Consider the following 72,089-nt stretch of genomic DNA (forward strand, 5'->3'; position numbering starts at 1 on the left):
GTTTAAATGAGAATCCTAAGTGTTCAACAAGATCAATTGGTTGTGATTAACTTAATAGGCTAATAGCTTTTGCATGGAGAGTGTTTCATGTTGTTAGTCATCAAGTGTGTTGCAAAATGAGATGTATAACTATTTCTTATTGCTTCTGTATTGGCAGAAATATTTACTATTAAAGTGTTATTTGTTCATCGTTGATTCCTCAAAATTCTGAATCTCTTTTTTTTTTTTGCTATGTTCTACACTATCTGTTATGAGAATTTCATGCATATTATGATTTATATGAGTGACGCTCATGTTTATTTGGTTGCAGTTTCTGTAGCAACGTATATTATGCAAGAGTTAGAGTCTTGGAGGGATCAACACACTAGAAATGAATAGACTAGAGCTTAACTTCTTTGTCAATTAGATTTCAGACTTCATGTGTATAGTTTCTGCAGCATCGTATATTATGCAAGAGTTGATGTAAAACTTTAATTATTAAATATTTTTATTTAGTGACAAAAAAAAAAATCTGTGTAATTCAATCCCCTGGATTTTTTTTTTCTGGTTCCGCCTCTGGATGAGCTTCCATTAGTGCTTCTCGATTTATCCTGATTATCAATAGAAAACTTTAGTGGGAATGGACCAATCATCACCTCTAAGATTAGTTCGTTCGAAGAATTAGATACCTCGATTATAAAAAAAATAAAAATGAACAGAAGGCATTTCAAGTTTGTCTTCAAAAAAGGAATGTCAAATTTTCAATCAAAGAATCCATTTGCACGACCAAATTAATTTGTTAATTGTGTAGGGGTCAAGGTGAGAGTTATCTTTTTTGCCACAATTAGAAATTGAAAGTAAAAAAAAAAAGGTGATAAAAATTAGAAAAATAAACTGAAACCTAACCGAAGTGTTTACCAAATGCATCAAAACAACATTGTACTAAGGAGTAAAAAAGAAAATATTTATTGATCCCGTATGAAAGCGGTTAGCGGTGGATTTTTGGAGAGCTGGCTTGGAGGTCGACTGAAGGAAGTCTTCGAGCCAAGGACGCCACAAGCACAAGAAAAAGGGAAAGGAAGTATAGGATCATTTGCACGTGAGAGGAGTGGTGAATCACGTGTGTGTTGAAAATGTTTCTTTTTTGGCTTATTTAAAACGAATGTGTAGTGGAAAAATAAATTAAAGGACGAAAGGAACAAAAACAGAACACAACGATTTACTTGGTTCGAAGCCTTCGACGACTCCTATTGTAAGACCCAAGCCCTTTGGACCATTCCGACGGGTAATCCATTAATCAATCGCAATTGAATACACAAACAAAGAAGAGAGTGTAACAACACCTACACTTTCTTCGTGCAATGATTAACTTTAAATAAAACTGTTACCCAATACTTAGATGAAGATCTGAATGCACTTGTGTGTTGCTATTGGTCCGTCTATAGTAGTTGAGTGTAATAGCGTTGCAGCATAGTAGTAATATAAAGTTGGAGAAACTGGACGGTCGAGGAATTGCGGAGAAATGTTGTCCAAATTGATGTCCTGAAACTGCTAGTTGAAGCTTCTTTTATATGCTTTTCTGGGCACTCGGACTACCCCCGAGTGTCTCCACTGAAGCCTATCCAATCCACCTTCATCGTTGAGATTATCCATCTCTGGGTGCCTGGATCCCTTCTGGATGTCAGGACTACTAAGGTGGCTGCTCCTCGGTGAAGCCTCATATGAGTCATCTTTATCACTTTCTTGATGCCTAGATCACTCTTAAGCGCCTGGATGATGATGTAGGCCAGCCAACCAACATCTGGCAACTCATCTGTTAGGGAAGCTGGATTCTGGCCATTCTGGACGCCTAGACCTTCAGGCGCTCGGATCCTTCCTAGTGCATTGAAATCCCTTTCCAACCAACTTTCTAACTTCGATGTCTTGCACCATAGAGTTAGCAAAATAGACAAAAAAAAAAAAATAGTATTAAAGTTAAATTGATAGTCTCAAGACTGTCTGGTCTTGACTGGTCTTGACTAGTCTTGACTTTGGGTTTCACTGAAATTCTAGGTCAAACCGACACCTACTGTTCCCTCAACCAAGAATACGTCCTCACTGGATCTCTCTAGTTTCTTACTTGACCTTATTTGCAAACATCTGATCCTCAAGACTTGTTTGGATTTTCTCTGATTTTGCTTAGTGTCTGATTAACATGATCAACTAAGACTTTCTTGCAACACCGAGTTAGCACAATCAATATAAAATATTAAAATAAATCAGTGTTTGTAACTTTCAAGATTCCCTAGTCCGATCGACCGTACATGGTCGACAAGAAATCATTTGATCACACGTTCTTGAAGTTTACTCCTCCAAGACTTTTCATTACTTAGAGTTACCTCCCCTAGGATTTTCCACTGTTTAGCTTCACTCACTAGGACTTTCTCCACCTAACTTCACTTAATAGGACTTTAATTGCCTGAGTTCACTCACCAAGACGTCCATCACCTAACTTCACTCACTAAAGTCAAGCTTCACTCACTAGGGCTTCTATTGTATGTTCGATATGCCTAATGTAGTGTATGCTAAAAATACGTTTCATAAACATGCACAGTGGAAGACTTAACGATAAATAAACTAATTTATTTCATCACACATGTAATATACAATCGCGCAGATAAAATCATAAAATAAAATGAAATCAAATAATAATTATTCTAGGTATACCATACGAATGACTTGTAACGAGAAGGACATTAACCTTTTGTGACGTTATCGAACCTCGCCTTTATTCGTATCCACGCTGAGCTCTTCAAGACAATCTCTAAAAGAACAAGCTTCGCCTTCAGAAGGTACTAGCCACGAGCAAAGGAGAAGGATCAAGAAGAGGAAGAAGAAGCAAAAGGAATATCTTCTTCATTTGGGTGGCTCATGACAACAAGAAGAGACCATCTTATTGTGGCCTATGGCAAGGGAGAGGGAGAGAGAAGTATTAGATTTAGGTTTCTAAAACCTAATTAAGCCAATAATGAATTGTATATTAATTCTCTCTTAACCGTATTAATATATAATCATCTTTAATGAGTTGAATTAGAAATTCTAAATCCAACTCATTACGTCTTAATTAAAAATTAGCTCATTAATCCTTAGTTTGACTCATAACTAAATCAAGTTGGTTCATAGCTAGACCAATTAGGTTTATGGCTAAACCAATTAGTTCATGACTAAACCAAATAGTGTCCAACTCTTTCATAAGAGATATGGCTCATCTGTGCTTTCGCAGTACATCTTGGTCGTCCATAATTAACTACTTAATTATGGAACGATCATGAGCGACACCTAGTAATACATCATGATCCCCAATTAATCAAAAAATCATAATTGATTTCAAAACTAATTCTGAACCCTTCAGCAGCTACAGTGAGTCATGTCTCGTTCCATTCACTTGTCTTATACCCACTTGGTTCAGAACATGGTGCATGTGTCTGCCCCCGCTAGGCTAACTACATCACACATAACCCATGTAATACTTCCTCATTAAACGGATTCAAATTACTCATACATGTGTACAAGAGTCTCATACTCTTAACATGTGATGCTTTGGCTAAAAACTTTGAGTAATAATCCCAACGAGTATTCATAGGGTATACGTCTCTTCGCAAGGAGTAGTGAATTCTTTGTGGGCTATCCAAACACATTTGGGTACTTTAACTTATACCCAATTATCTCAGATCCACACCTCCAAGAGATGTTTGCTTAATATGTCAAAGTATAAATTTCCATAATCAAAATGACTTGTATACCTCAATCGAAGGAAACTTGCACTCAAGCTGCAGTAAGAACTTTACAAAAATATTCATATATGTATAGAACCATATGAAGTTTTACGGCAAGTCACTTCAATGAACTAGTTACCATAACTAGCATTCACGTTTAACTCATGACATCTCAATGTCTCCAGCTAGTAAGAAACAACTGCTTGGCCGAACCAAAGAGTATAACTCGTGCTAGTCTTACAGAATTGATGATATCCAAATGCACCAATTCGACGACTAAGGAAATTTTAATACGTTCATAATTGCACATATAGAGATAATCACAAGTTGTGATCTAATCACAAATTCTCTCATGCTATGAATTGTACTATGTACATTCAGTAAATGAGTTTAAGACTATTTAAACATATAATATGCACTCAAATATTGAATCTATATTTATCAAATAAATAGTAAAATCATAAGACGATTGTCTTAGGACATCCCTCAACATCTAACATTGTCTGACTTCACTTACTAAGATTTCCACCTGTCATGCATCAAGAGTATACTTGTCCTCCAAAATGGATGGTATCCCTAGTGACAATATATGCAATAATTGATATCAAATCACTTAAAGGCAACAAAACAAGATAAAAATGATAATGCTGGTATATATGCATGTACATGTGAACATACTCAAAATCAAATATAGAAAGAAACTGCAACCATAAGCAACAGGAACAATAAAATGAAGCAACTCAACAGAAACTCAACTCGAGTGGGACTGATAGCTAGGACCTCTGAGTGACACACATCCTCTATCTACTAACTTGGAGGATCAAAGAAAATTAACGAGTAGTGAGTATAAAATATTCAGTGGATATAAGAAAATAGTACATGAATAATATAATGTCAAGAGGTCAAAGGATGCAGTCTCAGATGAAATATTTACTATAACAGTAAGAGAGTCAATATGGGCAACCAAGCATAACTAACTACATACTCATCTACTAACTTGTTCCACCAGGTAAGACTGATAACTCGGGAGTACATGCAGGTCCTGCACATTATAGTCGTGCACACATGCAAGTAATAGAAATTAGTCATCGTACATGGGAGCAATCACTCTACCTCAAGGAATACAAAATGACCAAGACATCTAGTTAGGAACTGCAGTAGAAACTCTCTACCATGAATGATCTCGTGGGCAATCCAAAATATCAAGGTCCTTATCTATAGGAGAAACTCTCTACTATGAATGGTCTCGTGGGAAGACAGGTAGTAGCAATCTAACTATGGACTGCGGGAGAAACGCTCTACCATGGATGGATCCTGTGGGCAGTCTAGATATATACATCATAATCGCTGACGACTCTCTCAACCACTAATGAGAGACAATAGTTGATAGGATATACTAACAGTTGCTGAGAACTTTCTCAATCACAAATGGAAGACAATGATCGATAGGATATATTAACAGTCGCTGACGACTCTCTCAACCATGAATGAGTGACAACGATCAACAGGATATAACAACCAAGGGTCTTGTAGGATACTCGAAATACTACATTATGGTATAATCTTACTAATGTATAGGCATAACCCATGTAATAAGTAAGGATCTACTAGGATACTTGATATCTTATACTACGATATAATCCTACTAATATATAGGCAGGAAATAGACAATCATATCCCCAAAATGTAAGATCAAGATGTTCTAGAGGAGTGAATAACACTCATAATTTTCACGTTCATTTTTTACAAAAACACAAAATATACAACAGAAATAAAGAAAAAAATAATTACAAACACAGCAAGATTTACTTGTTCAGAGCCACCATTCAATTCACCCATAAATTTGTTAATAATTTCATTCATCATAATTTTTGTTTACCATTTCATCATGATCATTCAAGATCTACACAATATTCATGCAGACTTCTTTTATGCTATCTGATTCCCCGTACGCGACTCCGTGCGTGACACATTTGGATTTTCGAACGCCCGAATCATTTGCATGGTAGTCAAGCACGGGGATGCAGCAGCAAATTGTCTTCGTATCTTCATAGTACACCACAAAGGTCCTCCTTTTGCTCCCTGCAATTCTTATCACTTCCATCCCTCCACCGAACGGCAGCACCACCGACGACCTCCCCCTCCTCTGCACCCTCCGTCAGCCTCCCTCCGGCGCCGCCCCCGACTTCCCCCCACCGAACAGATTGCTCACCACCACCACCGCCCCACGCGGGCCCACGTCCAACGCCGCCACCGCCTCCTCGCAGTCCTCTTCCCCCATCCCGCCGTCCACCACGGCGAAGTCCACCCCTCCGATCTGCTCCACCGACTCCCTCGGCCTCCCCTCCACCCTCCACTCCACCACGTCCGCCAGGCCCAGCCTCTCGACCTGCCTCCCCAGCCGCTCCCCCGCCTCCCTCTCGCGGCGCACGCAGACGACCCGGCCTCCCGTCTGCCTGGCCGCCGCTGCCAGCGCCAGCACGGACGGCGACATGCCGCCGTCCTCCACGTCCACCATGCGCCGGGCGCGGTTGCCGGCCGCGAGGGCCGATATGTACTCCACGCACTTGGGTTCCATGGGAATCGACTCCCCTTCGTCTTCCTCCTCCTCGCAGTACTTGTAGAATTCCTCGCACTGTAACGAATCGCAGTGCCTAACCGATTACTGTTTAATTCCAAAAAAAAAAAAAAAAATCTCTTCATCGATTAGGAGAAAGAACAAATGTACTGACCAATCGAAGAGTGCGCATGTAAGCTTCCATGGCGTCCAACGGCGACCAGCAACCCATTAACGTCACAAAATGGCGATGCATGGGACGAGTAAAGGCCAGAAGAAGCTGCGCATTTATAGCCAGCAATTGAGAGAACAAAAATTAAGTAAACGAGGCGGCGTCACGTTCGCATGTGAATGGTCGTTGGCCGGTCCGGCCAAACCAGCAGCTATCGAGCTAGGTCGATCGGCCATGGGCGACGGACACGTGGGTGGTCTCCCGTGCGAGCTCACGTGGCGAACGCTGACAGTCTCTGACTTCGCAACTCCTAGGAGGCGGCGTGGCCGCATCGCGCTGGTGGTTGAGGAGCTAGAAACCGATGGGTTAATTGGGCGGCTGAATCATGCCAGCGCGCTTCTTTCTCGTGGATCCATTGACTTTAGTTATCGTGAATCGACTGGCTTATGGGAGAGTAAAATTCCGCCAACGTATCATATCTGGTGAAATCTCTGAGGAGATTTCTTCGTAGAATAAAACAATATGAGGAAGGTGGACCGGCGATATAGGCTTCCGACTCAACATCAACAAATTAAATGAAACAAAAAGAAATCAACTACATCAAAATTACGAATGAGTTTACTGTTGTATTTGAAAGATTTTTTTTTTTTTTAAATGAGACGTGTAACTAAAACATACTAAATTTATGAGTTGTCCACCGCCCCTGCTTTTCGATTTCCGATTTATCCAGTGGCTGATAAAAAAATCTATGACATGAGGCCGATCGTTCTAGAACAGACTAACTAGATTTATCAATGTGAAAGCGAGTAGCAGGAACTGATAGTCTTTCTTTCAGAGTGACTAAACAAGGCTAAACATTGAGAGGAAAGGGAAAAAAACTAAGAAAAACAGGTATAGCAGAAGCATAACTTAAGCTAGAATAAAAACGAAGCATACGCACTACTTGCGGAGCTCACGGAGAACGTTGATGAGAGCAACGGGATCCAAGAGTGTCCCATCCAAGGCTACATTCGGCCTTGGTTGTCGGCGGAAAAGGGTAGCGGGCAGGAGAAGATGGTGGCAAGAGTGATGGATCTATGCCGCTTCCTGCCTGAATTGCCAAAGCCTCCAAGGGGAGAGGGTGTCGGGCAGCCAGGCTAGGGGAGAGGAGCCGGCGGCGACGAAATCCCTTCGGCGCAATCAGGCGCGTGAAGGAGCGAATAAATTAGGGGTTTTTATTAATTAGGATTTTTATTCCCTTTTAGATTTATTCAATTTGGGATTTCTATTCCTTTGAGATTTATTCGGTTTGGGATCCTTTACCAATTTTAAAATTTATTCAGTTGAGAAAAACAAATTAATTTATTCAGTTAAATCGAATTTCAATTTTTAAAATTAAAACTAAACTGATTAAATCAATTTTTCTAAAAAAAATAAATTAATCAAACCGAATTTTTAAAACATGACAAGAGGAGTTTGTTGAGACATGATTTAAGTCATGAAGCTTAAAGACGCGTTGAGAGAATTCTTGGTTGTTGGTGGAGGAGCAAATGTTTAAGGCCAATGTCGGAATAACTTTTTTGCAAATTTACCACATAGTTACCAACTTAGTCTTAACAGGAGGTTAATAAACACCACTGTAAATCTTAATCACAATTTGCTAAAAGGCGTATTTAAAATTTTGAATTTATCAAAAGGTACATGTTAATTTATTATTTATCAAAGGACGTATCTTTTTACAGTGCTCTTCCCATTCTATCTTCCGAATAAATTCGACTTTTTTTTATTTTCTCTGTCATCTCTCTCTCTTCTTTTTCCTCCTATACACGAAAAATTTCTTCTCTTTCCTCTCTTCTTTTTTCTTTCTTCTCTTTTGTACATCGATTTTTCTCAAGATATTTTAACACCCTTAAAAAGCCAAAATAAGCAATGGATAGCACCGTTTAACTCCTTACAACCCTAGAAATTCATAGGAACTGAAATGAGTGCAATCGGAGCTCTCTAGATCCATCAATGGATTTCGACCAAAACTCATTGATGGACCTAGAGAGCTCCGATTATACTCATTTTAATTCCTGTGAATTTTTTGAGTTGCAAGGAGTACAAATATATTATCCATTATTTATTTCGACTTCTCAGGGGTATTAAAATGTAAGAAGGAAGAATCACAAAAAAATCTTTATGCTGATATGTAATCATATCAAGCCCAACGATGACCTGATATGGAATGATATCAGACCCAACATGAGTCTGATATGGAATGATATCAAGCCCACATTATGCCTGATATGATTCCATATCATGTTCAACGTAAAGAATTTTGATGATTCTTCCTTATTACATTCAACACCTCTACGAAGCCAAAATAAATAATGGATAGCATATTTGAACTTCTTGCAACCCCAGAAATCCATAGAAACTGAAATGAGTACAATTAGAACTCTCTACATCCATTAGTGGATTTTGATCCGATTACAACTATTTCGGTTCCTATGAATTTCTTAGATTGCAAGAAGTTTAAATATACTATCCATTGTTTATTTTAGCTTCACAGAAATATTAAAATATAATAAAGAAGAATCGTCAAAATTATCTACGTTGAGCCTGATATGATTCTATATCAGGCCCAACATGGACCTGATATCATTCTATATCAAGCTCATGTTGGCCCTGATGTCATTCTATATCAAGCCCACATGGAGATTTTTTGTGATTATTTCTTATTACATTTTAACACCCCCAATAAATCAAAATAAACAATGGATAATATATTTGAACTTCTTGCAACTCCAGAAATCCACAAGAACTGAAATGAGTGCAATCGGAACTCTCTAAGTCTATCAATAGATTTTGGTCAAAATCCACTAATAAACCTAGAAAATTCTGATTGCACCTCTTTTAGTTCCTGTAGATTTCTAAGATTGTAAGAAGTTAAACAATGTTATCCATTGCTTATTTTGACCCCTCAAGAATGTTAAAATATCTTTAGAAGAATTAACTAAAGAATCAACTTCACATAAGATTTTTAAAATTCATGTTATCATACATGCATAGGAAGAGCACTATAAAAAGAGGAAAGAAAAAATAATAAAAGAAGAAAGAGAAGAAATATTGCATATATAAGAAAAAGAAGAAAGAAAAAAATAATAAAGAAAATAAAAAAAAATAATTAAATTTGTCAAGATGATAGAATAAAAAAAAGCACTGTAAAAAAATATGTTAAATAACATTGTAAAATACGCCTTTTAATAAACTCAAAAACCTAAATATACTTTTTTGATAAATTACCGAAATCTTAATCTCTAATTCAATCCAATCCAATCTTGAAATCTGCAAACTATGAAACACCAAAATCAAATTCACACCTAACTCAAATTGTATTGCCGAACCAATAAAATACCATTCAACCCTAACTATACGTGCAGAACTATTTTTTCAAACACAATATCACCTACATTCAACCCTAACCAAGTAAAACATTTTAAAATTTAACAAAGTCACTTGAACAAACTAAAAAACTTCAAAAGACTTCTATTTTAGGGCATTTTCAAATCAAGTTAATGTATCAAATATTTATAATCCAGTCTAGGATAGTTTGAGATCACTAAGCTGTTTCATTGATAGATTAGTGTGCTTCATGTATGATCCAAATTTCAACAACATTCCCCAATTCTTCTCTGAATGTGTGGAAGACGTCTTGCATATTTGGAGATGTATGGTGAAATGTTGTTGAACCTTTGATCAATTTGTCGAGCACAAATTCGAACAGGTGATACAAGTATAACGAACGAACACACCATACTTGAGATCTCACAAGGAGTCATTACCATTTTCATTCCCCCTGATATACCTTAGCAGAGATAAGATTTCATGTCATTCATGCCTCAGTTGGTACACAGCATGGCAAATCTTATACAAATATGTGAGGCACTACTGGAACATCATTCATTTTGCATCAACTTTTGAACCCGTGCAGAATACCAATTTAGTTACACATTCGAGAAGCAATAGACTTATAAGAGTAATGTAATCATCAAAAAAGCACTAATCAGATGATGTGCACTTTGATGCAACTTGCAAGCATAATTATTGATTATCACAGCCGATCATAAATTTTATTAGTGTAAGCATATTTAAACATTAATCAATGTAACAAAACTAAGAAATCATCGAAGTGTTAGATCATGGCAAATGAAGGCTGACATGGGAAGAGAAACTAGTTGCTATTCAGATACAATCTGCTGGAATTTAGGGTTTAAGCCTGTTTCCCTAAATACTCAGTTTTATACAATAAGCCTAGACACCAAACAATCAACGAGTTCAGCGAAACAAATTTTAGATTTGAGAAGCAAAAGCACAAAACAACAGGAACGCAGAAGAGCATTGAGAAGATAAAACACATAATAGCAAGTGAAGATCGAATTGTTACCGCAACATAACCTTCAAGAAGCATTAGCACAAACTTTCAAGCCTGTTTCCAACCAAAACTCTGAAATTTCTCACTTGCACAATACACATTTAAATTCTTGATTCAAATCCAACAATGATAGACATAGTTATTTAAGGTGTGAAATGTCCAAAAGCGCATAGGTGATGTGGGGCTGAGGCGCTAGGCGCATAGTGAGGCGCACTCCTTAAGGCGCTTTAGGTATAAATTTTTACAATACAAACATGGATAAGGAATTTCTGTCAATATTTCACTAACAAAATTCAAATATTTCATAAACTATTAAACAATAATGTAATATAAAATTTACTAATATTCAATATTGAAATAGTTTATCTTCATAATCACAATCAAACTTCAAAATATCTAAATCATCAAACTCTTCATCATCTTCCTCCGTCATATCATTATCATCATTGTCGAATATTTCAGATTTGTATAAATCTTCATCGGTTTTTGATTTTTACCTCTTCCGCGAACCACTAAGGTGCTGCATTCAAAGGCCAGCACGATGTTGTATTTCAAAGAACAATACCACTGTGGTGCTGTATTTCAAAGAACACCTCTGTAGTGCTGATTTTCAATATGCAACATCAAAGTGTTGCTAATTTTAGAAATCAGCACCAAAATCAGCATCAAAGTGGTGCTGAATTTTGAAGCACCATAGAGAAAATTAGTGAAATAAATTAGAGGGGAGGGGAGGGGAGGCTGATAGTGATTTTTTAGAGGAGAGGAAAAGTCACACAAATAGAAAATCAAATTAGTTTGCAAGGGACTAAGGGAATTGATGTTCATTTTCTAGGGGAAAGGAAGAGTCACACAAGAAAAACTTGTTGCATGAATGAAAGTTAATGCAACCTAATTAATTTCAAGAGTAATTAAAGGTATGGATTGTGCTTTAAAATAAAACTTCAATAAGACGAGAAAAATCACGCCTCAAGTGTGCCTTAACCTCTCAAAAGATGCACAATTAAGAGCACTTCATGCACATACTATGTCTGGGTCATTGCCCAGGCACAAATGGCACGCTTGAATGAGCCTTAGCATAGCCAGGCACACTTTTCACAACTATGATGATAGACATGCATTTAGCAGGACTAAGGGTGCTTGTGTTATATATAGATTTAGATTCATAACATAAAATACAACAAATCTCATATCACACTCAAATTTGAAGTCTTCTTTATGATGACATATTGAATCATATGACTATGAACAGTTATCAAGAAATATCATTGTTATTGAAATAACCGTCTTTGTTTCTTCTAACAAAAACAAAACTTCAGAGGTGAAGGATCAAATGAAAGATGCAAGACCGAAGGAATGAATTTAAATATATAGACAACTTTCTTGTTTCCTTGAGAAATATGAAAATGCAAAAACTTAAATAGTTAAATGATAATTTACTAATCAATGACTTTTCTCTTATTCATTATTCTACTTGTTTATCTTCCCATCTTACCAAAGCTCTTCACCACTGTAACTGAGGAGCCTGCCTATTTGTTTTCACCATACAAGTTGGTACAAGTCTGCTCTACAAGTTACTAAAATAATGCTAAAAGATTTGAAGAATTGTTTCTTAAACTAGGAAGAATAGTTACCATGTAATCAAAAAATTACTATAAAGAATCATAATAGATCACATTAAAACAGAACATGTTAAATGGAAAAGGTTGAATCATCTTTGATGAATTACATAATCTAAATTCAGTAGGATGCCCCCCCCCCCTCCAAAAGGAAGTATTTTTATGCCCCAATCCTTATCTTCCTTTGTTTCTGAATTTTCTTATCGAACTGGTTAAAATGTTGGTTCATGTTGACCAGTTAATTTGGTCTGATGGACTAAACACTTCCACAAAGGAAGAAGCTATGAAGAAATAACTAAAACTCACAGATTGTGCATAACTTTTCACCATATTCATATTAATTGAAGGATTATAAGATGGTTATTTTCTCATCACCTCCACCAACACAAACCTAAATTCCTAGAGGCACTTTAATATGAGCAGCAGCTCTTGTGGGGCAGCAAGTGCAACTATTGACAGTGCTTGGCATTCTGTCTCAGACTTGAGACATGCGAATGAGTTGCAAGCAAGGATGGAAGTGTTGAACAAAAGGGCAAAAACAAGGCAGACAAGATTTAGCAGCAAATCCTTTGATTTTTCTGCACACTTTTGGATGGATGAGATCCTATATCATCCCTCCCTTTACCTCGTTATTCACCCTTTCTTTACTATTATTTGCAATAGGAAGAGAAAAAGGTTTTAAATCATCAGCCCATTCATATATCAATCCTTAAATTTGTCATGTGAGGAAACAAAGCATTAATGTTTTTGTACGCAATTGAAAGTTTGAAATAGCTAAAAGTTAAAACTACCCACTAGACAATCCCAAAAATTAGTGTTAAAAAAAGTAACTGAATAGTCACTAGATCTGAACCATTCTGAAACCCATCTCCATAACATGAATACAAGTGCCAAAAACGTGATTCTCCTAAACAAGTGCCCAAGAGTCTCCGTAACATAAAGCAAGCATTCCTAGAACAAAACAATGGAGGTTGATAACCATAAAATAACTCAATCAATCCCTCTGCTTCATTGGTATTGATGGTCGAATGTGAATTGCTGCAAGTGTTTTCAATGAGTTAAATCTCAAGATGCAAAGAAATTATCTTTGTTCTAGAACTAGAACTAATTCTAAGGAATTACTTCAAAACCTACATAAATACTGACTATGAAAAAACAACCTAGAATGAAACAGTAGAAAATAAAGGAAATGTATTGAGAGTGGATACTCCATCCAAGTTTGCAAATTTTTGCATGTTTCTTCAGTTTTACAGGTAAGATTATCAAATTAAAAAGACCTAAAAGCTCACAATAGTGCAAGAAAAAGAAGAGTAACAAGAGAGATTATAACAAACATGACTAGTAGCTAAACAAATTAAAAGATTATACTTCAAACAGAGTAGATAACTAATATAATCCTCAATCAGTGACAAAATGAAAACCTGGATATTCCAAAGTACAATCCATATAAATGGATAGGGTAGAACAAAACCTCACAGAAGTGAAGAAACCAATTGAGAGCAATCACTTTTAGCTAAACTTGTTGATCAGTGTTTCAGGTTACCATTCTTAGTTTTTTTCTTTGGCTTCTTAGTTTGTCTATCAACTTGAGTAGCTTTCTCATTCAGCACTATGATTTCAACACTTTTAGCTTCATCATCATCACCTTCTTGCAATTTTCCAATCCTCTTCTTCTTAGGTTTCTTTATCAACATTTTATCTGCACTGCCAGTTCCATCAATTTCTCCAACGCTAGCATTTTCCTGGTTATGGGCATCATTTTTTACTCTAAGCTTCTTGCCTTTCTTCTTATTTTCACCATCAGCTTCTAATTTTTCCTTAACTTCTTTCTTCTTCCTCTTTTTTGTTGTAATCTTTTCAGATTCCTCCTCAACATTCTCATCTTCAATCCCGATATTATCACCGCCATTGTCTTTTGTATCCTCAACGGATTCACCAGCTTCAAGGTGTGAGGTGACTGCTTCATGGATCCTTGTCTTTTTATGCTTTTTCTGCTTCTTCCCCCTAGATAATGTATCATCCCTTTTTTCATCACTCGAAGCATTGACAACCTCACTTGACTCATGTTTGTCATCATGGCCAATCTCTGCAACAGAAGATGCCACCGGGATCTTGAGACCAATCTGTGGGACGGCCTGGTAAATGGGCAGAGAGACCGAATCTGAAGCCTTAATGTGAAGAGAGCGAATATTTGTCCAGCCTTTGGGAATGTATTCCATCGAGCCCTCAATGACAGCTATCAGGTTTTCCACAATCTCATCCTCAGTCATGGAAGCCCGCCCTACTTTGATGACGGTAGAAGTACCCTTGGCAGGCGGGCGAAGGAAGGCGGAGTCCAGGCATTTGCGGATTACGAGGGGCCAGTTAGAGCGGGAGAGCTCAACAGGTATGGGAGTCTTCTTCTTTGTAAAGAACTCTTTCCCGATCAGGCGGGGAAGGAGGTGTAGGATGTTGCGGTCGGCGAAGAAGAGGTCATGTGAATCGCAGAGGCGACGGCGGGCTTCGAACGGTCGATAGTCGGTGCGCAGAGAGGAGAGGCCGATGGCAACCTCAACGGGGAGTGAGAGGGAGCGAGCGCGGTCGAGGAAGGCAGCAGCGGAGGCGGAGGAAGCGGATCGGTCGTCGATGAAGAGACAGACAGAGACGTGGTGGTGGTCTGGGTATATGGGGTGGGGGATGGCAACGCGGTGGGGATTAACCCGGGCGGAGTTGACAGCGGCGGAGGGGAAACGAAGTACAGAAAGCAGAAGGTAGACGAAGTCATCGTCCTCGATCAGTTGAGGTTTTTTATCGCGGGAGCTCAGCCATTGAAAGAGGGCACCGACCGCCTTCTTCGCCACCGGCTGGAGCGTCGCTGACGGCGCCTCCATGATTCAGGCCGTTAGAGAAGAGAAAAAGAGGGGTTTAGGAGCTAGGGTTCGTGGGATTCCAAGGAACAAATTAGATTTAAATAGCAAGTGTGTGTGGGAAGGGTGGATAAATTGTATAAATCAAATCCGATCCGCCCTTTCTCATTTGGACGGACGAAAATTAAAAGAACTTCAAAGGGCATGCCCGTCCAAATAACTAAATAATAAGGTCAAACATTAAAAAAAAATTAAAAAAATTTAGCTACAGGGCATCCACGTTGGGAGATCACATCTTAGTCTGTAATCCCGGATTTTTTTTATCCCTTTCACGATAAAAATTAGTTAAAATTAGTTGTGATCTTTTATAGATTCATATTCTCATTTAGATTATAATTTTAGATCGAGTGAGATGATCAAAGGTCGTTAATAATGGATGAACTTATGGTACCGAGCAGAGGGCAGCCCGTCCGCGAGCTAATGAGTTGAATATGTTCACGAGCTAATGAGTTGAATATTGTAAAGCTTAAATTTGGTTTGTTTATCTTAATAAGTTTCGTTAAACAAGCTCAAACAAGCTTTTATCGAATCGAGCTTCGAAAAACTCATGAGTGACTTGATTTATTTACACCTCTAATTGCATAGACCTTGTGCTACTCGTTGGAGCTTTCATTATGATTCTATTTGGAACTTGATAGACATGCATTTAGCAACTTGTAAGATCCTTGGAAATCTCAATGAAAATGGGACAAATGGTGCAATACGTGGGAAAACTAGTAGTTTATGCAACATAATTATGAGTTTTGAATTTGCGTATGTGTTATTTTTGATGGAAAATATCTAAGAAACCACTGAGATTCTTTGCCAAACTCTACAAAATATATCACAAGACATTATGAATGCTTTAAACTTTGTCTCAACCACAAAAGTCATCCTTCTAAAATTTAGAGAAGATGGTTGGGATGAATTTTTTAAGAAAGTAAAAGTTTTTTGTGAATGACATAATATTGGGGTGCCTGATATGAGCCGAGTTAATAAAGTTAGTCGTTATTGTCAACAACGGGATCATGTCACAGTTGAGCATCATTATCACTATGATATTTTTAATACTACAATAGATTTTCAAGTGACATAACTAAATTATACATTTAGTGAGACAACAATGGAACTTCTTGCTTTTTGTTCAGCTTTGGATCCTTCTGCTGATTTCACTCAATAAGAAATTCATGTTTTGGAAGCTGGATTGGAACACTATCAATTTGACATAATTTATAATCTTGAGTTTCAACAAATTTCTACTCTTTCTACATTATATGGAGAAATGGTTGTGACAAAAAAGACTGAGAGTTATGTTATGATACTGAGATTGATTCACCTTGTATTGACTCTTCTAACTGCAATGATAGAGAGAGTCTTTTCAACCATGAAATGTCTCAAAACGGCACATTACAACAAGATGGATGATGATTTACTTTTCGATTACATGATTCTTTACATAGAACGATAATTGTTTAAGAAAATAGACATGAAATCAGTAATAGATAAGTTTTATACTCTGTAATCTTGTCGAGCACAACTTAAGTAGATATTGAAGTATTTTGTATGAAATTTGAACTATGTAAGAGGATATTGGTATATAAATGTTACACGTTTGTTAAATGTTCATTACACATGTATGTATTATTTTTTTTCATAATTTAGCCCAGGATAATTAAAGATCCTGGCTATGTCATTGGATTCGATGGTACTCGATTAGAGATGGGAAACACCTCAGTCGAAGCGTTGGGCACTCCTTTAGGGGGTGAATTCATCGGCGGGAACCTCCGCAATATTTATTGCACAACATGATCGACTAGTTGTTGGAAATCCTCTCTCGTCATAGTGATTGTCTCCTCACAGGCTTTGCCGCTTATGCCGTGTTGATCCTTAGTAGTTATCCCAGTTTTCACCATCTCAGTGTCTCAAGTCAGGCGATTTCTCACAGACGATGCCGATTTATTCTTGTTTGAGATCGTTGTCGGGTGAGTCAACAAAGAGCAACTATTGTGGTGAGAAGTCCTTTTATTCCGGTGACAATGATAGCTCTTAAAATCCCCGCAACACTCGGCAAGATGTTAGAATGGGTGAGGTTGACCTTAGCATGACCACTTCAACACTCAAGTTAGCACAAAAGCTGAGGGAGAAGAAACTCATGGAGAAGAAGAGTTTAGATGCATATGTGTGCGTACTTGTGTTCCCTTGAGCGGACTTCTTTTTATACATTCTCCCACGTTTGCATCATGGATTACCATGTACCCTCACTTTGCTATCCATGCTCTCAATCTTCCTACCTTGTCTGCTTATCACGACACCCATGTTCTCCGCTCACCTCAGGAGAGACCTAACTGGAGGAGTCTGGAGAGGTCTGGTGAGACCGAGTTGGATCGGCCTAGTAAGTCGAGCTAGATGAGTCTGGAGAGGTAGGATTGGATCTAGCAAGATTATCCTAGTAGGCCAAGCAAGAGGGGTCTGGTCTCAACTCGGGTCTACTTGGACCCAAGTTGATCTCCTTGACTTAGAACGTGTAACACGTGATGTTAAATTTTTAGATCACCCGCTATTAGGTGTCCCAAGTTCCATGTTATATAATTTAATATTTTTTATATGGATTCCAATTAAGTTCCAATAAATTAAATTAGTAATTATGATAGTTTTTCCAGCTAATGTTTATATTATACTGTAAATTGTTTCAAAAAATAAAAAATACATTTTATTATTGAATGAAGAAATATAATAATATTTAGTACACATTTTTAATTACTATTTTTACAAAATATTATTTCAAAAAACTATTCTTTGAAATGTAATAAATTTTAAGTTAATAGAGCTCGTTTATTTCGTTTAATACTAAAAGAAATCTATAAAATAAATAATCTTCAATATTAATAAACCTAGTTTGTTAATGTTTAGAGCATAGTTTATAACATCATGGTGATTCTACACAAGATTAATTTGAAGTCCGGATCATATCAATAGAAGTAGATTAATTCCATTGATTTAAATATAAATGTAAAAAATAATCTTTTAAAAACTTATTGATTCAGTAAAATATAAAAAATAAGCATCTAAAACTCATAATTTTAAAGGAAAAAAAATGAAAAAAGATATTCATGGAGATCAAAACTACATAATATCAATTAAACAAATATTTTAAATAATCTCAAACTACTAAGATATAAAAGATGAAAATAGCTTTAATATAATGATAAAATTATTTCGATTTAAAATATTATGTATCTCGTATTTCAGTACAAATCAAATGTTATAACATCTCAAAATATATAATCATAGGATCATAGAATCATATCGATTCCATTGATCTTATATGATCCCAACTATTCTGATCTAATTCCACTATAAAATTCGAACTCAATCAATATTGGATTAATTTAATGCTTCTGATACACTCGAATCTTAATTTCACAAATCATGATTTATTGTACCGCGAGAAAACCCCAAGATAATAACATTGTAAAGTATTTAAAAGAATAATAATAAAATTTAAATTTCAAATTAGATAAAATATTTTAATTATAGATACATTATAATTTTAATTTATTAAATTGGTGTATTAAGAAGGAAGACTGTTAATTAGTTGGGCTAAGTCCGGTATCTGAATTACTAAATAAAAGAAAAAGAAAAAATCCAACCAGAAGACGGAAGTGGATTGGGATTGAACCACAACTACATCTATGTCAACAGAAGGGTATCCAAAGTCCTCTCGCCCTTTGCCTGGGTCTTGTCAGTCTCCTCTCTCTTCTACCTCTGGCTGCTGCTTTGCCGCAGCGGCAGCAGTGGAGAAGAGAGAATCGGCCTGATTTACGGTAATCGTTCTTCTTTATTTGCAAAAAATTGATTTTTTTTTTCACTGCTTCTTTCCATTTTTGTTCCCCTACCCAAGTCGACAACGCGGGCAGGCAAAAGGCCATGCCGCCTCCTGGTTACTTCCAGTATCCCCCCTCGCCCTCGGGTGTCCACTCGTCGCCCTCGTCTCACCACTCCATGAGGTCTCCGGCCGCCACCTCCGATAGAGAAAGGTTCCTCCTTTTTTTTTGCTCACGGTTCTTGCCTTTTGTCTGATTGGGGATCGGTGAAATATATCCGCTTGACTTCATTTCATCCCCTTGTATGTTTGGGATTTGATAGCTGGGAGGATTCTTGAATGATTTCTGTTTTCTTTGTGTTTTCCGGAATTCATCGGGGGTTGGTTTTATTTGGGTGCTAGGTGATATTTGTCGTGTACTTTAAACTGATTAAGTTGGTTCACCCACGAAATTTATTTGCTTATTGCCATTCAATGTGGATGTCTTCAATTGGATTTGTGTTCTTGTTATAATAACGCATGTTGCATTGCCTTCTGAGAAAAGAAAGGAGTTTACTTTATCATATTAGTTCAAGTTTCTGCACTTTTGATTGGTTAATATGATATTGGACATGTTTCAAGCCTCTTTCACTTGGTGGTGACTATTGAATTTGTGTGGAGTCTGAATCACATATCTTTAATAAAGTTCCTTGCAATTGAGTAAATTTAGCAACTGACATATCACAAATGTAGAAAATACGTTGGGCGTTGTAGGTTCCTTTTCAAGATTTAGTAGTTCATTTGAATGTCATTAGCATTGGGAAACAGACTACTTGTTGGTTTGTAGTGTGCTTTAGTGGCCTGTTTTATGTGTCATCCAATACTGCAGGTATTTAGCTGAACTACTTGCTGAAAGACAGAAATTGGGGCCATTCCTACAAGTATTACCATTTTGTTACAGGCTTCTAAACCAAGGTGTGTTTTTCTATGCTTGTGGGATGGCATTGTAACAACCATATTCCTATTTTATCTTCTCATGGCTTCTGATATGATATCTTTTTCTTATTATCTATAATTTGGAAACTGTAAAAATTCATCTTCATCATTTTACTTAGTAGCTGTTATTGTGTGTATTATTTTAGTTATTTCCCTTTTTGTAATCTTAGTTATTCATGGTTAAAAAAGTCATTTTTTGCCTTGAATTTCTTCTCTTTTTGACCTTATGTTTTAACCTTCAAAAAATTTAGGCCTATTTTGTTTCCAGTTATTTTTGTATATAAATAGATGTTTTTTTAATTAATTGATTCTCTTAGATAAATAATCATCTGCCGCACCCATCTTTGCTCGAACCCAATTATTTTGTCCTTCTGTATATTATATATGTGGAAAAGAGAAAAATCTCTCTATCTTTTAATTAATATGTTTACATGTAGGTATTTATATACATAAGGAGAGAAAAGAGAAAATCAATCTCAATCCCTACAGTCAAGGGAATACAATCAAGATCAATCTCAATCCCAACAATCAAAGGAATCCAAATCAATCATAATCTCTACAATCAAGGAAATCTTCAGAAAATTTAGGCCTATTTTGTTTCCAGTTATTTTTGTATATAAATAGATTTTTTTTAATTAATTGATTCTCTTAGATAAATAATCATCTGCCGCACCCATCTTTCAACCCGATTGTTTTGTCCTTCTGTATATTATATCTATTTTAAAGCCAACTTAGTTCAAATGCAAAAAAAAAAAAAAAAAAAAAAAATTCAAACTAGTTTGTATTTTATTCTACTATTGCATTTGATAGATTGAAAAGAAAATTCTTCAGCAAGTGATGATAAAGCTACTCTCTATCTCCAGCCAAATATCTTTTTTGACTCAATTAAGATAGTAATTATTATTGCAGAAATCATGCGGGCTTCTGCTTTTGTATCTAACCCAAATTTTGTTGATCATGAGAGAATTGAGCATGCATCTCCTCTAAGGGTGACTGGACACCCATTAGGTATTGGACCCATGGATCTGGAAGGACGGTCAGGAATGCACATGGAGGTAATGCTGCTATCGCTTTTAGAACCAGAGGCAATGCGATTTCATGTTCAATCTCTGAATGCATTCATCTCCTATGTGCATGTTCACGGAATTATATCCTTACTGTTAGACTAGCAGACCACTAATCATTGTATTTAAACCTTTTAAAATTTTCTCTGAACTCATTTTAGCTGCTGACCTTATTCTGAATGTGCTCTATGTTCCACGCTACTCAAAAGTCCTAATGCAGAAGGTTTCAGTTAGATATTGTTTAGTTCATGAATAACTAGAACTGGAGTAGAAAATACATAAGCTCCAGTCCTCAAGCATGGCATACCACTATTATAATGTGAATAAAATTATGAAAACAGTTAGCATTATGAATTAATCTTTTTTTGTCTGTGTATGAAGATCATATCTTCTACCTTTTATTTAATGCCTATATGAAAATTCTCCCACTCATTCATTTCATCATTGTGGTATTTGTTATGGGAAAAGATAAATAGATAAGGAAACTGCTAGCTACTTGAGTTGGCTTGGATCTTAATTTAGGGAAGTTGGTTGGAGGTAACTGATCCACATTGTTCGGATCTTGGATGAAGTGAGTAGATCGACTAAGGTGTATCTGGCTCAACTGAAGTGGGTAGAATACAAGTTGAATTAGCTTAGGAAATTACTCAAAGTTTGGTTTAAGTGAAGGCTGAGGGATAAGGAAGAAGGTTCAAGGTCTTAGTGGCTGAGGTGGAGAAAGATGGAAGTGGATGAATAGTTGACCGAGGTGGAGATGGGCAACAATCTGTCGCTAAGAATTCCTTTGAACCTCTTGGGTTCTTATAGTAGGTTGTGGATGAATCACTGACAATGTAAGCACTTATTGTTGTATGTGGCCCCATGTTATAGGTCTCAATATGAGCACTTGCCAAATGATAAAGTTCCATGTAACTCAGGTCTCTAGGTGGATCCGACCTCTCTCCTCATTTTTTCCAAGATGAACACATGGGTTCGAACTTGTTCACACTGTTAATTACAGTTACAAGCATTTATTAACATCACAGTGATCCATGAGGATGATAGTTTCACCCTCATCAAAAGTTTTCCCACTTGTTCATTGCATCAGTGTGGTATTAACCAGAAACTCATGTTATTGCATAAGAGATTTCATCTGGCAGTTGATGACTTCAATACTATTATTTTTTCATTCCAATTGTGTATCAGCTCGATCATTTAATTAACCCATTATGCTGTCTTATTCAGCTTGAATGTGTTTGTAAATGTATATTACTAATGATGTTATGTTACTAAACTATTATATGTCCAAAAGCGCAAATGTTAAGCTTACTATGAAAGATTAGCAAATGCCATTACCATGCTAAATTTTTAAGCACATTGCTCTGATTGTTTTTTATATGTGGAAAATCGGTTCCTAAAATGATATTGCAAGGATAAGAGATCAGTTGCATCAAGTGCCCTAGGAAATCTGCATTCACATAATTATATTCTTTAAGCTCAGAAGAGTAGATTTCGTTCATAGTAGTCTTTGTTTATTTCATTGTATTGACACATGGTCAAAAGTATTTGACTATTTATATGAACCAAATGTAAATAGGATATTATTGTTGGTCATTTCCAATACCATAACATGCTTGATACAAGCTTCCTGAAAACAATAGTGAGCTCAGTTGTCAATCTTGAGGTTGCTTGTCTCTCTTAACCATCTCTAGAGAGAAAGCAATAATATATAGCTTGAATTAATACAAAATTAGGAGTGAGATCTCTTGGATCAGCTTTACAATAGCCTGGTCTTATTAAGACTTTGGCAAAATAGATTTGGTGTATTGGGAAATAGTAAAATGAAAATAAAATTGTATGTTGACCAAATAGAAATAAAATAAGATGGTTAATTTAGACTTTAAAAAAAGTTTATCTTATTGGATTAATTTATTTGAATCGTTCTTCTCCACTAGGACTCCTGATGAGTTGAAGTGGAACTTCTTTCAAGTAAGTGTGGCATTTGCTTCATCATCATCTTGGGTTCTCTTTGCAATGATCTAAGTGTTACAAATTAGTGAAAGACAAAAATACTAATTGTGTATCTTGGGGAAATGCTAGTGAAGATCAGGTTCTGACAAATAAAGGTGTAGAATCTCTAAAAAAGCCAATAGACAAGATGAAGCTCCAATATTGAGTGCATTCTTTGGAAAAATAAACAAAAAAAAGAAGGCTTGAATGCTTTTGAGTAGGTATCAAATTCTTTTTGTTGAAAGCCTAACTAATGTTTAATTCAGTTAACAAGTCAAGATAGTTAGCATTAGAATCAATTTAATACACCATACGAACAGGACCTGACATTATTTTGGTTGATGAGACATGTGAAGGAATAAATACCAAGCTCAAATTTTAGCGGGAGACATTGGAAGTTAATGATTTTAAGCTTAGTAGAGTAAAGATAGAATATATAGAATTTAAGTTTCATAGTGTAGATGTAGCAAGCCAATTGTTGAGATAGGAGATGGTGTGGTACTTGTAAGTGAAAGTTTTTTGAAGTATCTAGAATCATTTTTGTAAAAGGATGGAGGGGTTGATAGAGATCCTTTACATAAGATACAAGTATGATAGTTGACATGGAAGAGGGAGGACATCAAGTGTTCTTATGAGAGTTGCATAGTTGAGGATGTTAAGGTGGATGTGTGGATATACAAGAGACATGATAGGAAATAAAAACATTAGAAAGAAAGTCGATGCCCAGAAACATGTTTAGATTGTATGAACATGTACTTGCTCTAGTTAGGCGATATGAGACCATGTGAAATACACACATTATTCGAAGAAGACGGAGACTAAAGAAAACTTGATTAGCAATGATAAGATAGGATAAAATTCATTTAAATATAGATGAGGATATAATAGGGGATCGGACCTAATGACGTAAGAGGGTCTACATAACCAACTCCATTTAGTAGGATAAAGATTTGGTTGTTGTATATGAACAGGACCTATGGAACTAGTTTAATGCATTGTTCCTAGGATGGAAATAAAGGGAGGTTAGGAAAGGCTTAGGAATTCAGGGAGGGTAGGAAAGGCTTGGGAATTCTTTTATGTGTTTTCACCTTTGTTTTTTTTCTTTTGCCCAAATTGTGCAAAAGAGCATTGTCCACACCAAATTTCCCTTTTAGTCTGTACAAAGAAAATAAATTAAATTTGTTTATTCAAATCTATTTACTATTTATATTTTTATTGATTTTAACAATTTAGAAATTAGAGTTTGCCCCTCTCTTTCTTTCAATAAGCTTGGTAGAGCTTAATGGTTTAGAAAGAGAGACAAAGAAATCAAATTAATAGGTTGACAAGTTTGGTATCCCCAGACAACTCAAATGAACATTTTAGAATAGATTAATTTGTAGAATTATAATAAGCAAATTCAGCTGGTAGAATCTGCTATTCAGATTTTTTTTCTCTCTGCTAGACACTTCTGAAAATTGACTAGGCTACAGCTCCTAATCTCAAATTGACCATCAATTTATGGATGCAATATCGATAAAAACTTAATGTGGGTATCGAACATTATTTATGGTTTTATAGAAGTAACTAATAAGTTTGACCTTTTAGGTGTCAGTCAGTAATCCATGAACCTAATAATCTTTCAAAGGACAATTTTAGCTATATGCAGTGCATCATTTTTTTAAAAAAAATTTCATCAAGGAAGAAAGTATAGAGTTTGGAAAACCTGCCTAAGAGCACTAAAATGGAATCATGACTTCGACTTCTCATGGACACTCTGTAAATAAAGTCCATACTAAAGCCTTCCTCTGGCTCAAGGCAAAAAGGCGATGGTTTGCAAAGAGCGATATTTTGTTTAGTGGACCATTTGATACGCATGACTTTGACTCACAATCTTTTTGCTTTTAAATAATAAGAGAGAGATAACTTTTCTAATCTACAGTTGTAATGCTTTCTCTTTGTACAGTAAAGAAATTCGAGGAAATGATCTTTAGAATGCATTGAGGTTGTAAAGGTTGAATGCTAATGCGGAGGGAAGAGGTAGGGCAAGGTTTAAAATATCATGCCGTGTCGCCCGGGATGGGTGAAAAATTTGTTCTACTCGTTGATTGAAATCGGCATTGGCATGCCTGAGGTACCGTGGCCACGGAGGCGTTGTGCACGCATTAAGGAGGCCACATGCTGGCCTCGCGGCCACATGCTGGCCTCGCGGCCACAGAGGCGTTGTGCACGCATTAAGGAGGCCACATGCGGGCCTCGTAGCCGCCGTGGAGGTCACGTGCAGGCTTCGCTGTGGCAGGGGAGGCCATGAGCGGGCCTCACAAACGCCACAGAGGCTATGTGTGGGCCTTGTGAATGCCGTGGATACCACGTGCGGGCCTCGCGACCACCGTAAAGGCATCGCAATGGCCTCATGGCTTTCTCGGAGGCCACGCGCGGGCCTTGCGGCCATCGCGGAGGCATCGTGATGGCCTTGTGGCTGCTGCAGAGGCCATGTGCGGGCTTCATGGCCTCCGTGGAGGCCATATGCGGGCCTCATGGCCTTCGCGGAGGGCTCGCACGAGCCTCGCGTTCGCTTGCACTGCGGAATAGCAGAAGACAAAGGCGGAATAGTGCTTTTAATAAAAAAACTTATATTAATAATTTCAATCACCTCCTAGTTATAGTTGGTATAATTTAAATAATCTTAATTAAACTCTAATAAAACTATTCTATTAATTTAATATATATTTTATTTTTTTTAAATATTTAGATTTTTTTATTTTTTATATATTTTATATTTAAAAAATATTGAAACCATACCGACACGATATGATACGGTACCAAAACTGTATTGTTCCTGTCTAGAATTGAAACCTCGGCACTGGTCGAGATTTTAAACCTTGGGTAGGGGTATAAATGCCCAAGGCTGGAAGCAGTTTTGAGGCTATGAATGTCAATTGATCGAGAAGTAGCATGTTATGGGTATCCAAAGTCCACCAATGGTTGAAGCATGATATGGGTATCCAAGTTCTCTCCGGACAATCTAGTGGCTAGTACATGATATGTTGCCACCATCAGGTCTGGGGTTCGAATCTCGACAAAGTCGAGATAAATACCTCTTTTATGTGCTAGTCATTATTCCAAAGGCTAATAGTCACCCGTGATTTACTTCCTCCGTGTTGGCCTTGGGACGGGTTGACGGGGACACTGGGGGCGAGCGTATTTGTCTTTTGCCATCATGATATGGGTATCCAAGATCACGGGGTGCCCAGTTGGCTAGAGGGTAGCAGATTTCCTACAATAATATGGGTATTTAAGATCCACCAATGGCTTGAAGCGACTTGGGGGAATCAAGAAGAGGTAGGAAACATGTGTCATGGTGGAGATTTCACAAAGAATAGAGAGCGTGGAGAATGTTTCCAGTGGTTTGTGGCTGTGGTGATGGTAGTGCAAGGAAGTGAAGGAACACATGTTGGGGATAAGAGTGAGTTTTGGTGCAATCAGTCCATGGTCATATTGATAAAGATTTGTGTTTTGATATTTGAGCAATATGTTTGTGAATTATGTTAAATAGGTAAAGGATAATCGGATACTTGATTGTGGAAGAAGACCAAGTATGTCAAGGTCGTTTAGATATTTGGCAATATGAAAAGTCTAACAAGTGTTGGCAGGTGTGAAAGTGAAGCAGGTGCTGACAATGGTTAAAAGTTCCATAGGTTTTGGTAGATGGGAAATCTAAGTGGATCAAGGTTGAATAAACATTTGGTTGATGAGAAGTTCAAGTGGACACTCGGCAGTGAAAGTCGAGACATGTCAAGGCAGAGTGGACATGCGGCAGATGATAAGGAGTTCAACAAGTGTTGGTACTGGAAGCCTAAGCAGGTTAGGTAGGACCGAATGTATAGCAAGTGATAGAAAATCCTAATAGGTCAATGTTGACCGGATATTAGATAGCGGAAGTTTGGCAGGTCGACGAGAATTGGATGTTTAGCAATGGAAACCTGGATACTTGGCAGGAGAAATCTGTGGAGGATGGGATGTTAGATAGGTGATGAAAGTCTAAGGAGGTCAAGGTGAATTGAATATTTGGCAATAGTGAAATCCTGATAAGTCAAGTCAAAATTTGGATGCCAGGCAAGGTTGAACCCCTAGATCAGTGAACTCTAGGCAAGTGAAATCTTAGAGATAAGGACTCTTCGAGTAAGGAAGTCTTGGAGAGTAGCTCTCTATGAAGTGGAAGTCTTAGCAAGTCAAGATTGACTTGAGGCTAGGCAAGGGGAAAGGTGGGCTAAGGTTCAGGGGTTACTAGGCAATGGATGAAGTCCAAAGGACGAGGAATTTCTAGGAAAGTGAAGTCTTGACAAAGTCGAGGTTGACATGTACTAGGCAGACAATGAAGTCCCTGAGACGTAAGGTTTCTTGGTACGACACGGATTCAACCTTGGTGACCTTGGTAAGGCTGGAATTAAAGTACCACTCGACTAGTGATCAATATGTTAGTACACAAATACAGTTAATTGTTGGAGTTTGCTGTTATTAGAATTTATTATTTTAAAATTGCAAGGTTCTAAAATTCGCTAGGCGCTAGTCGGGCGCTACATCAGTGCCTAGCGCCTAGGCTACCTAGGCGGGGACTAGGTGCTATTAGGCGGATTTCACGGTTTCAACATAAATTACATAATAAATCACATTCTATAACTCCAACACAATAAATCAAATTTAAAATGAGTTTAAAATTACACAACTAATAAAATATTACAAATTTATTCCATTTTTTCTCCTCTATAATTTTCAACAATTTGTTCTTCATTGGACACAAACTTAATATTATCATCGGACACAAACTCAAGGTTACATTTCAGTTTTTTTTTTAAAAAAATTGGGCTTTAAATTTAAAAGACCAAACTAATAAAAAAAATCATGAAAACCCTGCACTATTTCTGCGGCGCCTAAACGATTTGACCGATTAGTTGACGCCTAGGGCCGCCTAATCCCCCCTAGGCGCCAAAGCCGACTAGGCTGGCCGATTAACATGTTTTCGGTGCGGCTAGCTAGTGCCTAGAGCCTAGGCGGGGCCTAGGCGGCCGCCTAGGCCGATTTTTAGAACATTAAAAATTGATATTATGTTTTTGTTTAGATAATCTTACCATTGCTGTATTTGTGTTCAGGAAAATGAATACTTCCATAGAATAGGGGTCCTCCAAGCTTCAACTACTGACTGGGGTGGAACTCCTGCAGTTACTAAAAGCCCTATTGTAAAGAAAGTTATTAGACTAAACGTTCCTGTTGACAAGTATCCCAATGTATGTTTGTCTACCTTATCTAGTTTTCATTAGTTGATCTATCATAGCTAAACAGTTTGGTTTCTGGTACTGTAGTATAACTTTGTTGGACGTCTATTGGGACCTCGTGGGAATTCCTTAAAAAGAGTCGAAGCTTCAACACAATGCAGGGTTTACATACGTGGACAGGGTTCAGTGAAAGATTCCATTAAGGTATGTTCATGTATTATGTATCTCCATGAAAAATTTATACTTCCAAAACATGGTTGAATTCATTTTATTTTTTGTTGTTCCATCTATTTGGCTTTTTGAAATAGTTTAAAGTGTTTATTTACTTAATATCTTGTTTATGAGCTTATTTTGAATGCCTACCTATAAAAAGGTGTTAGTCTAATCATATATACTTCTGGAATGACCATGCTGAAGAGCTAATTGAACACTAAAAATAAAAAATCCGATGTTTTGACGTCAATATAGTAGTGAGTTAATTTAGAGGGTAAAACTCAGACAACACAATGTATTCTTTCCCCAAATGTTTTGAGGAACACTTGAAGTGATGACCATAAATTCAATCCTCATATTTTCCTGATTAACACCATTAACCTGTATTCTTACATGTCTAAGTCCCACAACAAGATAAAGATGCAAATGAGTTTGATGCAAGCAAATTAAACGAAGCATAAATAAGAACCAAAAAAGGACATGTATATCAAGGTTTAAAATCTCAAGTTGTGCTAAAATTTCGATCTTTGACTGAAACAATATTGTTTCGATATGGTGTCAATGTTTCAATGTATGGTGTTGTTACTGAATTGAAGTTGAAAAAGGAAGGATATAAAACATAGAAAGGAAATATTGTTAGTGCGGAGGATGGCTTTAAATGTTTTACCATGTTGGGCGAAACGGTGGTCGAAACATATCATTCTAGTAAATTCACCTTCTTCCTCCTTTAACCTTCAATCTATCACTAGCATCATGCATTATAGTGTCAGTACGATTTTGAAACAATATCTTTCTAGTAAAAAACTGAAACTACAACACAGTTTGAGATTTTGAACCTTAGTGTTAAGTGGTATCGAGTTTTGGTGATTTGCCATAACGATATATTTCTACTATTTCGTTCGACACGGTACGAAATTCCAAACTATGATGTATATTATCATTCTTGTTTGTATCAAACAAATCTAGTTTTACTAGATGATAATTGTGCATTATAAGTATATAAATACATGTTGGATCGATTATGCACGTGAGAGGGGGTGAATCACGTGGTTTTCAAAAACTCATTTTCTCGGTTTTAAAATCAAATTACGAACGCAGCAGAAAGGAAAAAATAAAAATCAAAAGGACAATTAGGCGAAGTAGAAATAGATAGCTTTCGGCGACTCCTACTCCAAGACCCAGGTCCCGTGAACCTATCGATGGATAATCCATTAAAAATCTTTTCCAGTACCTCCGGAAAAGAGAATCGAGTACAAGAAGGTTGAACAAATACAACACACTGCACTTGTCCTTTTGCAGTATTTAATTACAAAGAAAATTATTGACACTTAAAGATCAAAGTGGGAGTGCCGTGTAGATGTCGGTATGTCGGTCGCGATTGGAAGTCCTCGGAGCAGTTGTCGGACGCAGCAGCTTTGTAGCTGAGTCGTAGCAGGAGCCCAGAGCAGGCGAAACTTCAAATGAACGTGTAGTAGCTTGTATAAGTGTTGTGCTTCAATGCCTTCTCGAGATAACCTTATAAAAGGCATGGAAGGCGCCTTCCATAGCCATGGAAGGCACCTCCAATGAGGCAAGTTCGATCCCGAACAGTCCGATGCTTATCCACGACTTCGGCCAAACTTTATCCCGCGGGCTATGGAAGGCGCCTTCTATGAACAGTATGAAGACGCCTTCCATCAAGCTTGAAGGCGCCTTCGGACACTGTTCATCCGAAGACAATTTTCTTCTCTTTGCTTTGCAAGGAAGGGGAGCCTTGGTGCAACGGTAAAGTTGTTGTTGACCAAAAGGTTACGGGTTCGAATCCTGGAAACAACCTCTTGCAAAAAGCAAGGTAAGGTTGCGTACAATGGATCCTTCCCCGGGACCCCGCATTGCGGGAGCTTCGTGCACCATGCTGTCCTTTTTTTGCTCTGCAAAATAATGTTAGTCCAAAATACCCTGCAAAGTAAGTATTAGGACAATTTAATAATAATACAGAGTAGTAATTAGTTCTTGTCCTCCCTGGACCAGGAACTAGTCAAGGTCTCAGCTTAGGGATCCCAAATGGACTTAAACTGGACTGACGCCTACTACCCCTTCAACTAGGACGCGTCCTCACTTGGTCACTCTCCTTTAGTGACTTACCTTAATTTACCAGTTTGCCAGATATCCGGTCAACCCGTCGTTCTATCTGGACTTCATGCTAGCTATCCAGTCGGTCCGTTGACCTAGCTGCCAGATATCCGGTCAGCTTGGCCACCTATCTGGATTTCGTACCAACTATTCAGTCGGCCCGTCGACCTAGCTGGATTTCGTACTAGCTATCTGGTCGGTTCGTCGACTTAGCTAGATTTCGTACCAGTTAACCGGTCGGTCCGTTGACCTAGCTGGATTTCCTGCCCACTTAATCAAGTGGTTAGATCACAATAAAACCTAACTTAATTAAGTGGTCATTCATCAAAATCTGAGTTAGATCGTTAGTACAAAACTGCACCAACAATACATTTTGAATGACAGTCAAGGGAATAATAACTTGTCGTTGGTAATCTGCACAAAAGGATTTTAATGAGTCCCCTTAATTTCTTGAAATAGAAGGATACACATTTGAAGAATTTAGATCTTTAGTTGCAACCAAGGCTGTCACAAATTCACAATCAAGATCATACCTAGGAACAAAAAGAGGTGTATAGGTTTAAATTGTAAGATTAGATTGTATGATTGTACGATCGTTCAATTTAATTAAAATATTGTAGAACTCTATTAGTCATTTATATATATGTTAGCTTTCAATATATAATAATATACTGGAAATTTTAAACAGTAGTATTCTACTATCATGAAGCTTAAAGAAAATATTTATTTAGTAAAAATATGAAAAACAAAATACAATTTCTTAAAGTGTTCCATTTTATATGACAAGTAAAACCTATAATGGATAATAATTGCGATAATTAAAAATATTTTTCTAATTAGGAGCTAAAAGTAATCTTATATAATTTAAAACATTCTCAAATGATATGACAAAAAGCTATGTACTATAATAAATATCATTCTTTAAAGTGTTTAATTGAATGTAAATATATTCTATCTAATCAAGTTTGTTAGGATCAATATTCTACTTAGAAACCATTAAGTAAACATACCATCAGATTGTTGGTTCGTAAGATCATGGTCCATTTTAGATCCTACTTGGAATCGTAATTGTTTAGGGTTTGGATTAAGATCATAAGATTGTTAGATTCATCAAAATCTTGATTACCATGGTTACTACGAACAATAAAATCTTCTATCCTACTTGACAATTGCCTTAGAATTTTCTCTCTGGAATCATGCCTTGCTAGCCAAAGAAATAATTTCTAAGGTCCCTTGCAGGGTTGTTCAGTAAATGCACATAAAATAAAATGACCAATGAAGTGATTGTTCAAAAGGAAAGAAATTGATCCATGAAATGTTGGACTAGCCATCAATCCGTTGAGCGAAATTTCTCAGTCATCATTCTTGGCCCTATATTGTTGCCCATATTATGGAAGTACTTCACTGTGTGGCTGGAGAAGACGAGGCAATACTAGCTCCAAGTTTAGGTGAAACTCTTTGGCGCCCTCAAACCAATAGTTACGTGGAAAAGCAACGCCTCAAATTAGAACTGAACCTTGAGAATATAATAAATTTGTGGTGAAGAAACACTGGTTGGCATCCAAAATCACTTAAAATAAATAATAAGTCCACTATAATATCCTTACAAAGAAACTCCAATACTTCACCTTGTTGGCAAAATCACATGACTAGGATTAATGACATTGGAATCAGCCTGGGATCTGGGAATCAGGAGTCCCCTAGTAGAATCTGATTCATTAGTAGCTTACAATATTTCTAGGGGGAAAGGAGCTTATCTAGTGAATTGTACCAATGAGGTGAGCAGGATCACAGAACTATGACTAGAGAATATCATGAAAGCTTCAAATACTGGCTAGGAGAATGTCTTAGTCAAATGGCATGCAAGAGAGGCTATAGGAGTAGGGTGTAATACTATAGTTCGATTGATCAAGAGGAACTATATTCTACCTCTGTTTAGTGCAGAAACTCAAACAGGGAATTCTTTGAGTATTTCCTACGTTATCATTTAATAAACCATGATTTGGGTTAGCCTCATAGACCGAAAAATTAGAACTTATGCAGTTATGCTTTCCTACTTGTGTGCCGCTGCAAAGAGGGACTTCTATTCTTTTGGTTCTGTTAGAACTAGTCGTTCATCGTATAAATATCACCCTATCGTTAAATTAGTAACCATGATGCATTTTATTCGATGTTCCTATAAATTAATAATCTCAGTTAGTCTCATTGACTATCCCTGGGGTGATCGGCCCAACCTCACGGAAGTTTCCTACCGACCACCAGGGTATATTAGGAAGCGCGCGCGACGGACAACCTAAGAGCCCAGCATCCTTTGAATGCGATTCTCATTTGGAGGAAAAATTTCTACAAATACGCCATAGCTGGGGATCAAACCGCGGTTGCCTGGGTGACAACTTAGATGTCCTACCGCGGCACCACAACCCCGGAGACTCAATGTTTCTATAAAGATTGTGTTTGAAATATTTCGGTTGGGCACAGTTTGGCTTACCAAATTCATTGGTCAAATCCAAACTGATTTTTCTTTCTCCACTTTGAACAATCAACCCAAAATTGGACTGCAACTGGATGGTTTTGGTTGACACTGAACCAAACATTTTGGTATAATTTCGGTTTGGTTCAATTCAAACCAAAAAAATTAAATAAAAAAAAATCATAAATCAAGTATATACTAAGTACTAAGCTACTAAACAACATATTGTTTAATTAATAGTTAATAAACAATATAGTGTTTACATATTAAATATTTATATTTATACTTGGTTAAAGTATATATTTTCATCAATAGACATTAGTAAACGATGGAGAAATAAAAGAGCGGTGGAAGAGATATTTTCATCTACTTTTTAATGAAGGTTTAGGTGACCAACTTAACTTAGGTAATTTAAGTAGCTCAAATGAGAATAAAAATTTAAATTTTTATTGTAGAATTCAAATTTTAAAAGTAGAACAAACTTTAAATGGGATGCACAATGGAAAAAGCCGTTGGATCAGATGATATTCTAATAGAAATATGGAAGTGCGTAGGGAAACAAGGTATTAAATGAGTTATAAAATTATTTAACATGATATTGTAAACGAAAAAATGTTTGATCAATATAGGGTAAGTACTCTAGTTCCCTTATATAATAAGGGAGACGTACAAAATTGTGCAAACTATAGGGTATTAAACTAATGAGTCATACCATAAAACTTTGGGAAAGAGTAATAGAAAAAAGATTAAGAAAGTAGACCACGATGATCAAAAATGAATTTGGGTTCATGCCTGGAATGTAACGTCATGACCCCTCGGCCCCTTGGGCGACCACACTAGCGACCCAACTGGCGGCCCCTGATGGTCCCTTGGGCGGCCACAATGGCGGCCCAACTGGCGGCCCAACTGTCGACCCCTTATGTCGTCAACCGACGACCCTTCGGCCGTGTCATTACTCACAAGGACTTCCACCCCTAACCAGTGGATTTTTGTCTTCCCCAGGATTCGAACTTTTTATTGTAACGTCACGACCCCTCGGCCCCTTGGGCGGCCACACTAGCGGACCCTGATGGTCCCTTGGGCGGCCACAATGGAGGCCCAACTGGCGACCCCTTATGTCGTCATCCGACGACCCTCGGTCGTGCCGTTACTCACAAGATCTTTCCACCCCTGGCCCGTGGATTTTTGCCTTCCCCAGGATTCGAACTCTAGACCTCCAGGATAAGTAATAGAGTTTATGAATCCTGGCGCTCACTTGGCTACAAGGATTCATAAACTCTCTTACTTATCCTGGAGGTCTAGAGTTCGAATCCTGGGGAAGGCAAAAATCCACTGGCCAGGGGTGGAAAGATCTTGTGAGTAACGGCACGGCCGAGGGTCGTCGAGGGGTCGTGACGTTACATGGAAGGTCGACAATAGAAGCTATACATTTTAGACAACTAATTGAAAAATATCAGGAGCAAAAATAAGATCTACACATGGTATTCATTGAACTAATTAAGGATATGTATGAGGATGTGACGACCAAAGTGAAGACTTCAGGCGGAGTAACTGAATTATTTCTAATAAAAATAGGGTTATATCTAAGATCAGCTTTACGTCTTTATTTTTTTATACTAATTATGGACGAACTCATTGCACACATCCAAGACACAGTACTGTAGTGCATGTTGTTTGTAGATGATATTATTTTGGTAGATGAAACACATGAAGGAGTAAATGCTAAACTAGAATCTTGATGGGAAATACTAGAAGAGAATTTTTTGGCTTAGTAGAATAAAGAGAATATATAGAATTTAAGTTTAGCAATATTAGATATAATGAGATAATTGTTAAAATAGAAGATGACGAGTTGTCGGAAATGAGAGTTTTAAATATTTAGGATCATTTTTACAAAACGATAGAGGGATTGAGAGAGATATTTTATATAGAATATAAGCAGGATGATTGAAATGGAGGAGAGCGTCGGGTATTTTATGTCATTGTAAATTATCTTTAAAACTTAAAGAAAAGTTTTACAAAATCACAGTTAAACATACTATGTTATATGGAACTGAATGTTGGGCTATGACTCGAGCACATGAGCAGAAGATGAGAGTTGCAAAGATGAGGATGTTAAGGTGGATGTGTGGACATAGGAAGATTTACAGAATAAGAAATAAGAGCATTAGAGAGAAAGTCGGAGTTGTATTTATTGAGAGAAAACTCCGTGAGATACGTTAAGATAGTACGATCATGTACTTAGATGGTCAATAAATGTTGCGGTTAGGAGATGTGAAATTATGACAAACACGTGTTGGGGATCAGTGACTGGCTAGAAGGGGGGTTGAATAGACGTTGACTCCAAATTGTATGCCTTCCTACAATGTTAGTGCGTAGCGGAATGATAACAATTAAAACTAAGAGAAAACAAACGCTAACAAAATTATGTAACGTGGTTCAGACATTGCTTGTTCCGACTCCACGGCTTGTCCTTGAGGTGGACAATCCCTCAATTCGTCGTTGGATTAGTCCCCGACAATCTCCGACTAATGCTTTCTCCTTCTTAGTAGAGCAAACCTCTCACAAAGCTCTCTTCATCTTTACAAGATGAAAACTTAGATTAGGAGGAAGAGAATAGGCTTTGAAGCTTAAGGGAATAACTTAGGAGAATTCTAGTAAGAATTAGTAACCTTCTCCATCTCTCAAAGCTTCCTTAAATATAGTGGAAAGAGTTGATCACAAGACAACTTATTTCTTGCGCACCAATCAACTGACACTTCCATCAGTCAACTGGTTGTAGTAGCCAATGACTACTTCGCAGAATCAAGGATTTTGCCTACGGTCACCAACGACCACTTACCAGTTGACTGGTAAAAGTACCAGTCGATTGGTCGTTGCTGGTTGAGCGAACAGAATGCTTCTGTTCGCTCCCAGTCGACTGCTACTTCCATCAGTCAACTGGTCCTGGTTACACACTCACACTCATCCTCTCCGGAGTCGCCCTTTGAAGCCCTCTTCCTTGGCCTTTGTCCCTCAAATGCACCCGAGCCCGCGGCTCCTCTTCATGCATCCTTCGCGTTGCCTTGAAGTCCGCTTCCCTCGGCTACATTCCATTGCTCATTGTCCGGTAGTCCCTCGGATGCCTTCCATATCATTCTTCACCATATCAAGGACTCGAGTCCTAGGATGAGCTTCCTAAGCTTGGCCGCACTATGCTCCTTATGTGTGTTTCACCAAGTCCTGCATGACTCAAACACACATATCAAACCAATATAAAAGCTTAACTTAAAGTCTTTGACACACACATCAACACCATGATCGTACTTGATCAACCTAGGCCAATTTCACCTACAACACGCACATTAAACGAGGAAGAGGAAGACAGAAAAAGTCTTGGTTAGCAATAATAAAACAAGATAAAATTTGTTTTAGTATGGATGATGATATAGTAGAGAATAGAGGTCAATGACATAAAATGATTTATATAGCCGACTCCACCTACATCTAGTGGGACTTAGCTTGGTTGTTCATATTGTGGTGGTTAAAATATATAGTTATATAATTATTAATCAGTTTGGTTCCGTTTTATTGGTTTCGAACATAAACGAACTGAACTAAAAAAGATTGACTACCTTCTAACCTGAAACTAAACTGATAAATAAAAAAAAAAGTTTTTTTTGTTTGATTTGGTTTGGCTCAGTTTGGTTTACAGCTCTTGGGTAGGCATGCCCACCCTGATACTATGCAATCTTTCGGTGTGACCATCAACATCTTATAATCCTGCAGAAGCAAATATAGCCTCTTGCCTTCTAATTTAAGTTTCTAGCTTTGCACAGGAAGACAATCTAAGGGATAGACCTGGGTACGAACACCTAAATGAACCACTGCACATAATTGTGGAAGCAGAATTTCCCGATGACATTGTTGATGCTCGCTTAAATCAAGCAGTGTCCACACTGGAAGATCTCCTGAAGCCTGTGGTAAGGGAAAAAAAAAAGTTGAACTCGGGTGTTTTTTGTGTTATCATACAAGATGAGTGCATTGCCAATACATAGTCATACTGCTGTCTTGAAATCGTTCAGGATGAGTTCATGGACTACTACAAGAAGCAACAACTGAGGGAGCTAGCCATACTCAATGGTAGTATGAGGGAAGATAGCCCCAATATGAGCCCAAGCGCATCCCCATTCAACAACACATGCATGAAACGGGCAAAAACAGGACGATGATCTGACAATTTTGGGGCTTTGACTATTAAATCTAGTGTTCCAGCAGGGTCTTGCGACTTGTGAGATGATACCTCATCAGTCTGTCAAGGTGACCATATCGTTCTTTACCTAGTTATTCATTATGCAATTTCTCTAGGAGCGTTGCTATCACATTTATCCATCCTTTTATCTGTATGAACTTCTTCCCTTAAACTGAAGCTAGTGCATCATAAAATTCTGGTCTCTTGCTGTGTTACAATATCATATCTTCTGTTTGTTAAATAAAAGTACTTGATGCTTAGGATTCATTCCAAATAGTCATCCATATATTCGCGACATTACTCTAAGTCGTCCCATACATAATTTTCCCGAATTTTTATTTTTAAGGCCACTAAGCCCATCAGTGTTTGATAAACTTGTCAAATTCACACCAAACTTGCATTGTTGCATTCTTAGAATTTTCCTTAGTTATCTCTTGTTCAATTTCCTAGTTCCCAAGACTTTACAACTATCATTTTTTTTTTTTACCAAAAGTTCTTTATAGACTTGAATAGTTTAATTTGATTCACTCCAAAGTGATATTTATGACATTTCCTTGAGTTCTCCGGTGGTCGATTTTCCTAGCTTCATGGCTTCTAAGTATATTACACACTTTTGGCAAAAATGTTTGATGGACCTAAACACATCAAATCCGCTCCAAACTAGTACTATTTCATTTCTAGCATTCCCCAGAGTCTTGTATGTTTGATTTTCTTGGTTCCGAAGCTGTTAGGATCATTAGATACTTTTCGCAAGAGTATGACTAGTTATGAAATAGTCAATTGAGAATTTTATTAACTGAAACTTTGCATATAGATGATTACCCAAAGTGCTTATTGCATCTAAACACCTTTAATTCGCTCCAAAATGATATCATTGGATTCTTGCCATTTTTAGTTTTCTCACATCTACATATCATATTTTTAACTGATAAGTGTTTGATGGACCTTAAGATATCGGATTCACCATAAATTAACATGTTGCATTCCTAGCATTTTCCTGAGTTCTCTCATGTTCAATTCTCCTTTTTTTTAGGACCTCCATGACTAACAGGCAATTATCTCTGAGAGTATTTGATGGGTCTAAATTTATCAGATTCACTCCAAACTTGCACTATTGCATTTTAACATTCCTTTTAGTCATTCCATGTTTAATTTTTCTAGTTCTTAGCCATTAATCTTCCCATATTTGATTATCCTAGCCTTGGGGGCTAAATGAACATAAACACATTGAATTCACTCCAAACTAATAGTATTCTCTGTATTCCCTTTAGTCTTCCCATGTTTGATTTGATCAGTTTTGGAGCCTCCAAGGCCATCTAACACTTTCTATAAAAGTATGATTGATTATGAATTTAGTTGTTCATGATTGTATGAGCTTCAATCTATCAAAGAGACGGTCTAGTGACTAGTACATGAGGTGTTACCATCATGAGGTCTGGGGTTCGAATCTCGACAAAGTCGAGATAAATGTCTCCCTTATGTGCTAGTCACTATTTCAAAGGTTAGTAGCCATCCGTGATTTACCTCTTCTGTGTTGGTCTTGGGATGAGTTGATGGGGCGCTGGGAACGAGCGTATTTGTCTTTTGCCACCATGATTATGAATTTAGTTGTTCATGATTGTATGAGCTTCAATCTACCAAAGAATTGGATCTTGCTAGGAGCACAAAACTAGTTGATGGTGTTTCTGTATTCACTTAATGAGTGTTTTTCTAGATTGCATAGCCAAGTCCTTATTCACATTCATTAAATTTGTTAAATCAAGATTAGAGGAAGGTTACTTGGTTGCTCACCCAAAGAGAAATATTTTTACTAATAATATTTCATCTACAATTAAGTCTAGTGTTGTGTTGAACAGAAGCACTAGTTATTTTAGGTTTGATCTCAATAAATAAGGTAGTAAGTAGAAGGATGAGTCAGTCATGATGTGTAGGATTGAGTGATTACTTACAATTTAGAGGATCAATTTACATTGACATATGACCAATATGTCACAAATTCATCCTCATGATTGGTACAGTTGGTATTTATATAGATGGTTACTCCAATAGATCTCGAGATTAATTTTCAATGGATGTAAAATATCTCGTTGGATATTTTAACTCAACCTTTCGTAGCCACTAAAAATTGAGTGGGAGACTAGAAAAGAAACCCATGTGACATTGACTATATATCATGGCCACCTCGTCTTCATGTGTTTCCATTGTCGCCTTTTTTAATTCTACAACCATCAGCTATCCCCCTTCTTACACCTTTAAATTAAAGATACAAATTCAAGTCAAAATTTGTATTTAAGATTTTTACAACTTTAAAGATACAAATTTATGTTAAAAATTGCATTCAAGTCAAAAATCTTAAAACACTCATTGTTTCTTAAAATATTATCTTAGGTTGATTTGCAAGATAGTTGACCAATTTTAAAGCTATAAATGGTAGAACATTGATCTCTAATATCTTTGAGCTCATCAATTATTATTATTATTATTATTTTTGTTGTCATACTTCAATTTTGTAAATTAACTTGTCCTGTTTTAGCATGGTCCTGAATTTCAGGACGTACTACACCAATGTGTAGGTCCCAGTACAACCGGTAAAAGGGATGGATTACTCTGAAATTATAAAAATATTTTTTTTTGTTCTTTCAACTTTACTTAGATAAACACTTAATAAGTAAAAAAAAAATGCGTAAGAAGAAATTCGAGGTTATTGAGATTTACTTAGTTTGTAATTGGGAAGGTTACTAATCTAAAGCAATATTAGCACTAGTAAAGTCTCCTTTTCGAGCTAGGTCAAGGTGAAGAAGCCTCGTAAAACGTTTGATAGCACAAATATGAAAGACAATTAAAACTAAAATACAATAAGTGTTGTGTCAAAATGAAAAGGACAAGGGCTCTATTTATAGCTTACTGGTCGAACTAGTCGTTTTGTTGATGTGACATCTTCGGGCTCCTAGACCCTCTCCGGGCGCCCTAACTGTGCACCTTATCTGTTCACAACGGCTGCTCAACGGTACGATGATAACAATTCATCCTTATCCAGACGCCTGGATCAGTTCGGGCGCTTGGAGTGCGGCTGACGTGGATTCCGAAGTGATCCGCAGCAACGGCTCTGCAATGAGGCGCCTGTTCGGCACCAAGGTGGTCTGGGTGACCGGACCCTCTGACCGGACCCTCTCTGGGTTCTTAGACTTGGTCCAGGTGCCTAGACAAAGTCAACTTAGGTTTGACTTTGTTGGCGCAGGTGCCAACAAGAGGGGGTGAATTACCTATATAACAAAAATTAACCTTTCTTGATCTTCCAACTTGGATTAGTAGCACAAGCATAACAAAAGAAATTGAACAACTAAAAATAAAAGAGGTTAAGAAATTACTTGGTTACAACCTATGTGGTAGTTAATCCAAGGTAAATGAAAGCACTAAAAAAGTTCCTTCGTTGAAGGCGGAGAAGCCTCTTATACTCTTTGATCACTCAGAAATAAGCTAGGAAATGAATACAGGAGTTGTTGATTATTTCCTAGGTCCAGAGGTTTTTTTATAGCCCCTAGAAGACTCTATCCATAGCTTGAAGGCGCCTCCAATGAGATCCAATGCGCTTTCCATCGGATAAGTTTTATTTGATGTGGATAAAACTCTATCTACGGCTATCGGAAGGCGCCTTCATACTGTTCATCGAAGGCGCCTTCCACAGGCCAACTCAACTCAACACTGATCTCTTCGCGTAGGTGATTTTCCGGCTAACCGGAGTTGAGCTCACCCGAACCCAACTCCGACCTTCTCCTCGAGCAGCTTTCTTCCTCGGCTTCTTGTCCCTCGGATCATCGCACACATCTTTCTTGTCCGCTAGTGTATTCTTTCGCAACATCTCGTCCTTCGGATGCACCGAGCCCGTCGACTCCCTTCCCGTACCATCATTCTCGCTAGCTGTGTCTTCCGCTTGACATCTTGTATTCTTAAGCTCCTGCATATTTAGACACAAGGATCAAACACAACATGACTTAACTGAATTTAGTTGACCATATCAAAACTACCCTGGAGTATTAACAATCTCTACCTTTTTGATGTACATCAATCCAAGTTCAAGTTAGGGTTAAAAATACAATAATATAGTAAACCAATGAATTAAACAAGTTAATTGTAAACATAAATACAAGGATAAAAATTATGGGAATTAAGTGAGTTAAAAAATTATAAACTTTGTAAAAATAAAAGAATGTCCTTACGCTCCCTTAACTAACTTGTACCCATTTCTCTCTCTTTGATCACATAAAAAAAAAGGAAAAATAACATAAACCTATTTATAGGGGGTACATAACAAGAATTTTCAGTAAGTTGATATTTTTCAGAAATAATTGTTATACTAGTTTTCTAAGATGTGGAAAATACATAGTTTTTCAAGTTTTCAAATTTCTATTTAGTTTGAATTTTTAATTTAAAAATATGATTTTTGCAAAGTAATTAGTAACAATTTAGATAATATTATATTTTATTATAAAAAAAATAAGATTTTCAAATTTTAAATCTGTAAAATAATTTTAAATTTCAAAGTATGCTTTTCGTTAATAATTTTATAAAAAAAATTACGCAACAGTCAAAATTTTTTTTAAAAAAATTTTATTTGTAGATTAAATTATCAGATAGAAAAAAATTTAATTCGAAATACGAACAGAAAAAAAATATTATTCTAATTGAGATAGTTTTTAAAATGAAATTTAATCTAAAAAAGATTTTGGAACTCAATATAAGTTCCTACCTACTGAATTTATTAAAAATTTTGGAGGTACATAATTTCTAGGGATTTTCCTGATTTGTCCTTGGTGATTTCTAATGTACCAGTTGATTCTATCATAATTTTTAAATTTTGATTTTCGACAACTATTCAAAAATGCATAGTCATTTTTTAATTTTTCTATTTGTGCTTTCAATTTATCATTTTCTATTCTTAGATTATCATACATTATTATGGGGCATGAATTAGCTAAAGTTAGTTTTATGTTAGCATTTTCTCTTTCTAGGTTTACTAAATCCTTGGAGAGTACCTTAATAAATTGAAATAACTTTTCAGGAGATAAGACATGTATCTTACTTATCTCATGTTTTGATGCTCCTTTCATCGCAACTTTCTTTTGAAGATCCTCCCTCTTCATCAAGGCTCATCTTTGAACTGCTTTCAACTTCTTCTTGGTGGTCGGCTAGTAGGGTTAGTCCGGCGTGTTTGTACCCAAGGTTGTTTTGATGTGATTAAACAAGTTAAGTTAGGTCATGTTGTGTTTAATCCTGTGTCTAAGTGTGCAGGAACTTAGGAGCACAGGATGTCGAGCAAAAGACGCAGCTAGCGAGAAGGACGACACGGGAGAGAGCCGACGGACTCAGTGCGTCTGAGGGACGAGGTGCTGCAGAAGAGTACGCGGGTGGACGAGAAGGAGACGAGCGACGTTTCTGAGGGACGAGAAGCCAGAGCGGAAGCTTGCTCGAGGAAAAGATCGAAAGTTGGGTTCGAGTGAGTCCTATTCTGGATGACCGAAATCACCCAAGTGAGTGGAGCCGGAGCAGAAGACTTGGACCGAAGCAAACAGAGCTGGAGCGAAAGACCTGGACTAGAAAAGTCAACATGGTCGACTTTCCTGGTCCGAGCGCCTGGAATGGAGTTTTATCCGGATCGTGTTTGACCGCGATTCGTTGCGAAGGGGATAAAATTTTATCCTCCTCCAGGCGCTTGGAACCTTTTTAGGTGGCTCGACCAAGATTATAAATACAGCCTTGGTCCAAGAAGCTAAATACAACAAGCATCTTAAGAAACAACACTTGTACGCTTCTAGTTTTCGTTTAGCTTCATCCTTTTGTGCGATCATTGCTGTAAAGAGGTTTCTCCGCCTGAAGGAGATATTAGTGCGCTCTACTTCCTTGGATTAACAACCTCCCCGGTTGTAACCAAATAAAAACTTCTGTGCCTCTGTCTTTTTAATTTCTTTATCATTTCTTATGCAAGTTTTCTTTAAGTAAGTTAGTTGTCCGAGAAAAGTATTCTTTTGTTTTGATTTGTGAAGGAGTTATTTACCCCCTCTAGCTGGCCGCTAAGGGTCCTAACACGGCATAGGCCTCGATCTCAAACTTGGAGGATGAAGATTCATCCCATTTTGCCTTTAAATTCTTGAGCTTCGATCTTGTTGGTCTTTTGTCCTTGTCTTTCTCCTTTTTCAGTTTGGGACAGTCGTCTTTGATGTGACTTTCTTCTTGACAATTGTAGCATTGAATCTTCTTTTTGCTTTGAAAGTCTTTTTTCTCTATAACTTGAATTTATTAGATTTAATAAATCTATTAAATTTCCTTACCAATAATGCTGCTTCATCTGTGTCGATGGATGCTTCGGAGTCTAAATATGGTCCGCTCTTCTGGGCTTGCAGTGTTAGGTTCTGACTTGGTCTCTTTCTTTGTCCTGCACACTGAGATTCATGTTTTTCTCGAAACAACAACAACAATACAACAATAACCAAACTTTTTCCCACTAGGTGGGGTCGGCTGTATGAATCTTTTTATGCCATTGAGCCCTATCTCCTATTATATCATCATCTATATTTAAATAAATTTTATCTTATTTTATTGTTGTTAACCAAGTCTTTTTTGGTCGTCCTCTTTATCATTTGATATGCATGTTTATCATAGTTTCACATCGCCTAACTGGAGCATTTATTGGTCGTCTAAGTACATGCTCGTACCATCTTAAACGTGTCTCTCGGAGTTTGTCCTTGAAAGTTGGGAAAAATTTTTCTAATGTACTTACCTTGAGATCTTTGGAGATATAGTAGGAGTCTACTATAGATGTCCATTCTGGTATTCTTAGGAATGCATTTAAAGTATACCTTTGCGCATCCCGATTAGTTACCATTTCTCTAAGGTTTGTTAGTCTGGTGATTAACTCCTTGATTCTTCCGTGTAGATGAGCAACCGATTCGCCTTCTACCATCCAGAGGTTGCTGATTTGGTTCCGGAGCAGGTCCCGTCTCGTGAGCTTTGCTTCAGACGTTTCTTCGTGTAGCTCTAGGAACTTCTCCTAAAGATTCTTTGCTGATTTGTAGGCACTGATTCTGCCGACTTCCTGCGGAAGTAGCACACTCAGCAGATGGAATTCAGCTCATCTGTTAGCTACGAAGTCCGCTTGTTCTTTCTTTGTCCATGAATACTTCTTTCTCAGCTCCTTGTTGGCTCGTGGGGGCTACAAAATCATATTTCATAATTAAGAGAATTTCAAAATCTGTTTTAAAAAATACCTTCATCCGACTTTTCCATTACGGGAACTCTCCCTCGAACTTTAGCGGATAAATGCTCGGTCCGACCATCGTCTTTGTACTTCAGTCGACAGTTAGTTCTTCTGAAGTGGTTGAGCTCTGATACCACTTATTGGCACAGCAGTGCCGGTAAGAGGGTGTGAATTATCTATATAATAAAAATTAACCTTTCTCGATCTTTCAACTTGGATTAATAGCACAATTATAACAAAAGAAATTGAACAACTAAAAATAAAAGAGGTTAAAAAATTACTTGGTTACAACCTAGGTGATTATTAATCCAAGGCAAATGAAAGCACTAAAAAAAATTTCCTTCGTTAAAGGCGGAGAAACCTCTTACATTCTTTGATCGTTAAAAAATAAGTTAGGAAATGAATACAGGAGTTGTTGATTATTTCTTAGGTCTAAGGGTCTTTTTATAGCCCATGGAAAACTCTATCCGTAGCTTGAAGGCACCTCTAATGAGGTCCAAGGCACCTTCCATCAGATAAGTTTTATCCGCTGTGGATAAAACTCTATCCGCAACTAACGACTATCAGAAGGCGCCTTCAAAGACTGGAAGACACCTTCCACAAGACAACTCAGCTCAACACTGATCTCCTTGGGCAGTTCTTCGCGTAGGTGATTCTCCGACTAACCGGAGTTGAGCTCACCCGAATTCAACTCCGACCTCCTCCTCTAGCAGCCTTCCTCCCTGCTTCTCGTCCCTCGGACCGTCACATGCGTCCTTCTCGTCTACTAGTGTACTCTTTGCAGTATCTCGTCCTTTGGATGTACCGAGCTCGTCGACTTTCTTCCCGTGTCATCCTTCTAGCTAGCTGCATCTTCCGCTCGACTTCTTATGTGCCTAAGCTCTTGCACACTTAGACACAAGGACCAAACACAACAGGACCTAATTAAATTTAGTTGATCACATCAAAATTACCTCGGGGTTCTAACAGATTTTGTCCAACTTCGTCTCCGATCGCTTGGGTTATTCTCCGGCCTATCCAGAGTTAGAGCTTATCTAAATCCAACTTTGTCCTTCTCTCCTTTAGAAGTCTTCTGCTCCGGCTTCTCGTACATCGGAAGTGTCGCACACATTGTTCTCATCTGTCGGTATACTCTTTTGCAGCATTTCGACCCTTAGATGTACCGAGCCTTGTCGATTCGCTTTTCGTGTCATCCTTCTCGTTAGCTGTGTATTCCGTTCGACTTCTTTTATTCCTAAGTTCATGCACACTTAGACACAATGATTAAATACAACAGGACTTAACTTTGCTTGATTGATCACATCAAAATCAATCTGGCATACTTACACAATGAGGCCCATTTGATGGTTTTAGATTCGGCAATTATCAAACTGTGTAGAATTTTTTTTGAAATATCTAAATCACGTATCTTAATTTTAAAATTATTAAATCACATATTCAATACCTGTGTCATTCTTTTTGCTAGCTGCTGTTGGTGCAACCATAGGTCAAGGTTGACCTGGTTGACCCGACTCGAGTTGACGTGACTCGAGTTGTATTTTGATGTTTGACTTAGGAAGATTGTTGGTGCAACCTTAGGTCAAGGTTGACCTAGTTGAGTTGTATTTTGATGTTTGACACTCGTGGAAGAGTTGTATTCTTGATATGGGACAAGAATAGATGTTTGGGAGATTATTGGTGCAACCGTAGGTCAAGGTTGACCTGGTTGACCTGATTCGGGAAAAAGTCCAAGTATGGAGACTTGGCACTGGAAAAGTCCAAGCAGGGCTTGGCACGCGAAAAGTCAAGTATGGAGACTTGGCGGGAAAAGTCAAGTATGGAGACTTGGCAGGAAAAGTCAAGTATGGAGACTTGGCAGGAAAAGCCTAACTGGGATGTTAGGCGGTTGGAAAGTCTCGTGAGTGAAGCCGGGCAATAGGAAAGTCCTAACTGGGATGTTAGGCGGTGTGGAAAGTCACAGTGAGTGAAGCGAGGCGGTGGAAAAGTCCTAGCTGGGATGTTAGGCAATGGGAAAGTCCTAGCGGGATGTTAGGTAGTTGGAAAGTCTGGTGAGTGAAGCCAGGCGAAAGTCCTAACTGGGATGTTAGGCGGTGTGGAAAGTCCCGGTGAGTGACACGAGGAAAATCCAGATGGATCGAGGGTGATCGGACATCCGGTGTTGAGAAGTCCAAGTGAGTGAAGCTTGGCATATGGAGTCGGAAAGGGCTCGGTGGCTCGTTCTCGAACTAGGTTAGAGGGCACTCTAAGCAGGGAGTTGGATCGATGCAGTGGCCGATCGGTGATCTGCGTTTGCCACGATCGGTGCGGTGATCGATCGAGAATCGGATCGATGGCTCGCGGTTGCAATCGATCGATGCGGAGGCCGTCGAGGAACGCAACCTTGCGAGAAAAAAATCGTGGATCGGTCTGCCGACCGTAGCCTGATCGATGGCAGGAAGGCTTTGATCGGTCTATGGACCGATCGGGAGGTTCCTGATCGGTCCGAGACCGATCGAGGGCTTGATCGCGACACTGATCGATGCGAGGACCGATCGGTGACAAGCGAAGCCTCGTGCGCTGGGGCGATCGGTCTGCGGGCCGTCGGGTTAACCGTTGCGGCGCGGCTAGTTTCTTCATTGTCTTCTTCGCGGTATAAAGGGTCGAGGCTGCTGCTTTTACTTCTTCCTCTTCTCTTCTTCTACTGATGCTGGTGCTTGAGCTTTGTTGAGCTCTTCTTCACAAGCTTCGCGTGAGCTTCTCGACTGGGATATCCTGCTGTTGTAGGTGTTCTGAGGAGCTGCTGCTTCAACGAATCCAGTCGGCGAGGAGGCAAGAAAACCTGTATTTTTACATTTATTGTTCTTGTCTTCTTGTATTTCTTGTTGTATTCCTTTCTTGCTGTTGCAAGAATATTGTGGCGAGGTTTCTCCACCCACAAGGAGTATATTGTATTAGCCGGTTTTCCGGGGACTCATCCACCGACGGATTGATAGGCTTCATCCACCTTACGGACACGCCGAGGAGTAGGAGTTTCATCTCCGAACCTCGTTACATCGACGAGTTGAGGTTTGGTTTGTTTTGTTTTCGTTTCCTTTTGTTATTTCCGCTGCTAACCTAATTTGTAGAAAGAAACGCGAAAGATTGGGGTCGGCTATTCACACCCCCCCTCTCTAGCCGAGTACGAAGGATCCTAACAGCTGCGTCTTTCACCCGACTTCTTGTATTCTTAAGTTCTTGCACACTTAGACACAAGGATCAAATACAACAAGACTTAACTTTACTTGGTTGATCACATCAAAATTAATCTGACGCACTTACACAATGAGACCCATTTGATGGTTTTAGATTCGGCAATTATCAAACTGTGTAGGAAAAAGTTTGAAATATCTAAATCACGTATCTTAATTTTAAATTATCAAATCACATATTCAATATCCATTTTGTCTCTTCGCTCATTCGACAAATCGATTGCTAGAGTATAGTATCATAATTTGTTTTTAAAAAATGGATTAGCTAGAGTATAGTAATCGATTTAGACATAATTTTTTTTAAAATGGATTAAAAAATCTCCTATGATAAAATATTCATTATTTTTTCATATAGTGTGTCAAATTGATATTTAAGAGTATTAATATAATTAGAAGAACTAAATAAATATTTAATTTGGTTTCATATTATTCCGAACTTTCTAGGTTTATTAGTAGGATTTGGTACCCTAGAGAGCTCGGATTGATATGAAATCAAATTCTATATGTTCGTTTAATTCTTTTTAGTATATCTATATTCTTAAATATCAATTTAACATAATATATTAATAATAATGACTTTTTAAAATATGAATTAAATTTTTTAATCATTAAATAAATATATAATTGATTGCTATATTATTATATTATAACAATGGATTCTGTATATTTCTATGATTTTTAATCGTAGAAGACTTTTAATCATATTTTTTTTTTAAAAAAATATATCTAATAAAATATTTTAAGAAACATGATTAAAAATCTTCTACGATTAGAAATCATAGAAATATACACCATCGATTGTTATAATGTAATAATATAGCATATAAATTCGTCGGATAATGATTTAAAATGTGATTTAATATTTTAAAATGAGTGGAGTGGTAAAATGAATATTAAATATGTGATTTAAATATTTTAAAAATTATCAATATCAAGTAATTTGCCGTTTCATAATCTTTCTACCCTACAAATTCGCCGGACAATGTTTTAATCTCACAACCACACTATTAATTAGATCCCATGCATGACTCTCCAAACCCGTCCTTGTCGGATTACAAATTCCATGAATGAGGGACGCCCTACAGAAAATTCTACGAATAAGGGGCTCTTTTTAACCTTTAGATTAAGCAATGATTAATGGCGACTTTAACATCTGTACCAGGAATCCAGGATCAAACGTGACCTGTCCGAAAAGGAATCCCCTTTATAAAAAAAGTAGATCCGCTACCTTAGCGGCCCCCCTAGTGTCGGCCCCACGGATATGGAGGGAGGTTCATGCAGGTACACAGGCCATAGGTGCATGGCGGGGTAAACCTCAGGTCGTCAGTTCCTGAGAATCGACCCCTGGCCATTACGCCAGAGATAAGGAATCCCCTTTATAAAAGATCTTACGAAAGATCGTGTTCCCTAGCCAAGTGCTGCGTTGGCACATACAATGGACGGGGAAGACAACCGCACCCTCCACGTTTCAAATGAAATCCAACCACTCCTTTGACCTTACTCATGCTTAGTCAACGATGGGTCCCCAGGTTGACTTTCATGTTCCACGTCACCAGACGTCAAACTGTTCGTGAGAGACATGGCTGTAAATGGAAATTCAACGCTGAAGTTTGACGTCCAAATTAAACCTCGTTTACCTATAAATAGAAGTCGTTTCTCACTTATCTGCATCTCAACTAACCTCTAATTCCATCCATTAATTCTATGGCGGCAGCGTGCCTTCCGGCTTCCCGTTGTTGTGCCGGCGTCACTGTGTGCCGGCGGGTGGACGCCTCGGCCTGTGCAGCGGCTTCGATCGAGATGGAGTTCGCAACGGCAGTTACAGTGCCCAGAAGGATTGCGGCGAAGAACACGCCGGCGCCGGTTCCAGCTAAAGCGACAGGGCCAGGGCAGATGATGAATGTGTGGAAGGAGATGGAGGATTGGGAGGCAGTGGGGGCGGCGCCGCCTCTGCAGCCACTGCTGAGGGAAGGGATCGCTCGCTACGGCGAGCTTGTAGCTGCTTGCTACAAGGCCTTGGACCTCGACCCTTCCTCCGACCGATACCTCAACTGCAAGTACGGCAAGAAGAGCATGCTCCGTGGGGTGGGCATGGCGGACTCCGGCTACTACGTCACCAAGTACATTTACGCCGCCCCCCATTTCAGGCTCCCCATCGCTGCCAGGAGCTGCAGTCCCTGGATTGGCTACGTCGCCGTGTCCTCCTCCGACTGCCTCTGCCGCTGCCGCGAAATCCTCGTGTCCTTCCGCGGCACCGTCACTAGCACCGAGTGGATCGCGAACCTGATGAGTTCTCTGGAGGCGGCGCGGTTCGACCCGCATGACCCCCGCCTTGACGTCAAGGTCGCCTCCGGCTTCCTCAGCCTCTACACCTCCGGCGACAGCTCCACCAAATTCGGCAGCGGCAGCTGCCGTGAGCAGCTCCTCTCCGAGCTGTCCCGCCTCCTCTGCGAGTACAAGGGCGAGGAGGTGAGCATCACGCTGGCCGGCCACAGCATGGGCAGTGCCCTCGCGCTGCTCCTCGGCTACGACATCGCCGAGCCCGGCCTCAACCAGCTGGGGCGGCGCAGGTCGGCGCCCGTCATGGTTTGCTCCTTCGGAGGGCCCCGCGTCGGCAACGCCGAGTTCAAGCGGCGGTGCGAGGAGCTCGGGGTGAAGGTGCTGCGGGTGGTGAACGTGAACGACCTGGTGACGAAGTTGCCGGGAGTCATCTTCAACGAGAAATTCAGGAACCCGGTGGGCGGCGGCCGATCCAGCTACGCTCACGTCGGCGTGGAGCTGGCTCTGGATTTCTTCGAGGTGCAGGACTACCCGGCCTGCGTGCATGACCTGGACGCCTACATCCGGCTCTTGAAGTGCCCCGACAGTGACGACATGGTGCGAGCGAAGCGGAAGGGGGCGGCCTCCGCCGCCGCCTTCGACATAGTGAAGAAGGCGAGAGAGTGCTCGGGGAGAAGTCAGCGACTCGACGCATGGAGATGGCAGGACGCCGCCATGCACGTGAGCCATTGGACATCTGAAGCTGGCAGACTGTTAAAAGGCAGTTAATTAGTTACCTCATTTTTTTTTAATTATTTTAATGGACATGTATTTTTTTTTTAAAGAATCATGTCGATTAATTGTACAGGATGTTTATGTTATTAAAAGAATTTTATTATCTTTAACTTAAAAAAAATAAAAGGTTAAATTGGTCTAATAATAAATAAGGTGAGTGGACCAATTAATAAGTAGGGCAGGTAAGCAGGAGTTGAATATATATATATATATATATATATATATATATACGGTTTTGATATCCTGCGCGCCGCACAGTGCGCGACTGTGCGCGCGCGCAGGATATCAGTGATTTTAATTTGTTTTTTATTTTTTTTTTTAATTTTTGAATTAAAAAAAATAATTAAAAAATTTTTTAAAAATTTTATTTTTAGGGTTCAGGCTTTGGGTATAGTGTTAAAGTTATTTTTTTTTTTAGATTTTACCTTTGGGGTTTAGGCTTTTCAATTAGGTTATAGTGTTTGGTTTTAAAAAAAAATTAAAATAGCTTTTATTTAAGCTGATCCGGTAGTAAGAGCGGGCCCCCCCCCTTTTTTCTTGCAAAGTCAACGCCAAGTGGAAGTCACCGGAACAGCCGCCCACCCAGAGGAGAATGTGGTCCGACCGGACGGACGGCCATAGAGGGCCGGTCCGATTGGACTGCCGGCCGGCCGATGGAATCGAGTACCCGGAAAGGTCCGGCCGGTTTGCACTCATAGTTGGTAGGCACCCTGTCAAATCGGGGTTCCGACGCTCAGTTAAAAAGGTCATGGGCCGAGCTGACCTTTTGACCGATCACAGTCATAAAGCACCCCTGTTTGTTAGTCTCCACAAAGCACAAGTAAACCACTGCGGATGTCCGGTCGGATGTTTAGGTATCTTTCCGCTCGGACTACAAGTTTGGAGCAAAGGAAATGGCCAGAGGATTTCTTTCTCCAACAACCTGTAGGTTTCACGTGTGTGTCATGCTCCAAATCTTGTGACAGGGGATTCTGCTGTCCCATCGAGGGCATGCTTTGACTGTAGCGATATGGGTCGGTAAACTTTCTGACAGTCGCGTACCTAGGAAAGGACAGGTAAGCTTTCTGACAGCCGCATACCTAGGATAGGACAGGGGACACTTATGCACCTTGGTACACGTGCCCGAACCTTTCACAGCTCTATATAAAGAACCTCAGGTTTCATCGACAGAGGAGGATGGTATGTACTCTGAGACTTCTGGAGCCACCTTGTTCATCGTGATTTACCTGACTTGAGCGTCGGAGGGTCGTCGCTGGGAATCCCCTTCCGGCTCGACCTCTGTGCAGGATAGCCGGAGCATCTCGACACTAGTTGGAGACCTACATCGGCGAGTCTTGGAGCGTCACTTGCGTCTGCCGACTTCCGGTTCGGACGGGATCAAATTGGCGCCGTGGGAGCGCTCCTGCATCCGGCGAGACAATGGGCGAGGGGGCGGCGGCCTGCGGTGGCGCTTTCAAGGGAGGAACTCGACGCTCTGGTCGAGATAAGGGCCGCTCGTGGACAAAAGCAAAAGCCGAGCGGGCGGAGCAACAAGCAACGTCGCGTCGGGGCGGAAGCACCTCCGACCACCGTCACATTCCACCGGGCCTTATTTCGCACCCGGAGCCACGCCGGCCCGAAGAGATATAGGATCTTCCTCGGATGAAATGCCAAGGCGGGATGACAAGAAGGAAAGCTCCCGGACGGACTCATCTCCGAGCGGACCAACCGTCAATTTGGAAGCCATTCTGCGAGATCCTCTGCCCAAGCACTACGTGCCCCCTACGATCGGCGAGTATAATGGAACAACGGACCGGATGATCATTTGGGTAAGTTTGATAATACCGCCACGCTCCACCAATACACCGATGGAGTAAAGTGCCGAGTCTTCCTTACCACGCTCTCGGGATCGGCTCAGTGGTGGTTCCGTGGACGGATCCATCACAAGCTTCAAGGACTTCGAACGGCCTTCCTCCACCACTTCGCGTCGGCGTTATCGGAAAACAAGCGTTAGCTTGTTCGCCATCAACAAGAACCAAAAGAATCGCTTGAGCTTACATCCAGTGATTCAACCAAGTGGCGATGGACATCCCAACGACCACATCGGAAACGATGATGAGCGCCTTCACACAAGGCCTTGTTGATGGGGACTTCTTCGGTCGCATTCGAAAGCCGCCCGAGACTATGATCACATGCTACATCGGACCAACGAATACATAAGCGTGGAAGAAGCGCAAGCCGCTCGGAAAGAAGCTCGAGCGTGCACTTGTTCATGCCGAGCGGAAGCCGCTCAGCAACCACCTAGAGGACCAAGGGTGAAGCAATTCGATCCCCACACCAGATCGCACGTGCAAGAAGTGGGTGCCCAAGCCAAAGAAGAGGTGGACCCCAATGTTACGCAAATTCCACCAAACGGATCGCACAACACGAGGGATTGCGAAGCCTTCCCTTTGTGTCCAATCCTGTTCCGGAAAGCCGAACGACGGTCTCCTCCCTCAACACGAGGCAAAGGACCCAGGAAGCCGACCGGACCCGCATAGAGAGGCGACATCACCATACGTCCGACCGACATAGATCCCCAAGACAGGAGAGTCGGCGTCCAGGAACGGTCCCGACCATCCACTCGGGAGGAAAGCAGGAGCAATACTTCCGGGCGAAATCAGCGTTATTCTGGTGGGCCGGGAGGAGACTCAACCGAGCAAGAAAGCGGGCGTTCGGCATGCGGATCCATACGGTCATTGTAGCCAAGGCGGGCAAGTGGACGGAAATCACTTTCGGGCCGGAGACTTGGAAGGAGTAGAAGTACCCCATGACGACGCTTCTCATTAAAGCGGTAATAGCAAATTACACCATTCACCGCATATTTGTTGACACAGGGAGCTCGGTCAACATACTATTCAAGAAGCGTTCGATCAGTGCAAATTGATCGAGCACTTCAATAGCGACCCGCTCTCGGGTTTACTGGCAATGAAGTTCAGCGGTCGGACAAATCCGGTTAGCCACCTCGGCGGGAGAAGAGCGCTCGGGAGGACGGGACAACAAACTTCGTGGTGGTTGACTCTCCCTCATCCTACAACGTCATTTTGGGACGGCCGGCGCAATTCCGGGCGGTTGTCTCAACCTTCCACCAGATAAAATTTCCGTGGAGGACAAAGTTGGAGAAGTGCGGGGAGATCAACTAGCGACTCGGCGTTGCTATATAGAGATGATCCGAGCGAAGCTTCTTCCGCTCGGAAGGTCCCCGAATCGAGGTACACAACCGAGAAACCTCCTGCTTTAATTTATGATGAAAAGGAGGAAGTTCAGATCCATCCGACCCGATCGGAGGCCACCACTTTCATCGCCTCGGATCTAGAGGAAAAGCAGAAGAAGAAGCTGATCCAATGCCTCCGGCAAAATCATGATGTCTTTGTTTGGTCGACACACGAGTTGCGAATTTCGCCTAGCCTAGCGCAACATGAGTTGCATGTCCGACTGGCCTTCGGCGATCGCGAGAAAAAAGAGATTTTAGCGCGGCGAATGCCATAATCCGGTGAGTAGAAACTTCGGAGGCCGGCCACATCTGTGTCACGGTTCAGGTGGCTAGCCAACGTGGTATTGGTCTCAAGCCGGGCGGCAAGTGGCGAGTTGCATTGACTTTGGGACTTAAACAAAGCATGTCCCAAAGATCTTTATCCTCTGCCGGATAGATCAGTGGTGGACTCTGACGGTGTGAGTTAATTGCATGCTCGGCGCCTACGGGGCTATCACGGTACGCTCGCGCGAAGATCAAGAAAAGGTGAGCTTCGTAACGTCCGGCGGCACATATTGCTACAATGTGATGCCGTTCGGTTGAAGAATCCTGCCACCTATGGTTTGATGAACAAGGTATTCAAGGCGGATCTGGACAAGTTCGTACGTGGGCGACATTCTTATCAAATCCGTCCGAGCGGCCGATCTTTTCAAGGATATGGAAGAAACCTTCCGAACACTGCGCAAATATGGAGTCAAGCTAAATCCCCAGAAATGCCTGTTCGGAGCTAAAGGAGGGCGTTTCTTGGGGTATATAGTGACCGAGCGGGGGATCGAAGCAAATCCCAACAAGGTGAAAGCTCTGCAAGACATGCTTCCTCGAAACACAAGGGAAGTGCAGCGGTTGACGGTCGGATAAGCTTTGTCGATTCATCTCAAGCTATGGCCCTGCCATTCTTCAAGATCCTCTGCGAGCTACTAAGTTCGAGTGGAGCGAAGAGTGTGACCGAGCATTTGAAGAGTTGAAAACATATCTGAATTCCCTGTCTTGCCAAGCCGATCGGAGGTGAGTCATCGTATATGTATTTGTCGTCAATGAACATCTTGTAGGCTCGGCACTTGTGAGGGCGGGGAAGCCGGTGTATTTTCTGAGCCATATTTTGAAAGATGTTGAATCTCGCTACACCGGACTCGAGAAGTTGGCCTTTGCATTGGTTCTAGCCGCTCGGCGCCTTATTTCTTGGCCCACACAATCATTGTCGGACGAGCAGTCCACTCGGAAGAGTCTGTTGAACGAAGCGTCCGGACGGCTTATCAAGTGGACGACGAATTAAGCGAGTTGACATCCAATACCAGCCCGCTCGGCGATTAAAGCCCAATCCTTGGCTGATTTTGTGACCGAAGTGCGAGCCGGAAGCTCTGTGGAAGATATGTGGATGGGTCTTCCACTCGGCTCGAAGCGGGATTGGGATATTACTTATCTCACATGAAGAAAAGATGCACCTATCCGTCCGGTTGGACTACAAGGCCACCAACAATGAGGCGAGTATGAGGCCCTTATAGCCGGATTACAGGCCGACATGTGGGGGCCGGTCGGGTAACTCTCCATTCAGTTCACGGTTGGCGCTCGGCAACTTTCGGCACCTTTGAAATCAGCGTGTTCGGCTTAAACTCTCTGTTGAGGCCTTTGAGAACTCAAAGCTACTTTCAGAGAGGTGCTTATTCAGAAGATTCCGAGCGGAGAACCAGCGACGATGAGTTGGCCAAACTCATGAGCTCAATAACGCCGATCGCCATTCAGCAACCAATTGAAAAACGCTGATGGTGGCGCATGTCGACCGGATGCAAGGCCTCGCGTTTCCAAGTGATTGGAGGACACCTATTATAGAATTCCTCCGTTCGGGCACCACACCATCCGATGAATATGCAGCCCGCTCCTCGGAAGAAGAGCCGGTCGGTTTACTCATCGGAGATCGGCTTTACAAGAAAGCTTTCTCCCGTCCTCTGCTAAAATGTGTAAGCTCGGAGGACTCATCTTACATCCTCCGGAAGTACATCAAGGATCATGTGGAGGTCATCCAGGCGGACGCTCGTTAGAAGATCCTCTTGGCGGATACTTTTGGCCAACTTTACAAGCGGATGCCGCTCGGACGGTATCTACATGCCTTTCATGCGAAGTATCACAACTTCTCCCACGGCGGAGGAGATGAAGGCATCAACCATCTCATGTCCGTTCGATCGGTGGGGAATGGATATTGTGGGTCCATTTCCGGTGGCGACCGGGCAGATTTACTAGTGGCGGTAGATTACTTCTCCAAGTGGGTGGAGGCAGAAGCCCTGAATAGAATAAGTTAATATGGCAAGACATCATTTGTCGGTTCGGCATCCCTCGCCGATTGGTGTCCGACAACGGGCGGCGTTCACAGGGAAGATGTTGGAGGATTGGTGCAAGCTACGGCATTGAGCAACATTTCACGTCCGTGGCCTATCCTCGAGCAGCGGTCAGTGAAGTCGCCAGGAAATTCTTAGATTCTGCTTTCGGCTCGACCATTTGGGAGGGAGTTGGCCGGACGAGGTGCCGAGCGTACGACGCCAAAAGAAGGGACGGAGTCACACCGTTCCATTTGGTATCTGGCGGTGAGATTTGTCATACGGTCAGTAAGCGTTGAGTCGGCGGGATCGAACTATGATGATGACAACAGAGCGAAGAAACATGGAGTGGACTTGGTAGAAGAGGAGAGGGCAAAGGCGTCCGTTCGGTGATGGCGCCGTCGTGGATGAAGCAAAACTACAACCGGCGCGTAATTCCCAGATCGTTCCAAGTCGGCGATCTCGTCTGGAAGAAAATCAAGCCGGTCGGCGACGTCGGCAAGCTTGAAGCGCCATGGGCAGGCCCTTTCAAAATCATCGAAAAGCTCCGCTCGGGCGCGTATTATCTGGAGGATGAGGACGGACGGCAGCTAGATAGACCGTGGAGCGCGAACCACCTCCAGCCTTACCGGGCGGGGTGAAAGGTGTATCACTATAAATCACCCTGTGTATTTCATTTTCCGACTAAATACTTGAAATGCAGAGATGAAAAGTCAAAGGAGCGAATATAAGGCATTATCATCGTAGCGCGAAGGCCCCCGAGTCGATCGGTCGGGAGGTTTATGTGGTTAAGATTTGTAAGCAAATAACCCGTGCCGTTCGGCCGGAAGTAAATGGGTCGAGCCAAACGCTCGAAGATCGAAGGCCCCGTGCCCTTCAGACGGAGGTATATTATCCGAGCCAAAATACTCGATGAAGTAGATCCTGAGCCGTGCGGCCAGGAGGGCATTATCCAAGCTGGGGGAAAGGCGAAGAGCAACTCCGAGCGGAAGACCGACGAGCACCGTCGTTAAAGATCAAGAGACGAGCCGGCGTCTATAAACCCTCCGAGCGGAAGATCGACGAGCACCGTCGTTAAAGATCAAGAGGCCGGCGTCTATAAACCCTCCGGCGGAAGATCGGCGAGCACCGTCGTTAAAGATCAAGAGGCGAGCCGGCGATAAACCCTCCGGGCGGAAGACCGGCGAGCACCGTCGTTAAAGATCAAGAGGCGAGCCGGCGTCTATAAACCCTCCGGCGGAAGATCGGCGAGCACCGTCGTTAAAGATCAAGAGGCGAGCGGCGTCTATAAACCCTCCGGCGGAAGATCGGCGAGCACCGTCGTTAAAGATCAAGAGGCGAGCGGCGTCTATAAACCCTCCGGCGGAAGACCGGCGAGCACCGTCGTTAAAGATCAAGAGGCGAGCCGGCGTCTAAACCCTCCGGGCGGAAGACCGGCGAGCACCGTCGTTAAAGATCAAGAGGCGAGCGGCGTCTATAAACCCTCCGAGCGGAAGATCGACGAGCACCGTCGTTAAAGATCAAGAGGCGAGCCGGCGTCTATAAACCCCCGAGCGGAAGATCGGCGAGCACCGTCGTTAAAGATCAAGAGGCGAGCCGGCGTAAACCCCCGGCGGAAGATCGGCGAGCACCGTCGTTAAAGATCAAGAGGCGAGCCGGCTATAAACCCCCGAGCGGAAGACCGGCGAGCACCGTCGTTAAAGATCAAGAGGCGAGCCGGCGTCTATAAACCCCCGAGCGGAAGATCGGCGAGCACCGTCGTTAAAGATCAAGAGGCGAGCCGGCGTCTATAAACCCTCCGGCGGAAGACCGGCGAGCACCGTCGTTAAAGATCAAGAGGCGAGGCGTCTATAAACCCTCCGGCGGAAGATCGGCGAGCACCGTCGTTAAAGATCAAGAGGCGAGCCGGCGTACCCTCCGGGCGGAAGACCGGCGAGCACCGTCGTTAAAGATCAAGAGGCGAGGCGTCTATAAACCCTCCGGCGGAAGATCGTGAGCACCGTCTTTACAGACCAAGAGCCGAGCCGGCGACTACAAACCCACCGGGCGGAAGACCGGCGAGCACCGTCGTTAAAGATCAAGAGACGAGCCGGCGTCTATAAACCCTCCGAGCGGAAGATCGACGAGCACCGTCGTTAAAGATCAAGAGACGAGCCGGCGTCTATAAACCCTCCGAGCGGAAGATCGACGAGCACCGTCGTTAAAGATCAAGAGACGAGCCGGCGTCTATAAATAATCCGAACGGAATATCGTCGACACTGCGATCATTCGTATTCCCCGCCGATTGTCAGACCGAAGCTATTTTCCGATCGGACTCGAGGTAAAAAAGGTTCGGATCGGCTTATAGCGAGCGATTCTGGCCAGCAGCCCAGATTGATATTCGGCCGGACGGGAGAGCTGGGGAAAACACTTCATTCTGGAAGAATGCACCTCGAATGCCCAAGGTATGATGTGATAGAAGACGAGCGGACCGTACAAGTGTCAGCCAGGGAACAGTGCAAAAAGATAGAGTACACGAAAGGAAAGCATTTCATTAAAATTAGAACCTTAGGTCGAGCGGCCTAAGTACAAAAGGTTCATGTTCAGCCAAGCGAAATTACAAAATTACTCGATGTAGTCGTAGGGGTCCCTCGGAATGTTGCTCGGGAGCTCCACTTGATCGCGGCGGAATATTGGTGGACTCGGGAAGAGGCCCCGACTTGAGATAGGTCATAGTGGCGTAATTGCGGTCGGCGAGGTACATCCGCTCAAATTTTTCGAGAACTCGGGCGATCGGATGTAACTTTGTCGGAGGCGGCGACTCGGCTCGGCTCGGCATCTGGTATTCCTTGAAGGTTGCACGGGAGCTTGTCGGGCCTCATTCAGACGTTCATCTTCTCCGCATCGGTAGGCGGCTGCCTTCTCCGTCGGTGCTCGTCGGCTCCTTTATCTTCAACTCCGGGCCCGGGCCTCCCGTTTTCTTCTCGGATCGGAGATGGTGTGTTCTTCGGGTGGTGGCGGAGTTATCTTTGTGTCAGCGACTTGACACATCGCTCGGACTCGGCTAGGGCGTGGGCATGATCAGTGTTTTCTTCTGCTCGGCGTTTGAGTTTTCTTCAGCTCTTTTTGCAGCTCGGAGTAGGAAGGTCCTTGGGAGCCGCTCGGACCACCTGCCGCCCGCAGTTGCCTTATCTCCTCGTCCGCCATAGCCAGACGGTTGGAAACTGCTATCTCTTCCACCCACCTCTGAAACAAGAAGTCGCAGTTGTTAGAAGCCGAGCGGAAATATTTTAGGTAAAACAAAAAACAACGAAGAACTTACCCCCGTAGCCGCTTGCATGTGGCTATTGGCTAAGTTCTGGAGAGGGATCAGTGCTACGCGCGCCCGAGCGTCGGCCCACATCTCGGCGAGGGGCCCTTTCAAAGTAACAGTGTGCTCGGGCACGGTCGTCCGGTCAGCTTCTGGCAGCAACTCTTCAGTCGGAAGGTGAAGAGTAACCCGTATTGTGCGGCCGTGACCAGGGATCGCCCGACCGGGATCAGAAGCTGGCGCAGAAGACCGCGAATGGATGGTCGAACGTTGGACTGAACGGCGAGCGGGGGGGAGAGTGTCGGGCGATCGGCTCGTCCCAATCGAGGCGTCGGTCGGATGAAATGGTCTCGGGCACCGGCGCTTTCCCGATTGCGGCGGGCCGGTCGGAGGGTTGGACCGCGGAGGTAGCCGGAGCGGGGTCTCCACTCGGCGTCTCTTTGGTAGATGATCCTCCTCCCGAGCGGACCCTTCCTCGGGGCCGTTGGTTCCCGGTGGCCGCCTGCTGTTGAGAGCTCGGAGCGGCCGATTCGGCTGGGTGCCACTTTCTCCTTCGTGAGAACCGACCGGTTGAATACCCAGCGCCTTCATTTCTTTTGCCGCCACAGCCTCCAGTGCTGCTGCCTTTCTCTTTAGAACGCCGGCCATCAGCTGCAGGAAGAGAAAAAGAAATCGGTTAGCAATTAAAGCAAGTGCCAAAGCAAAGTTCTTACGAAGCCGGGAAGCGGGGTCCGTATAGGACTCAGCCCAAAAATGTACATCACTCCCTCGTGAAGAAGCTTGTTGATGTCAAGTCGTAGACCGGCTAGTACATTTGTGGCGTGAAGATATTCGGTCGGGTCTTGAATTTCTTGATTCGGGAGGGATGTGACTTGCCACTGGGTCGGAAAGTTTGGTGGCTGGGCATGCGGAGGTAGAAATAATAGTCCTTCAATGTTTATTGGAAGTGGGTAGTTATTGAAGAAGACCAAACCGGGCGAGCTTGGAACATAAAGGTGCGGCTCGGCTTGCTTAGGATAATAGAAATAAAGAAGACCTCCGGTCGGAGGAATGTTGTGAATCTTGAACAAAGCGACAACGCCGCAGAGGAGACGGAAGGTGTTTGGTACTAAACTTCCGAGCGGCACGCAAATTGCAGACGTCTGCTATAAAAGGATGGACGGGGAACCGCAGGCCGTGAATTGGTCGCGAAGACACAGAAACCGCCGGTGATGCATGAGGCAGCGAGGACCAGCTAAGCGAACCCGATATCCTCGGGATTTGAAATTGTCACCAAAATATCAAAATCCGTTGTTAAAGCGAGATCGCATGGTAGTATACCATGGGCTAAGGGTTGTTCTTGGGGATGAGAAGAACTGGCCATTGTCGGAACGGAAGAAATCAAAGTAAGTTTCAAAGACGGGGAAATGGAGTTTCAAAAACTAGAGCAGAAGTGCGAATTAGATATCGGAAAGGAAAAATGAGAGATCTAAAACCTTACTGAGGGGAGATGAATCGAGGAAAGGCGCCGGAAAGCGTCAGAAGGCAGCAACAAGATCGCCGGAGCCCGCAACGCAGAGAGCAACAGTAGAGGTAACGGAGGCGTGCGAAGATGAGAAGGAAACGAGGAATTTATAGTGTGAGGGCCGGTCGGCCCCCACCGTCGGATCCAGGTCACGGGAATCAATGCATACATCTAGCCGTTTATTTCGAATTGCTTCGGTTACATCAAAATGCCATGCAACCGCCTCCGTCCTCTGATGGCATTGCTCCACGTGGCAGTCAATCATTCGTAGCATTTATTGAAGGTATGATCGACATTGATGTCGAAGATTGACGCAGAACGCGAGGAGATCCGGCAAAAACCATCATTGATTCATTCAAGGATATCTCCGCCGCTGACCGGGCGTAGAATATTAGCATGGATGAGCCGTTCGGCTAGACTCACAGTCCAGTCAGTCAGACTATTCGCCTCCTTCGACTAGACTTGAAGGAAGGCAAGTGATCCGGTAGTAAGAGCGGGCCCCCCCCCTTTTTTCTTGCAAAGTCAACGCCAAGTGGAAGTCACCGGAACAGCCGCCCACCCAGAGGAGAATGTGGTCCGACCGGACGGACGGCCATAGAGGGCCGGTCCGATTGGACTGCCGGCCGGCCGATGGAATCGAGTACCCGGAAAGGTCCGGCCGGTTTGCACTCATAGTTGGTAGGCACCCTGTCAAATCGGGTTCCGGCCTCGATTAAAAAGGTCATGGGCGGTGACCTTTTGACCGATCACGATCATAAAGCACCCATTTGTTAGTCTCCACAAGCACAAGTAAACCACTGCGGATGTCCGGTTCGGATGTTTAGGTATCTTTCCGCTCGGACTACAAGTTTGGAGCAAAGGAAATGGCCAGAGGATTTCTTTCTCCAACAACCTGTAGGTTTCACGTGTGTGTCATGCTCCAAATCTTGTGACAGGGGATTCTGCCGTCCCATCGAGGGCATGCTTTGACTGTAGCGATATGGGTCAGGTAAACTTTCTGACAGCCGCGTACCTAGGAAAGGACAGGTAAGCTTTCTGACAGCCGCATACCTAGGATAGGACAGGGGACACTTATGCACCTTGGTACACGTGCCCGAACCTTTCACAGCTCTATATAAAGAACCTCAGGTTTCATCGACAGGGGAGGATGGTATGTACTCTGAGACTTCTGGAGCCACCTTGTTCATCGTGATTTACCTGACTTGAGCGTCGGAGGGTCGTCGCTGGGAATCCCCTTCCCGGCTCGACTTCTGTGCAGGATAGCCGGAGCATCTCGACACTAGTTGGAGACCTACATCAGCGAGTCTTGGAGCGTCACGTGCCCAGCGTCTGCTGACTTCTGGTTCGGACAGGATCATAAGCTTTTATTGAGTATTGTAATATGTTAAGGGGATATATTAAGGTATTAAAAATTTATATAAGGAAATGTTAAATTTTTTAATTAATTTTTTAAATTTAAAATATTAAAAAAATTAAAAAAATAAAAAAAAATTGACCGATCTCCTGCGCGCGCGCACAGTCGCGCACTGTGCGAGCGCGCAGGAGATCAAAACTCTATATATATATATATATATATATATATATATACTTTGAAAGTAAACAAGAATTAAAACCATATTAGAATAGCATATTAAGATACCAAAAGTATATCAAAATTAAGGATCTTATAGTATTATTATTTTTTATAATCCAGATATAACCAACATTTTACATAGAGTCTAACATGATGCAATGACTAACACAATCATCATTCAGCCCACCGGGACATTTAACAATCTCATATAATATAAATTGGTCCCAACACATCCATCGTAATCATGTTACTAGAGACAAAAACAAATTCTCTTTCATAAAGATTAAAAAAAAATCAGCTTTATTCCACTCAATCATTCTAAAAATTTATCTAAAAAAACAAATTATTTAATGAAGTATGTAAGACATTAACGGGAATAAATTCAAGATCCTCTTATTAATTATTTTTAAGGTGATTGATCTGATCCTATAGAAATTTTTTATCGAAAAGTATACGCGACGATCAACCTAGTATTTTTTGATTGTGCCCTTTATTTGGAGGAAAAATTCTTATAAATATATCATAACTAGGGATCGAACCACGGGTGTCTAGATGATAACCTGAATGTCCTACCGTAACATCATAACCCCGGAGACCAAAATCCTCTATATATGAACATTGAATGAGACAAAATAAGTTGACTGATGAGGAGGTCAATGCTACACTAGTAGCACCCTAGGACAAAGAAGTTGACCTATAAAGTTTTATATAACACTTGAGATACAGTCTACATTATGATATTGATCCTGTCCGAGCGCTAAGTCGACGGACGCTGGGGACGTGATACTCTCCGCTGTCTCCGACTGGTGGTGTAGATCTCCGACGAACCTGCAAAGAAGCCGAGCCGGGAGGAATTTCCCGGCGACGACCCTCCGACGCTCAAGTCAGGCAACGAAGAAGCAAAGTAACGCTACTGTGGCTACATTGATCAAGATTGCATACCTCCGTCGAAGTCTGGAGGTCCTTATATAGAACCCCGAGGAGGCGCGGGCACGTTTCTCGATGCGTGCACGCTTCCCTAAATATACCTCAATAGGGTTGTGTCAGAAAAGTACGCCTGACGTCATTCCGCAATCGTTCGAGCATATTGTTGGAGCAATCCCAATGGTCCACGGGACCATGTGTTTTGGTGTTTGGGCAAAGGGTTTAAGTTAGGTTTACCCTTGTTATTTGATATGTGTACTTGAGTTGTGCAGGACTGCAGGTGACACATGTGACTCAGGTTGACGGCTTCGGGTCCGGTGAAGGATGGAGCATCCGAGGGACCGTTGACAAGGCAGCAAGGACAAGGGCCGAGGGAAGCGACTTCGAGGCATACGCGAAGGATGACATTGGGGACGAGCCGCGGGCTTGGATGCATCCGAGGGACGAGAGCCAAAGGAAGTAAGCTTGAAGGCAAGAGGTCAAGGCTGCAAAGAAGAGTCAAATGAGTCGTGAGGGTACGAGTGCATGAGAGATTGTACTCGGAGTAAAATCCTAGTTTTAGGGTTTCTATATAATTAATGTACATGGTGAGAAACTCAGAGATTAGGTGGGCAGAGAGGATGGTGGAGAGGTGACCTTGGCCTTGAAGGTGGCACGGTCGGTGGTGCCAAGCCCGTACCTCCACAGATACTATGTCTTGGTGTTGCGCTTCAGGAGCTTTGGCTGGCCAAGGTGACGAAATTAGACTTGGTTAAAGCCTAATTAGTAGTCACCAAAGTGCTCAAGGTCTCTTGTGTCCAAGTGTTCTTGGTTGGTGTTGTGGTGAGGTTTCTCCACCCACAAGGAGCGACTTGAGATAGCCGGAGTTTGCCGGGGGCTAATCCACCGACGGATAGGGATCGTCCACCTTACGGACAGCCGTGGAGTAGGAGCATCATCTCCGAACCACGTTAAACGAACGTGTTATTGGTTTGCTAGTTCTTTTCTTTATCTTTAGCTTTCGTATTCATTGTTTTAGTATTTGTATTTCCGCTTGCGCACTAACGAATACGTAGGAAGCGAGTTTTGGGGGTGCCGTCTATCCAACCCCCCTTCAAGCCGGCCGCAAGATCCTCCAACAAGTGGTATCAGAGCGAGGACGCTCTCCGTTGGACTAACCGCCAAGGAAGCACAAGATGGCCGGGTTGATTGTCCCTCCAAAGTTCGAAGGAGGAAGCCTTGGGGACATCACCTATTGGATGATGAAGATGGAGACCTTCTTCAATACGGATTGGGACATAATGATGGTGGTCAAAGAGCCATTCAAAGTCCCAAAGGACAAGAAAGGAAAGAAGCTTCGAACACGACGTTGGACGGAAGAGCAAACCACACGATCGGAGGCAAATTCAAAGGTAATAGCAATTTTAATTGATTTATTGCCTCCTAATGTGATAAGTGGTGTAGGTAAATATGAGAACGCCCATGAATTGTGGAGCAAAGTGAAGAAATTTCCATGGGAGGAATTTTTGCCTACACAAGAAGAAGAAAGAAAATCCGAAGAAAGTGATGAAGTGGTCCAAGAGGAGAAGAAGGACCAATCGGATGTGGAGCCCAAGGAGATGGGCTTAGTAGCTCAAGAAGAGGAGGTGGAGCAAATGGAAGTTGAGTCATGCTCAACATCCGAGGAGGAGAAGAAAGATGAGATATCATCTACATCCTCAATAATTGAAGAAAATTCCAAGACAAGTGAAGAAGAGGTCTTGGAAGTGGTTAATCTAGCAAGCACCTCCACCGAAGCAAAATCAAAAGCTCACATTGTGTGCTTCGGGTGCAATGAAAGGGGACACTACAAAAGTAGATGTCCTATGGGTAAGAAAGAGGTATCTCCTAAACCCATTCAAGTTAATTTAAACACTAACAAGGGTTGTAGGAGTGAAGAAGCCCAAAGGAGGAGATTGCGCATCATATGCTTCACGTGTGGAGAGAAGGGCCACTACCACACCAAATGCCCCAAAAAGGGAGAAATTAAGAAGCTAGCGCATCTAAAGAAATGGGAGAAGAAGGAGAGAAGCAAGTGTCAAGGGGGAGCTTCAAGGGTAAGGGAGGTATATCCTAACTTGAAGTGTAATTCAAGTTCTTATGTTCCCATGCATGCTAGGAAAAATAATGATTATCATTATGTAGCAATGAAAAATTTTGGATTTAGATATCATGATCGGAATAGGGTAAATGTGGATCATAACCCTAGGAGACCTATGCATGATAACTCTAAAAATGTTAGACCTAAGGAGAACCAAGGCATTAATCCCAAGAAGGGGAGACACATGCCTAGGAAGGGTAGGTCTAGGAATGTCCAAGGTGGACATGTTGACTCTAGGGTTAGGAACCTAGAAAGGGAGAATCAAGCTTTGAAGGCAAAGCTTGATGGTTTAGAGAAATTCCTTAAGAGATTCACTATTGGATCTAAGGGATTAAGTATGGTGTTGGGTAGCCAAAAACCCAACAATGATAGATCGGGTTTGGGATACCGATCTAGTCCCTCCAAGGTTAAAAGAAGACCATGTGCTAGGGTGGCACATGATAAGGGCAAGGGAGAGTCATCCAAGGCCAATAAAAAGAAATATGCTAGGGTTGCATATGATTATGGCAAGGATGATGTGTCCAAGGTCAAGAAGATAAGGAGATCTTCTAAGGGACATCATTGTGGCCTAGTCATTGTGGATGAGTCACCTAGGGAGGTGACTAAGGTAAAGAGCTCTAGGGGGAGCTCCAAGAGTCAATTTGGGACCCATGGCCAATGGATCTCAGGTGGGTTCTACTTGGGGGGTCTAGAGAAGCCATGGAGTGTGCCAAAAGGTTTGGAGATGGATTTGAGTCTCAAACCTATGGATTTGGCACACATGGATTGTGTTTCATGCAAGAAATATGACATTTGGGGTCATATAGCATGATAATTGGTTTTGGATGTATAGATGCCATATAAACCAATGCTAGGGATGCATTGTGGGTTGGTATGGGCAAATACATCAAAAGGAAGCCAAAACTAGGACTTTAGGTCAAGGTTCAATTGAACCATTTAGCTAGTTTTGAATTTTGTGTCAATCTTGGGATTGATGATAGATATATTTTGTAATATATTTTTCCCAAGTAGACAAGAGTACAATAGACCTCTCCACAAAATTTGGGAATTTTTGGAGGTCTAGGGAATTACTGGTGCATTTCTGAAGTTGGCCTGAAAAGGCTGATTTTTTCAGAAAAAGGGTACCAGTCGACTGGTGCAGATACCAGTCGACTGGTAACAGTGTTTTTGAGCACAGAATGTCTCTGTAAGCTCATTTTATCGATACCAGTCGACTGGTAACAGTAAATTTCGACTACAGAATGTTTCTGTAAGGTTCTGTCGAAGGGGGCAGTCGACTGGCACTTATGGCAGTCGACTGATACCAGCCTGAAAGTATTTTTCAGCGCTGTTCTTGACCATGTCAACTCGTTTAGATGTATGAGATCCAAGGGGGATAAATACATGAGTTTAGGGTCAATTTAGATGATAAGTTTTCAACAATTGGGATATTGTTGGAGATCTTTTTGGATGTTAGGCAAAGGGGGAGAATTAAGGTTTAGTTGGGAAAACCTTTAGTGCCTTTGCATAGGGGAGCCTTGGGATAGGTTCTTAAAAAGCCCTGTGATAAAATCCTAGCTCAATGGGGAGCGTAGGTGTAGGGGGAGCCTTGGGATAGGTTCTTAAAAAGCCCGTGGTAAAATCCTAGCTCATTGGGGAGCGTAGGTGTAGGGGGAGCCTTGGGATAGGTTCTAATGCATGTTTGCATTTTGATTTGGCGGTTGCCAAGTGTGTAGCCTTGGCAACGTAAGTCCATTCGGCGGTGTAAGTCCAAGTGTGTAGCCTTGGCAACGTAAGTCCATTCGGCGGAGTAAGTCCAAGTGTGTAGCCTTGGCATCGTAAGTCCATTGTATTAGCATGTTTATTTGCTATTTGTTTTCCCTAACTTAAACGTATTGCCAAACACCAAAAAGGGGGAGATTGTTGGAGCAATCCCAATGGTCCACGGGACCATGTGTTTTGGTGTTTGGGCAAAGGGTTTAAGTTAGGTTTACCCTTGTTATTTGATATGTGTACTTGAGTTGTGCAGGACTGCAGGTGACACATGTGACTCAGGTTGACGGCTTCGGGTCCGGTGAAGGATGGAGCATCCGAGGGACCGTTGACAAGGCAGCAAGGACAAGGGCCGAGGGAAGCGACTTCGAGGCATACGCGAAGGATGACATTGGGGACGAGCCGCGGGCTTGGATGCATCCGAGGGACGAGAGCCAAAGGAAGTAGGCTTGAAGGCAAGAGGTCAAGGCTGCAAAGAAGAGTCAAATGAGTCGTGAGGGTACGAGTGCATGAGAGATTGTACTCGGAGTAAAATCCTAGTTTTAGGGTTTTACTGTAGCGCACTGTAGCAGTACTGTAGCAGGTACTGTAGTGTACTGTAGCAGTCGACTGGTGTATGGACCAGTCGACTGATGCACTGTAGCAGAGCCGTTGAGATAGCCGTTGGGCTGGCACCAGTCGACTGGTAACGGGCAAATCAGGTTCTGATTTGCTCCAAGCTCTATAAGAAGGAGCTTGGTATGGCCGGCCAAGGTGACGAAATTAGACTTGGTTAAAGCCTAATTAGTAGTCACCAAAGTGCTCAAGGTCTCTTGTGTCCAAGTGTTCTTGGTTGGTGTTGTGGTGAGGTTTCTCCACCCACAAGGAGCGACTTGAGATAGCCGGAGTTTGCCGGGGGCTAATCCACCGACGGATAGGGATCGTCCACCTTACGGACAGCCGTGGAGTAGGAGCATCATCTCCGAACCACGTTAAACGAACGTGTTATTGGTTTGCTAGTTCTTTTCTTTATCTTTAGCTTTCGTATTCATTGTTTTAGTATTTGTATTTCCGCTTGCGCACTAACGAATACGTAGGAAGCGAGTTTTGGGGGTGCCGTCTATCCAACCCCCCTTCAAGCCGGCCGCAAGATCCTCCAACACATATCTCGGATGTGACAGTGGAAGCTTCCACCGTACGATATTCTGTCCGCTCCGGCCGCCGACCATGCTATTTGTCGGTGGCAGGTGTCTCGAGGACGAAGCTACCAATTGTCCTTTTTGTCTTCTAGCGTTTTTATCTGTTCCCGGGCCGAGCGGACCAGTCGCTCGGCGCTCATGGCCTCCGGGAAGCCCTGTTCACGTGCTCGGCTAGGATTGCGCCTTATTGTCCTGCGTCTCGGCCGAGCGGCCTGTCCGCTCGACCCATAGACCTTTTTACTTTGAGCATCGGAAACCCGACCCCTGGTCGGGCTATCTTTCGTCCGGTCCGGGAGAATCTTGGCCAGATGTCCGGTCGGCCGGATGCTTGGTCGGCCCCGTCACTCCGCTCGGCACGACCTTTGGCCGCTCTGCATGACCTCTGGTTTGACCCTTTTGACCATTGACCTCCACGTGTCGTTGACCTCCCACCAACGAGTGATCCCCCGTCCTTACCACCGGATCAGATATTATTGGTGTAATTCATCTCTGATTAAAATTAATTAAACTCGAGTTAAGTTTCAATATTTGATTAAGATGTTTAATGATTGAATGAGATATTAAGTAGGTCAATATTGATACTTGACAATGAAGAAATTTAAGTGAGTTACGGTTAATCGAATACTTGGCAGCATGGAAGTCTAACAAAGAATTGGTAAGGGTAAAAACAAAGTGAGCTATGATTAACTGAATATTTGGTAGTTAAAAATCGAACAAGGAGCTGGCAAGTGGTAACGATCAAATAGATCATGATTGACCAACCACTTAACAATGAGATAGAATCCTAACATGTCAAGGAAGGTCGGTTGATAGACATGAGAAAGAAGTTTTTACAAATCATATATATATATATATATATATATATATATATATATATATATATATATATATATTCTCTTTCCACCTTTTCTTATAATTAGGTAGGCTAATTAGGGTGTTCAGTTTAAAAAAAATACTTCCTTAATATTCACTTTATTATAAAAATAGTTCTCTTTCCACCTTAATATTCACTTTATTAAAATATTTATAAATAAGTTTGGTGTTCAGTTTGATAAGTATTTATTTATGTGTGTTTAATACACACAAGATCAATTAAAAAAACAAGATTAAACAACTCATTAAACTAAATAAACAAGTTTGAGCACATGTGTTCAGCTCATTAATGTTCATGAATATATTCGTGACCAACGTTTGCGACCATCATTCGTTAACAATGTTAGTGAACAATGTTTATCAATAAAACTTTTATCAAGATACTAAATAAATAAAGTTTCAAAATGAATAAACAAATTTGTATTATCAAGTTGAATAACCACCCAAACAAACTTAAAATATAAAAGTTTCAATCAATCAAACAAGCTTAAATTGAGAGTTCGACAATATCTAAATGAATCAAGTTTAAGTCAATTTTGAACCACACTCAAGCTCATAGAAAAGAAACCAAGTCAAACTTGAACAATCATTTCAATGACTTGATTCATTTTATGCTCGGCTTGACTTAACTTAGTTATCTTATAAACAAGCTTGAACATTATAAAACTTGACTCAGCTTGGCTCGTTTAGAATCCTAATGTCAATTAATAAACAAGCCAAATAAATTAAGAGGTTAAATTGGTCTAATAAATAAGGTGTGTGGGCCAATCAAGTAGGGTAGGTCAAGCCGGAGTTAAATAAAAATAATTTTTAAATTAATATAGACTTATATTTGAAAGTAAATAAGAATTAAAACCATATTAGTATAGCATATTAAGCTACCAAAAATGTACCATACTTACCATAATCAAATTATAGCATGGTTCTTGACCTATATATATATATATAGAGAGAGAGAGAGAGAGAAATAATATGCTGCGGACAAAGCCCGTGCGGAGCGCTGCGGACATGCGTCCTGATCGGTCTACAGACCGATCAGGAGGTTCCCTGATCGGTCCAGAGACCGATCAGGAGGTTCCTTGATCGGCACTGGTGACCGATCAGGAAGGCATGTCCCACAGGTAACTATCAGATATATATATATATATATATATATATATATATATATATATATATATATATATATATATATATATATATATATATATATATATATGTTGAGCATGGGGTTAAGCTAATGCCTAGGACACACTATACTCTACTATTTTATACTACGAACATCTGATGCAATGATTGATACAATCATTGTTCACCCCCTCTAGGATATACAACAATCTCATACAAACTGGTCCCAAGACAACCATTGTATCCAGTCTAGTTAATAGAGATAAAAATAAATTCACTTTCATAAAGACCAAAAAGAACAAACTTTCTTCCATTCGGTCATTCTGAAAAATTTGTTAAAGATACAAATTATTCGGTGATGTAAATTTGCAAGAGAAACAAAATAAGTTGACTTACGAGGAGGTCAATGTTGATGCAATCGACTCTTGATCAAGATTAATCAGGTTAACTAAACTCAATTGATCAAGCTCGGTATGACTCGAGTTTGAGTTTTAATATTTGATCAATATGTTAATTGGTAAGAGAAAAGTTAAAATGGGTCATGGTTAATCAGACACTTGATAGTCGGAACTCCAACAGGGAGTTGACATAAGGCGTTAAATCCTTGTAAGTTAAGGTTGATCAGATGCTAGGCAATAAGAAAATCCTGACAAATTAAGGTTGATCGAATATTAGATAATGAAAAAGTCCAAATAGGTCAAAGAAGACAGGATGTTTGACAATGATAAAGTTCTAACAGATCAAGGTTGACTGGATGTTGGACAAAGAAAAGTCTCGGTAGGTCATGATTGACCGGATGCTGAACAGACAAAGTTCTAGTAAGTTGATGTCAACTAGATACTAGCCAAGGCAAGAATTCAAGTTTGGTAAGGTTAAAACAAGAGTATCAGTCGATTAATAGAATGTATTAATGGATTAATGGATACTAAACTCCAAAATTAGGATTTGTTATAATAATATGCTATACTAACATGAACAATAATTTACTATAGTAACAGTCGATTGATGGATTCAATCAATTGACTACATATGTTACTATAGCAAACAGAGTTTAAAAATTAGTTATTCAACTCAACTAATTGTAATCAGTCAAGTGATGATTCAATCAGTCGACTGAGGACATTATAGCAAAATTTCAAACTCAACTACG

The 72,089-nt window shown here is 41.0% G+C and overlaps 4 protein-coding genes across 4 annotated transcripts; 2 read left to right on the top strand and 2 right to left on the bottom strand.

The window, feature by feature from the left end:
* Nucleotides 1-5,421: 5,421 nt before the first annotated feature.
* LOC122024656 lies at nt 5,422-7,694 on the bottom strand. The gene is made up of 2 exons (XM_042583320.1): nt 6,467-7,694; nt 5,422-6,369 (listed from the first exon to the last, which is right to left on the bottom strand). Exons 1-2 carry the CDS (start codon nt 6,545-6,547, stop codon nt 5,893-5,895), a joined length of 558 nt encoding a protein of 185 aa, XP_042439254.1. The 5' UTR covers nt 6,548-7,694; the 3' UTR covers nt 5,422-5,892.
* A 6,104-nt stretch (nt 7,695-13,798) lies between these two features.
* LOC122024811 (putative ribosome biogenesis protein C8F11.04) lies at nt 13,799-15,429 on the bottom strand. Its single transcript, XM_042583524.1, has one exon. The coding sequence runs from the start codon at nt 15,343-15,345 to the stop codon at nt 14,002-14,004; it is 1,344 nt and encodes a 447-aa protein (XP_042439458.1). The 5' UTR covers nt 15,346-15,429; the 3' UTR covers nt 13,799-14,001.
* Nucleotides 15,430-19,047: 3,618 nt separating this feature from the next.
* Nucleotides 19,048-37,691, top strand: LOC122023367 (KH domain-containing protein At1g09660/At1g09670-like). Its single transcript, XM_042581432.1, has 8 exons — nt 19,048-19,184; nt 19,262-19,397; nt 20,052-20,137; nt 21,068-21,213; nt 28,341-28,475; nt 28,551-28,667; nt 37,077-37,220; nt 37,323-37,691. Exons 2-8 carry the CDS (start codon nt 19,288-19,290, stop codon nt 37,467-37,469), a joined length of 885 nt encoding a protein of 294 aa, XP_042437366.1. The 5' UTR covers nt 19,048-19,184; nt 19,262-19,287; the 3' UTR covers nt 37,470-37,691.
* An 11,995-nt stretch (nt 37,692-49,686) lies between these two features.
* Nucleotides 49,687-51,091, top strand: LOC122025268 (phospholipase A1 EG1, chloroplastic/mitochondrial-like). The gene has a single exon (XM_042584048.1). The coding sequence runs from the start codon at nt 49,769-49,771 to the stop codon at nt 51,014-51,016; it is 1,248 nt and encodes a 415-aa protein (XP_042439982.1). The 5' UTR covers nt 49,687-49,768; the 3' UTR covers nt 51,017-51,091.
* Nucleotides 51,092-72,089: the final 20,998 nt, after the last annotated feature.

The sequence above is a fragment of the Zingiber officinale genome, chromosome 9B (genome assembly GCF_018446385.1).
Source record: "Zingiber officinale cultivar Zhangliang chromosome 9B, Zo_v1.1, whole genome shotgun sequence".
Lineage (NCBI taxonomy): Eukaryota > Viridiplantae > Streptophyta > Magnoliopsida > Zingiberales > Zingiberaceae > Zingiber > Zingiber officinale.

Coding starts and splice junctions, on each gene's coding strand:
- LOC122025268 (XM_042584048.1), top strand. CDS start 49,769: ATGGAGTTCGCAACGGCAGTTACAGTGCCCAGAAGGATTGCGGCGAAG.
- LOC122023367 (XM_042581432.1), top strand. CDS start 19,288: ATGCCGCCTCCTGGTTACTTCCAGTATCCCCCCTCGCCCTCGGGTGTC. Junction 21,214..28,340: donor GGTCAGGAATGCACATGGAG/GTAATGCTGCTA, acceptor ATTTGTGTTCAG/GAAAATGAATACTTCCATAG. Junction 37,221..37,322: donor AAGATCTCCTGAAGCCTGTG/GTAAGGGAAAAA, acceptor GAAATCGTTCAG/GATGAGTTCATGGACTACTA.
- LOC122024811 (XM_042583524.1), bottom strand. CDS start 15,345: ATGGAGGCGCCGTCAGCGACGCTCCAGCCGGTGGCGAAGAAGGCGGTC.
- LOC122024656 (XM_042583320.1), bottom strand. CDS start 6,547: ATGCATCGCCATTTTGTGACGTTAATGGGTTGCTGGTCGCCGTTGGAC. Junction 6,370..6,466: donor ACATGCGCACTCTTCGATTG/GTCAGTACATTT, acceptor GATTCGTTACAG/TGCGAGGAATTCTACAAGTA.